Source organism: Gallinula chloropus, assembly GCF_964237585.1.
Source record: "Gallinula chloropus genome assembly, chromosome: 3".
In the NCBI taxonomy this organism is placed as follows: Eukaryota; Metazoa; Chordata; class Aves; order Gruiformes; family Rallidae; genus Gallinula; species Gallinula chloropus.
Genome location: NC_140087.1, coordinates 117,765,631 through 117,828,490, shown reverse-complemented (window position 1 = coordinate 117,828,490; position 62,860 = coordinate 117,765,631). Strand labels below are relative to the sequence as shown.

Genomic DNA, 62,860 nt, shown 5'->3' with positions numbered 1-62,860 from the left:
TATTCATTTCAGCCAACTGAACTGAGCCTGCAGCCAATGTTATCAATGGAGCCTCAAGACATTAGCTGATGAAATGTAGCAGGTAGGCTGCTTTGCCTAAACGAAAGTGTCAAGCTATTTGAGATGCCCTGATTTATCTTGCCTGGTCCACAGATACTCTCCCAGAAGGTCTCTTTTTCACATCATATCTGTCACATCTGCCAGCCCACACAGATGTTTCACATGCCCTACAGCACCTCAAATGGTTCTGGACACCCATGTTTAAGCCACCAACCCATGTCTGTAGTGGCGGATCAGCTTAATTACTCTATAGGGTCTACTGTTTATAAGGGGAGCTTGGACATCTGCTGCACATGTAGACACATGCAGTGCAGGTCTCTTAATCTGCAGCTCAGTTCCATTTTAAGGACCCAAGCCAGTTCATAGATGGACTTCTAGCACTGTTTAAAATGTTCAGTAATATATGAGATGTCACAGAATTATAGTTTTGGTTGAAAATGATTAAGATCATCAAATCCAACCTAGCACACATCCTCCCAGGGCTGGCTGATACAACACACTTAGGACTCCTACTCCTTCCAGACCACCAGCAGCAGAACCCAAATGGGGATCCAGAGCTTCTCAATCATCCCAAGACACCTACCTGTGTGCAGGTAATTGGGCTGAGCCTTGTGTCTTAATCATAACCTGAATTCCACCAACAAAGCTGGTTGCTTCTTGGCTGTAGAAGACATATTTTAGCCTTACATGCTCCACCAAAGTAAAATTCACACAGATGGCAAATCATTAAATTCCTTCCATTAAGCAAATATATTTTCCTTCAGCTGTGGGTTACCCAGCAACTGACGATTTGGCAGCATTACACTTATTTTTATGATTAACCTTGTCAATACATAGGCACTTGCTTTCCCAAACAGCTGACCTTTTCCTACAATATTATTTTTGACAAGTGATGGCTCATTACTCTCTGTTAAACTGTCAGTATTTTATGTTCTGCTTTCAAATCATTATTGAAGGCAGAGACACCGGTATTCTATATTAAGATTTCCTCACGCTTTCAACAATGAAGTCTTGCTGTGCTGGAACTTTCAAGCTGAAATTTCCTTTGCCACCTTTGTTTCATATTGCTATTTTTTCAGACAGGTTGCATGTGAAAAAAAAACCCAAACAACCCAGTCATTTCTAATACCAATGTTAGGAAATATTTTGTGAACATAATTTAATAACCCCCCCCCAAACAATATGTCATACAGGATTGCTGAAAAGCTCTAGCATCATCTGTGCTTTGAAGCAGGAACTCAAAATCGAGGCACACATGTAACCCTGGGGACAATGTTGTGTCTTTGGCTGTTTTCATTATGTTCTTCCAAACAAGACACAGCTCTGAGCCCTTGGAAAAATCAAGTTTATACATGCTCAGGAGGGATTTAGTTTGACAGTGATAGTGTCCAGTGTGCTGGCACTGAGCTCCTCCCAGTGCATCTCCCTTTCCCACCATCCCTCGGATCATTAGGGACATCCCCTCTGGGTCACTGGGGCTGAGCAAAGCCTTCCCTGTAAAGACTTCTTCCAAGAAGCTGCTGGCCAGCAATACAGAGAGCAGAAGGAATTGCTGAAGCCCATACCATGCAAAGAAAGGTGTGAACCAAGGCAAATGAAGATTTCTGAAAGATGAGGGTAAGATTGGGAGTTAAAAGGTTTAGAAGAGAAAGAACAGGGAAAGAGCAGGAAGAAAGATGAGGTGCTGGGAAGTAGGAAAAGAAAACTGGCACATAGGAAAAAGGGACAGAAAACTGTATAAGAGTAGAAATAAGAGCAGAGAAGGGCAGTTTCTAAGATGTTTCTTGTAGAACATGGGCAAGAGATGAAGGGAAGTGGATGGATTATACATTTAAGTATGTAGTTGAGACACAGGACCTCCAGGACTCCCTCCTGTATTAGGAAACAGCTGCAACCAGGACTGCATGACAGAAATATGTGGAACCAGCTCTTGTTACTCTCTCAACCTGTGACAAACCCCACAACCCAGAACTTTATTGTAATTGCTCAGATCAAATCGGGAAACAACATTTAGTTCTTGCTACGTTGTTAGTTCTTTCTGCATACCTTCAAGAACTGCAACTTTGATATCAGCCTGGTCTCTAAGCGTGGCTTTATAAAAAACATCAATCAGTTCAGGAGTTCAACTGGTGTCCTTGCTGGCAGAGATTCTCTGCCTTTCACATCATAAAAGCACAAGAGAACTGCAAGGGGAGAGAAAAAGCAAATTCAGTCAAAAGGACGGTGTTCGATTTACCAGCAAAAGAGGTTGTGTAGCTCCAGGTTTTCCTAAGTCTCACCTTGGATTATATTTGTCTCCTGATTTAGGGAAATGCTGTGTAAGGCAATAAATCCAAGCCTGTTTCCCTGTTTCCAATTACTGAGAGCTGCAAACACTTACATAAGAGCACTGAGCCGTTTGGTTTAAGCAATGTGAGAGACTTGAAAACACTTTGCAAACAATAGCAACCTGCCCCCAAAAATCAGGAATGGAAATCAAACTTCCTGGCTCCTGTGCCCTAACCATACAACCGAATTTTCTCCCTAATTTTGACAAGTTCAAGGTGAATTTAATGATAAGGAGCTCAATTTGGGGCAGGAAGTACTGAAAAGAAGGGTGTGATGGGGACTTTGTGTGACTCTGTCAATCCCCAGCTGCATCTCTGCGTGGGTGTTTGGTGTGAGAAGGCTCTGTCCCTGAGTGTTGCTCGGCTCTTTGTCAATGACTAGCTCCTCACTGACGTGTTTTCTTCTCTTCCCTCCAGAACAGACTTTAGTGAAAAAAGGAAAAGAAAAAAAAGTCAGTGCTAGTGTGAAAAAAACAACAACCCAGCAGGTTTTACAATAAAAGAAGCCACCTAGTTACAAAGTCTTGGATTGTTATTGCAACATCCTGGCTCTTAAAAAGCTCTCATTGTAGCTCACACAGTCCCAATACCACTGATATGCTGCTGACCACCCCTTCCAGAGGGACATTGTTTTTTTCTTTACATTAGCTGATGGATGAATGATTTCATTGCCAGCTCATCCAGTCTTCCTATGCTTTTCCAGCTGGATTTGTATTCAGCTACTGCTTTTCCCTCTCTAACTGCCAGACCATAACTGCTCTTAAATTATTTTCCTAGGAACAATTCTCTTGACTCTCCCTGGTCTTAAAAGTGACATTATCTTTTATCCCTGGGGTTTCAGGCTTTTTACTCAACTAAAATATTTCCAGCTTCATTTTTTTCTTACGTGTCAAAGCCCTAAAGGTTTGGCTGAAATTACTAGGAGCAGTGGATGTCTGTGGCCAGAGGACAATCTGCAAGCCCCTACAGATGCCCATATTTGCCTTAAGGTTTTAAGCAACACATTGTAATAATAGAATCATAGAATGGTTTGAATTGGAAGGGACCTTAGAGATGATCTTGTTCCAACTCCCCTACTATGGAGAAAGACACCTCCCACTAGACCAGGGTGCCCAAAGCCCTTCCTGACGAGGGGGAATGAAGGGGCAGGTATTGATCTCCTCTCTTTGGTGACCAGGGATAGAACCCAAGGAAACGGCATGAAGCTGTGACAGGGGAGGTTTAGGTTGGATGTTAGGAAGAGGTTCTGTACTGAGAGGGTGGTTGGGCACTGGCACAGGGTCCCCAGGGAAGGGGTCACAGCACCGAGCTGGGCTGAGGGCAAGAAGCGTGTGGATGATGCCCTCAATGCCATGTTCTGATTTGGCTGGGCCTGTGTGGAGCCAGGAGTTGGGCTCAATGGTCCTTATGGGTCCCTCCCAGCTCAGAAGATTCTGTGATTCTATGAAAACCCCATCCAACCTGCCCTTGAACCCTGCCAGGGATCCAGGGGCAGCCACAGCTTCTCCGGGCTGCATGTGCCAAGGCCCCACCACCCTCACAGGGAAAAAAATCTTCCTTGTATGAAGTCTAAATCTACCCTCTTCCAGTTTATAGCCATCACCCCTCGTCCTATTGCAATGCCTAGGAATGGACCGCTATTGCCATCTGCCAGCATTTACGAATGACAGGGTCTGCTGGTATCTGTGTGAGCGATAACGACACGCAGCCACTAACAGAAACGGAGTCAGGAGCATGAAGTATGAGCCAGCATCTGTAACTGCTGCAATAGCAGTATTTATACAGCAGCAGCACGGCCTTTCCCGGTGCAGCCGCAGGGCCCTCTTGTGGAGAATCAGGGGGTTCCAGCAGGATAAATCCTATTCATTGTATTTTCTAAATATTTCTTCTGGTACTGACAGCAAGGGTGTTTTTAGTCCTCTGTGACAAGTTAAGTGATTGTCTCCATTGCTGTAAAGGTTTAATGCAAACAGCACATGCCCTGGCACAGCTTGAGCCCATTGCCCCTTGTCCCATCTCCTGATCCCTGGCTGAAGAGACCATCGCCCACCTCTCTGCACCCTCCTGGCAGGGCAGGGGAGGCAGTGATAAGGTCCCTCCTCAGCCTCCTCTTCTCCAGGCTGAACACCCTCAGCTCCCTCAGCAGCTCCTCAGAGGATTTGCCCTCCAGCCCCTTCCCCAGCCTGGTTGCCCTTCTCTGGACTCGCTCCAGGACCTCAATGTCCTTCTTATGGTGAGGAGCCCAGAACTGGACCCAGCACTCGAGCTGCGGCATCGCCAATGCCGGGTACAGATGCACAATCCCCTCCGTAGACGTGATTCACCACCCCGGTGGCGGGGCTACCGTTTCGGTGTGCTTAAAGCGGGGCAGGGTCCCACAGAGCTCCCGGGCCCCTCCCCGCCCACGGCTCGAACACCCAGACCCGGCTCCCGGCCGGCAGCAGCGGCACCGCAGGCTGGCGCTTGCCCCGCTCCGCCCCCGCCGCTCCCTCCAATCAGGAGGCGGCAGCCGTGCCCATACACTTCCGCGGGAAACGCTGCCTGCCTTTCCTCTGCGGGCGTGGCGGGTGCGCGCATGCGCGGCGCTGCTGCAGCTGGGAGTCTGCGGTGATCCTTGGCGCGTGTTATGCAGGCCGGGCCGGGAGATGTCGGCGGGGCCAGACGAGCTGGGCTTGGCGGGCGATAGCGGTAGGTGCCCGTTCCCTGCCTGGGCAAGGCCCTAGTGGGGCTGCGAGCGGAGGGGGGGTTGGGCGCGTGAGGGACCCGTTGCGGGGGGGGAAGAGGTGACGGTGGGGGAGAGCGACGCGGGGGCTCGGACAAGCGCATGCGCGCTGGGTGGCGCGGGCGGGTCGCGAAGCTGCGTGTGGGGTTACAGCCCCGTGGTTGGGCTGGGAGGGCCCGGTCCGTCCGTCCGCGGCAGCGCTTGGGCTCTGGTGCCGCATCCAGCTGGCGGCCTGTCCCCAGCAGCGCTCCCCAGGGGTACAGCCTCTGTAGTGTCTTCACTGGGGGTTTGGGTGAGGGGACTGAGCAGGGGGCATCTCGCTGGGGGAAGTGCCGTTCTGCGGGGGGGGGGGGGGGGGGGGGGGCGGGCAGGGAAGCCCTCCGGAGGGGCCTGGGCAGGCTGGAGCGATGGGCAGAGGCCAGCGATGGGATGAAGTTTAACATGGCCCAGTGCTGGGTCAGGGGGGCTGGAAAGCTATGCAGAAGAAAAGGGTCTGAGGGTGTTGGTTGACACTTGCCTGAGCGTGAGCCAGCAGTGTGCCCGTGTGGCCAAGAAGGTCAACAGCATCCTGGCTTGTGTCAGGAATAGTGTGGCCAGCAGGACCAGGGAGGTGATCATCCCCTATACTCAGCTCCGGTCAGGCCCCACCCTGAATACTGGGTTCAGGTTTGGGCCCCTCACTACAAGAAAGACATTGAGGCCCTGGGGTGTGTTCAGAGAAGGGCAATGAAGCTGAAGAAGGGGCTGGAACACAAGTCTGATGAAGAGCAGCTGAGGGAGCTGGGGCTGTTTAGTCTGCAGAAGAGGAGGCTCAGGGGAGACTACAGCTACCTGTTCTCTACAGCTACCTGAAAGGAGGTTGTGGTGAGCTGGGGGTCAGCCTATTCTCGCAGATAAATGGCAATAGGACAAGAGGGAATGGCTGCAAGTTGCGCCAGGGGAGGATCAAGTTAGAAATGAGGAGAAATATCTTCTTGGAAAGAGTAGTTGGGCATTGGGACAGGTTGCCCAGAGAGGTGGTGGTGTCACTGTCCCTCAGGGTGCTCAAGGAAAGGTTGGATGAGGTACTTAAGGATACTGTTTAGTGATACAGGTGATGGGGGATGGTTGGACTAGTTGATCTTGGAAGTCTTTTCCAACCTTAATGATTCTATGTTACTACACCACATTGCTCAGAGCTTCATCAAGCCTGACCCTGAATGTTTTCAGTGATGGGGAGATACGGTTTGGCAATAAGTTTAATACTCTCTTTTTCTGTCTTCAGAGTCGGATGTCTTTGAGATTGTTCTCCCGATCACATTCGTTGTGCTTAGTGATGATGATTTTCTCCAAGATGATGCTGAGGAGCAAGCAGTGTTGGCTCCCAAGTTGGAGGAGGTTGTTAACTTAAACAACAGTGTTTTTCCAGAAGGTAATGGAACACCTTCAAAGGATGGTAGTGGCTTAAGTATTTGCGAAGAAAACAAGACTGCTTCAAATAAAGATGATAATGGGGGCTACCCTGAAGAAAAACAGGTTGCTGAGAGTGTGTGTAACGGATCAAAACCAACTTTAAGTGACTGGTGTGATGCAGGGAAGGATAAATGCAGCCAAAATTATGTGTTGCCTACATCACCTTGCAAAAAAGAGCTAACAGAGATAAATGAAAGCAGTGATGTGAAAGAGACTGATGGCGATGATGGCTTACAGAAGATTCCTACGTGCATCTCCCCTGCTGGCGATGAGGATAGAGATGAGATCATCAAGACAAATGGCGAGTTGGCACTGGCAGCCGTAACCACACGTGAGGAGGAACATGTCAGTGTTGAAAGTCTTCTTGCTGATGGCACTCAAGAGAAACAACCAGAAAGTCACAAAGAGATGGAGACAGTTGTTAATATGGAAGGTAAATCATTAATAAGACTAGTGCAAGAGTTTTAAGAAATCTCGTAAATGTCAAGTTGTTAAAATAGGTAGGAAAGTGCATAGGGTTTTATTTTAACTTAAACATAGATTAATATCATGTGTGGCAGAAAGATCGTTAGCCACAAAGATGAGCCAAGGGTGGAGCACCTCCTCTGTGGAGACAGGTTTGAGAGAGTTGGGCTTGTTCAGCTTGGAGAAGAGAAGGCTCTGCGGAAACCTTACAGCACCTTCCAGTACCTGAAGGGGCTACAGGAAAGCTGGAGAGGGACTGGTTACAAGGGCAGGGAGTGAGAGGACAAGGGGAATGGGTTTTAAATTTAGATATAAGGTTATATGGGTTTTAAATTTAGATATAAGGAAAAAAGTCATCATTGTGACTGTGGTGAGACCCTGGCAAAGGTTTCTCAGAGAAGCTGTGGCTGCCCCTGGATCCCTGTCAGTGTTCGAGGCCAGGCTGGATGGGGCTTTGGGCACCCTGTGCCAGTGGGGTGCGTCCCTGCCCATTGCAAGGGGATGGATCTAGATGATCTTTAAGGTCCCTTCCAATCCAAACCGTTCTATGAAAGAGAATATTGGCTGGAGTATCCTTAGTTCTTTCACAGATTTCTATGGATAGTAGTGAAACTGCAGTAAGTTGGTACTGTTTCATTCTGGGACAGTTTGCCAAAGGGTGGCTTTTCATGAGTGAAAAGGATCTGAAAATAAAAGAAAAAGGCCAAATCGAGCATCATACTTGTGAGAATGGAGCCCTGGCAGAGTTCGGTGACAGTACGTTCACAGGAATTCTGGCATAAAGCTGTTTAATTAAAATCTGTAGGGGATGCAGGGTTGTCCTGTGAAATTCACAGTTAATTAGGATTTCTTCTCTTAAAACATTATTTAAATGTTGCAAGAGGAAAGCATAGAGAGAGACATTAGACAAGAAGTAGCGATAGGAAACTAATAAGTTAACAAAAGGAATGAAGAGCAAACAAGTCAGTAGACAAATTGGCATCATTACAATGGTGAACATTGGTGACAGTATGAAATGTCATGTCTGTTATGTTTTATCCCTCTGTAGATCCTGATTCTTCAAAGAATGGAGACAGTGAAGCTAATAACAAAAAGACTAGCAAATCTGAACATGAAGCTCCAAGTTCTGTTTCAGAACATGGCTTGACAGAAGAACCAGAATTCACCTGTAATTATTCTGCTTCATTGCTTAATGAATGTTCTCCTATTTCAGAAGGTTTGTTAAAAGACTCAGAGAAACTGGAGACGAATATTTCCACTTCTACTGAACCAACTGCTACTGGAGAACATATTTGTAAGACATTAACACCAATTTCTAAACAAAGACAACAGCAACAAAATGTTTTTTCTCCTCATACATGCCCAAAAGAATTACAAAGTCAGCAAGAAGGTTCAGTACAGCCAAGTAATAGAGCAACCATCAAACCTCTTTCTAATGCATCTTGCTCTATAAACAAACATGAAAGACGGAATTTGAAATGCAGGTTTTGTAGTTCTGTGTATAAATGCAGTGCACATCTAAAGAAACACGTTTATTCAGCTCATAAAGATAAGAAAATATATAAATGCTGCTTTTGTAAAAGAAGCTTTTTCTTTTCTGTCAACCTGAAGAATCACCTTAAATTTCATAAGAAAGGTAGGTTGCAAAAGGCAAGAAAAAGCAGAATGGCTGCGAGAAAAGTTGGGCAGGGAAGTTCTGAAGAAAGAAAGTCTGAGACCAAGGAAAAAGAAAGTAAATATGAGAAATATTTCATCAGAATTGAAAGGGATTTTACACCTCTGTCTAAGCCAGTTAGTTTTACCTGCAGAATTTGTTTTTTTGCTTCATCAAATCCTAGGGTTTTTATCCAACACATGAAGGGACATAAGGAGAGACCACCTTACCAGTGTCCTCAGTGTGACTACTCCTGCTTTAGCTTATCCTTTCTGTTAAATCACATGTACTGGCATGCTGGGTATAAGCTGTACCAGTGTAGGTTTTGCGCTTTTTTTTCATTGTATTTTGCAAGCATGGTGAGGCATAGCTACATACACACAGGGGCTAAGCCCTATTCCTGTGAGTTGTGTCCATCAGCATTCAGGAGCACCGCCGCCTTAGAGAGACACAGGAAATTACATGCAGCCAAAGAAACACGCCAAGGGCACCAACTCAACTCCAGAAGTGGAAGAAAGAAAACTCCAAGACCTTTAAAGAATTTTACTTGTGATGAGTGTAACATGGTGTTTCACAATAGAGGACATCTCACCATTCATAAGAAATTTCATGAACAATTTAAGGCTGCTGCTAATGGTAATACAAGTGAGAGCAGTGTATATCATAAAAGTGACATATGCAATGTTGATGGTGATTCTCAGAACCTTGTTTCTCTGTCTCCTTCTGGTAAAGAGAACAATTGTCTCAGTGGGACAGTGCTGGCTTTGGAAGTAGACTTGGAGAGGGCAGGTGATGTGCAGGACAATAAGAAAACGTGCTCTGGAAAGAAACGTCTTGCAAAGAGCCGTGGAAGGAGCAGCTTAGCTGTTACTGGGAATAGAGCAGAAGTTCCTCTGAATGACTATAAAATGGACACTGTCACTTGCAAAGAGGAATCTCTTTTTAACTCCAAGGCCTCTTGTTCACAAACTGAAGATGATGATTCATACAAAAAATTTGTAGAAAGCTTAAGGGATACATGGCCTGCTAATTTGTCCGCATGGAAATCATACAAGTGCAAACACTGCAGTTATGCTACTGCTGTTCATAGTGACTTTAAGCTGCACTTAAAAATACATGCAGATGAAAGACCATTTACGTGTAAAGAATGCAATAAAGCATTTAAAACGTCAAACCATTTGCAGAAACACAGCCTTATTCACGTAAAGAACGGCTATAAATTTGACCACTGCCTCTGTGCAGATGGCTGTTCAGAGGATCCTAAATTGTGTCAGGAAATGCACACAGGCATCTGTCCAGAAAGAGATTTTGGTTCCTCAGAAGGTTCAAAGGGCATCCATTCCTTGCTTGGTTTGGAAGTCTGTGGAGTACAGCCAGATGTCCAGAGGGGCAAAGAAAATGAATTGCTAGTACAAAGTAAGCAACGATTCTATCAGTGTGCAGAGTGTGAGTATGCTACTTGCATTTTAAACAACCTTACGCTACATGTAAGAACTCACACGGGTGAGAAACCTTACAGCTGCAGTGTTTGTCAGAAGAAGTTCCGTACTTCGAGTCACCTGAAAAGACACAGCATCACGCATTTTAATACGGAGTATCTCAAGTGCAGGAACTGTGACTATTCAACAAACAAATGGCTGTCCTTGAAACAGCATCTGGCCTCACACTCATGTGAGGAAAGCTCATCCACAGGCTGTCTCTACGAGCAGAAGCAGCTACCTGTCAAAACGTATACGTGCGAAGAGTGTGGTTACTCCACAGCCCACAATGGCAACTTGAAGCCACACTTGAGAATCCATACAGGGGAGAGGCCCTTCAAGTGCAATCAGTGCGCTGTTGCTTTCCGTACATCCAGCCATCTGAAGCGCCACTTAATGACTCATTTAAAATTGCACTGCAGAAGGTGTAAGTTTTCTACAGCAGATAAACAGGCTTTCCAAAAGCATGTAAGAGCACACGCAAGGAAGTACAAGTGTCGAATGTGTAACGTGACACTGCCTACCAAGAAACGTCTGGAAAAGCATAAGCGGCAACATCAGCTTGGAATGTAACCTTGGGAATTGCAAGCTGGCACTTGGTTCTGGAGAGGTTTGTATGTCCTGAATTTTCCCTGTTTTACATTCCCCTGCTGTCCTCAGAACGATGGCTGGTAGTGGATGTGTCCTGAGTTCCAGGCCAGAGTCAAACACAGGGTACCGTTTTGCTCCATGTTCTGAGAGTTTCAGTTCTAGCACAGGCTGTGCTGAAGATCTTGGAGCCGCCTTTTCATGCCTGAGTAGCTTTATAACACAGTGAGCTCAGTTTTGGTTTGGTCAATGTTCATTAGTTTAAACACTTGTTCTGTGCTACTTACTTCCTTTTAGTTAGTAAAAACCCCTCACATGACTAAATGAATGAATGTTTAAAATGAGGGAGGGAAGTGCACATTATATTGTATAATAATAACTTGACATTTAAAACGATCAGTGTTTGGATGCTTAACACTACCTCTCATCTGTTGAAAACCTGCATTCCCTGCTCCCAGGTTTGCTGGCACTACCTGCAAGAGATTAAAAAAAGCATCTCATAGAATTACAGGAACGAAAGATCGGTGTCATCACAGGATAACTGGGACATGAGTGTGTTTTCTGTGTGAGTATATCTAAAGGGTTTATTAGGCAGTTATCTTGTCTGTAGTTTTTGTAACTCTTTGAGTTGTATGACATGAATTGTTTTGTTCTTAATCAGATATGATACTGAGAATCCTTAAGTTAATTACTTAAGGTAATTACTCTTTGTGCTTTTAGTTTCTTGAAATCGACTGTATCATACTTTTCAAAGCACTTTTTAATTTAACCACTTGCTGATATGTTGCAAAAACTACTTAGCTATATTAACAAAATATATTTTACAGTCCAAGATACTGCTATGGTTTTCAAAGAGCTTTACTATGTATCAGAAATACCAGGTATAAGGACTGCTTGCACCAAACAGCAGAGGTGTGCCTGTGACAGATCTTTATTCCACTTTATATTCAAACCTAGACTAATCTTTCCTTGTTTTACAGTTATATGGACATTACTGACTGTAATATGTTTGCTGGTATCAGTAACAGCAGCATTACCCTCTTGCGTGAGGAAAGACAACAGCGAAGAGTTGGGGCTATGTGTGCTCTGATGTTCCAGTTCAGTCCATGGAACAGAGTAAATCTATAGCTTCATTTAGAGAAAGTGAACATGAAACCACCACTACGTTTTACTGCTCCCAGACATGCTTTTCTTTATACATATAGGAAATATCTTGCAGGGGCTTTCTGGTAATTTAGGAGACAGGTTGGAAACATGTGCGCAGAGAGGTGGTGACCAAGTCTTCCTCTTTGGAGATACTCAGAACCTGTCTGGAGGTGGTCCTGGGCAGCCAGCTTAAGTGGGGTGTCAGACCAGATGATCATCTCCAGAGATCCTGCAGCAGTTCTGTGTTTTGAAGCACAATTTCAAGAGTGAAACTTGCAAGTAATGCCATCAGCGAAGGTATTTAAGTGATCTGGTTGTCTGTAAAATCTGGCAAGTAGATATCTGTGACTGGTTACTGCTACATACATGCAGGGAAGTCGCTGTTTGGGAACCAGTGATTAAGCTCAACACCTGGTACAGTTCTGAGAAGGAAGAACTTTACCCTGATATGAATAAAGAAAAGCATTTCTGCGAAGTGTTAACAGTTAGAAAAGTGTGGAGGAATTTTTACTTCATTTTTCTGTAAAATTCTGATAATTTAAGAAAAATTCAAGCAGAGGTACGTTGGTGAAAACAATTGTAAACCTGTACAGTTGAATCTAGGAAATTTGTAACTTACAGAGAGTGATTGTTTGAAAGAGTCATGTACAGTGATGAAAAAAGGAGCCCATTTTAAGGGGGATAAAATATTGAAGGAAATTTTGGAAAGAGTTTATACACAGCATTTAATTTAGTTATAAGTAAGATCAACAGAAGACATTTTCTGATGGAGCTTGAAGAATTTGTAAAAATACTTGTTCCAGTCAGTTGCTTCTAATAAAAATAAAGTGTGTCATGACTCATGAGGTTTCCCCGTTCCTAGCACAATTCACTATGCTTTTTTGGGGGATTGGTAGTGACTCTTAGTCTGCCAATCCAGAGAAATTTAAATGTGAAGGCATGCTTGCTTTCAAAATAAGGACACGAACTGTTCTTGGTATTTTTTTTCCTAGCTAAAAGTGTAATTTTTATTTATTAAAGAAATCTAACAAAACCCCAAAGTCTTTCCTAAATCATACAGTGAACTTTACTCTTTAAAGCAAAAAAAAAAAAAAAGCTTAAATTTATGATCACAGCTTCAATTTGTACAATCAGCAAAACGTAATAAATCACACGTGGTGTCCCTGCACATGGCTGGGGGGGGTTGGAGCTAGGTGATCCTAGAGATCCCTTCCACCCCAAAGGATTCTGTTAATTTGGTGGCAAACAATTTGAGCAAATAAATGCTTTATCTGCTGTGCATCTAGTAAGTAAATAAACACAGAGGTCAATGAAAGCAGCTCAACCAGACTGTGCAACAATAAGGTTAACCATCAGCCAGGTTTGTCCACAGAACGTAGAATCATAAAACAGTCTGTGTTGGAAGGGAACCCAATGATCACAGAGTTCCAACCCCACTGCCGCAGGCAGGGACACCAACCTCCAGGCCTGGAGCTACACGAGGTTGCCCAGGGCCCCATCCAACCTGGCCTTGAACACCCCCAGGGACGGGGCACCCACCCACTCTCTGGGCAGCCTGTTCCAGCCCCTCACCACTCTCTCTGTAAAGAACTTCCCCCTAATATCTAATTTAACCCTTCCCTCCGTTAGCTTCAGTCCATTCCCTCCTGCCCTGCCGGTATCTGCCCTTCTAACATCTACGTGTTCTCACTGAGGTACCGATGCTCCCGCCTCAATTTCCGCTTGGGCCTCAGTAAGCGGGCGTTTATCCTCAGATAACAGCACAAGCTGTAAACGCGGCATCGATAAAACTCGGTTTCCCTCAGCCGCCACGCGTGAGGGGAAGGGAACAACTAAGCCCTCTGACCGCCTTTAAGGAGCTCGCCCAGTCCCAGCCCTGCGCGCCTCCAGCTCTAAGCCGTCTGCGCCATGCGCGGGGCTGCTCACTCTTCCCCCCGCCCATCTGCGCCTGCTGTTCCGCCCCATACCCCACCCCTTCCCCTATCCTGTGCGCTTGCGTAGAGTGCGCGGTTCTATCGCGCAAGGCGCCTGCGCGGGGGCTCGGCCGGCGCCGCTGAAGCGAGCGGCGTTTCTTTCCTTCGGGAGCTTTTTCTCTGCGGGACTTGGAGCTCTCTTAGCCGCCAAGATGCCGCGGATTATGATTAAAGGCGGTGTGTGGCGGAACACCGAGGTAAGGCTCTGAGCGCTGTTATCCGCTACACCGCAAGGATTGGGGCCTCAGCGCCTGGGGGGGGGCGGGGGATATATATGGTTGGGGGGGGGGGGTGCCCTGCGCTAGTGCGCAGGCCCTGTTGGAGGGGTTGTGTTGCGCATGCGCTCAGGAATCGGGGTGTCCGCAGCAGCGCGGCGGTGGGGGAAGATGGGGGATCCTCCTCGGCCCGTTCTAGCAGGGGGCGCAGCGGCTTGGGTGTCTGCAGGCCGCGGTGGCTCGGGTGGGCCCGGTTCTTCATCAGCCTGGCCTTGCCTTCTCGTTGCCCGCCCTAGTGGGCGGGGGTTAAATCAGTGTTGCTTCTCCTGAAGACCGTGTGTTAGCGTGGACAAGGAGCTCAGCCGTGCGTCTGGCCTGGCCTCTTGGGAGAAACCGTCCCCGAGGCCCCTGGGGGTGTCGTGTGACCCGTTTTGTCACCCTTGGAGGTGTCTCTTCTGTAGACTGGAGTGTGTTTGAGACTGCATAGGCAGGGTTTTTCTCTAGGGGTTTGAGGGAAGTGCAGTCTCTTGTCCTTGAAGACTGTTTCTAATGCAGAAGTAGTGAAGATGGGCATGAGCTCTTCGTCTGCAGCCCAGAAGGTTTTGCAGGCAGAAATTTGTGTGTGCCATTCAAAAAAGAAAACAAAACCCCACCATTCCCATTTTCGCCATTGTACACTTTCAGAACAGCAAGCAGTTGTAAAAGGAAATGTTAACATGAGAAATCAGTCCTATTAGTTAAGATTTTTAAAGCAAAAGGAAGTACCCAACACTTAAATCCATAACTCCACCTTACTGTGAACACTAGGCATGCGCATAGTTCTAAGTCGCAGTGAGAAAAATTAATGGAAGGTAAATGTACTATGTGCTGGGAAGTTTATTGCATGTGCTTTTAATCCCTGGTGATGTGTCAGCTGTTTGCCAGGAGGCAGCTAAATTGGAGGACACCAGAGGGTAAGAAGAACCACTGTGTCTTTACCCTGTTCTTACCGTCTTCCATAATTGACTGATTTTGGTGACTGTTCAGAGAAAGAGCAGTGGATTAGATAGATCATTGTTTCACCCATTTTGGTCCTCCAAAGATGAAATAGCTCTCCTTCTTGTTATTATTATTTTTTTTTAATTAACATATTGATTTTTAAATGCAACGTAAAAATTGAAGTGGGACCGGTTGTTACCAGGTCATTAGGAAAATGACCAATTACTTGCAAGAAAACCCTCCCAAAAAGCCTGCTAGTGTCATCAGTATGGCTACTGCATGCCATATAACACAGTAAATAATAAAAAACAACCCAAGAAACAGACCCTAGAGGATTTATTACTTATTTTTCTAAGTGGAGATGATATGAATTGTCATTACAAGCTCAAGATTGAGCTTGTGACTCCAGTTGAACTTCTAGTTAAAGCTGCTGCGTGCCCTGAGCAATGTCAGTGCCAGGCAGAGTCCATGATGACTCTCATCTGCACAGTACAGCCGAATGGATTCTGAATACAGCTACAGGTACTTACTGCATAGAGAAGAACGACATCTATGGTTGACAAGGCTGCCAGAATAGCTTTGATGCATTTAAAATGCCACTTCCTGACCTGTGAGGAAACGAGAAATAATGAACCCATTTATCTGTGAGGAGAGGAGAGAGGGTGGATTGACAGTTGACAGGACTTCCAGCTTTTGATCAAATCTCAGTGCACATTTTGATGTGTATGAACAGCCTGGCTTCCAAGCTGAATCCATTACATTTTATATTTGAGGTTGGCATTTTTTATTGTTACATTCTGAACATTAAAGTGATTTATTTTAAGATTTACTTCTAAAAGAGAAACTTGCTATAAAGTTTCTTTATTTTTGGGATACTTTTTTTTCCACAGCATATTCCATTGATAGGTAAAGATTGTATTTCCATTAAAGTATTAAAAAAAAAGAAGGATAATTTTATGGTGTTATTTAAAACAAGCTACCCAAAGGTACCTATCAGTCCTGGGTTTTTTTCCTGAATATTGGGTCATTAGCAGACAAACACTTTCCTATCTCTTTATTGCTATCCTTCAGGGAAAACATACAGAATTTCTAAAAATTCTGCATTAGAGGGCATTGAAAGTAATTGTCTTGGAAGTCCACTTGGTCTATGAAGTTGGCCACAACAATCATTATGTGTCTTTTTTGTTTCATCTGTATTGATTTCATTGGCCTTGGAAGTACAAATCCTCATCCACCACGATAATAAATTGGGCAAAAGAAGCAGCAGTGCTGGGTCAGCTCATTCAGTGAAATCAACCATCTTCTCTGCTTGAGCCCAAACTTTGTTTTGCAAATTCTTGTGTTCCTTAACAGTGTTTTTATTATTATTTTTTTTTAAAGGATGAAATTCTCAAAGCAGCTGTGATGAAATATGGCAAAAACCAGTGGTCTCGTATTGCTTCTTTATTGCATAGAAAATCAGCAAAGCAGTGCAAAGCCAGATGGTAAGTGAGAAGTGCCATGTCTGGGAAGATGAGATTCATAATTAGCAAGAATTTAGAAATGGCCACAGCTTCGTTTCCCTGTGGACATAAATTACAGTTTTAAGATTGTTTGATTTCTGCTGTTGCAGATATTGCAAACTGTGTTGCTTGAATATAATAAAACAGAAGTAGCCAAATGTTCTCTTTGCTGTTGACTGCAGTGTTAGAAAGTGCAGAATCACTTAAAACTGTGGCCGTGATTTTCCCCATGCCCTGTATTTGCCCATTTTTAATCAGTGAGTATTACCAGGGCAGTACGTTTGTAAAATACTGATCTCATACAGATAATTTTCTAATTTTTCATAACGAGAGTTTGGCTTGAGGATAAATGTTTAGAAATTGTGGTGAAGAATTTCTTTTTATATAGATAAAAAACACAAGCTTAAAACTAATACAAATACATGTGGTACAAATCTATTTGAGAATCAGACTTTATTTCTTGGGTACTGAACTGCACATATTTATTAGAATGCGTCTGTGTAAAGGTAACAGTACTGTCACAGCTGAAGATTAGTAAGGTAACTTTTGAATCCAGACCAAAGAAATCTAGTGTTTCTGGTACCTTTGGTAGTTGTGATCTTTACTTTTATTTTTCTGGATTAATTTTGTGACTCCTGCCAGAATAGAGGTGGGGAAGGGAGGGAGAGGGAGATTCTGTATAAAAAGTGGAGGGATAAATAATAAATTTTAAAGCTGAAATACAAGCATCGTGAAAGTAACAAACTCTTATACGGGAAATACTTGTGTGAAGTTGAGTTTTTGAAGTCTCATTGTGCTGATTCGGGTAAACGCTGTTCTGAATTAATTTAGGACAAATCAGTGGATAGCTTGGATCTGTCCTCCTTACTTTTTTAACTTTTTAACAGGTATGAATGGCTAGACCCCAGCATCAAAAAGACAGAATGGTCACGGGAAGAAGAGGAGAAACTGCTGCACCTGGCCAAGCTAATGCCAACCCAGTGGAGAACCATCGCCCCAATTATTGGGAGAACTGCTGCACAATGTTTGGAACACTACGAGTTTCTGCTGTGAGTTGCTGTTTTGCTAGAGGTGCATACCAGGAAAACCTGTGGAGTTTGTTGTAGCAATGTATCATTCCCTTCTGCATGGTGCTGAAATACAGTGGTTTTCAGTTGAGTGTGTCCTCAAGTGCTTGAGGATTGTTTCTTTTCATTCGATATTTCCAGCTTGAAAGAAGCTTCTGGAATGTGGAGAGAAGGCTTGAATAGATTGATGTATTATTTTCTTGCTTCTGGTCACTCTGGCAAGAGGCTTGTCAAGATTGATGCTTTTCATAGGCTTCCACTTCAGGCTATTTTGGCTGATTGGTTGAATATGAAAGCATAATGGGAAGCTCAGTCGTTCATTTTACCACACTGCTTGAATTCTTGTCCTTACAGTTTAGTGGAGAACTCACCTCGTGTTATTAGCTTTGCCAATATCGTATTTTCTATCCTGTTTTATTGTCTTAATGCTACATTGGCTTCTTTCTCTTGTGTGATTTAAGATTATGTAACTGTACTCTTTTTGCAGTAATTGGGTAACATTTATTGCGTGGTACATAGTAAAATGTTTCTTTTCTGGATCAGATTTGGGGATGCTTAAGGGATGGTGGTTATGAGCCTGAGGGAAAACAAAGGGATAGTTGTGACATACATACAATGTGTTTTCAGGGACAAAGCTGCTCAGAGAGACAATGAGGAAGAAACTGCTGATGATCCTCGAAAACTTAAACCTGGAGAAATTGATCCCAATCCAGAAACCAAACCGGCCAGGCCAGATCCGATTGACATGGATGAAGGTAAGATAGGTGTTCGTTTACTGGGTTTTTTTGACAGAAATGCAATCTCTTTGGTTTTAATTTTCACAAAGTACCCCTGTGTTTCTCCTTTTTTCTTTATTTTTAACCTACTCCCAATATATTTTTCTTAACCTGTTTTGTCTTACTTATGTGTCTTTTTAGCCAATTCCAGTTTTCCAGCTATCTTTTCCTTTTCTTTCTGTGTTTTCTGCCTTCTACGCTGTCTTTGTCATCTCTTACCATGTCTGACTGTTCTTTACTTTGACAACTGCTCTGCTTCTTTGTATTCTTATTTCTGTATTTCCATCTTTTCCCAGCAGCTCATACTTCCTAGTTGAATCCCGGCTGAAGCACAGGAGGACTACATGACTTTTGTTTTTCTTTGCACTTAGCAATGTTATGAAGTAAAACTTAAATGTTGCTGAAATTCTGTGAATGGACCTATAGGGTTTTCAAAAGTCTTGAATCTGGATGTAAATGAACAAGTTCTCTACTATATTAATCTCAAATGAATATGTAAATTAAATTAGTTTCATTGGTGTGGTCAGTTTGTCTTTTTATGTAGATATTTTGATTTGCTGTAGGTATTAGTTGAATTATTTGCAACATTAGGCTTTTTTTTTCTTGAAATCTTTGTTTTGTGTGACCAGTGATTTAAAAAAATGTGTTGGACAAAAACTGGTTTAGCAATCTTGCAGAATGCCTGTGAAAACATTGATTCATTCAGCTTTTAAAGATTGCTTTCTGCTCTTAATGTTGCTTTTTTTCCCCTCTTACTCCTATCTTTAAGTGCAAATTCACAGCTGTATTTATCTGTACTATTTTAGATGAACTTGAAATGCTGTCTGAAGCTAGAGCTCGTCTTGCTAATACACAGGGAAAGAAGGCCAAAAGAAAAGCAAGAGAGAAGCAGCTGGAAGAAGCTCGGTAAGCTTATACTTAGTTTCATATACCGAGGCTGCTTTTGCTGACTGTGGAGCTTTTACGATGAATAATGTCAGCATGGAATCAGACCTTTTTGACAGCCATTTGTTACAAGAGCTTAATTCTCATTGCTTAAATAAGAGCAGAGCCCTATCATCAGCAACTGACTAAAATAGTATCAGATCTTAGGAAACAATATGTGTGCACCTTACATCACATAGTGTTACTGTTTCTTTAGACGTCTCGCTGCTCTCCAGAAAAGGCGAGAACTTCGGGCTGCTGGAATTGAGATCCAGAAGAAAAGAAAGAAGAAGAGAGGTGTGGATTATAATGCAGAAATTCCATTTGAAAAGAAGCCTGCCCCTGGTTTTTATGATACATCAGAGGAAAACTACCAGTCCCTGGATGCTGATTTCAGGAAGCTGCGTCAGCAAGACCTGGATGGAGAATTAAGATCGTAAGTGTGTTATACCAAGGAGGGAACAGTATATTTGAAAAAAAAAAAACAAAACCCAGGTGTTAACTCCTGGAAATGTCTGAAATGTAATGCATCAAAAGGAGAGTGGCCAGCAGGTCAAAGGAGGTGATCCTCCCACTCTACTCTGCCCTGGTCAGGCCCCACCTGGAGTATTGCGTCCAGTTCTGGGCTCCCTGGTATAAAAAAGCCAGGGATCTCCTGGAGAGAGTCCAGAGGAGGCTATGGAGATGATTAAAGGCCTGGAGCATCTCCCCTATGTGGAAAGGCTGAAAGAACTGGGGCTGTTCAGCCTTGAGAAAAGAAGGCTAAGAGAGGATCTTATTAATGTCTATAAATATCTGAAGTGTGGGACGCAGGGGGGAAATGGCCAGCCTCTTTTCACTGGTCAGTGGCTGCAAGTTGGAGCACAGGAAGTTCACACCAACATGTGGAAGAACTTTTTCAGTGAGGATGACAGAGCCCTGGGCCAGGCTGCCCGGGGGGTGTGGAGTCTTCTTCTCTGGGGATATTACAGAACCATCTGTACGCCAACCTTGTGACCTGTCCTAGGGATCCTGCTTTGGCAGGGAGGTTGGACCCAATGATCTCTGGAGGTCCCATCCAACCCCTGCAATTCTGTGATTCTGTAATGTGGGCAGAAATTGTATATTCTGTGGGACAGATACCTAGTGCAGGTTGTTTCTGACTTTTCAGTCTCCTCGTTTTTTCTAATCTTTCTAAAAGATCTAGTTGACCTTTTTTCCATGAGAATTAATTTCCTCATGCACATTCTTGCTCTTTACAGGGAAATCCTGCAGGTGTTGAGGTTGATTTTTCTTCTGGCAATAGATTTGCTTGTGCATTTGGAGTCTTTTCTTTAAGTAATAACATTAAGATTGCTTGAAGGAGTAGACTTTACTTACAGTATTGCTTTTGAAGAAACTGTTCTTAAATTGAGTCTCTTAAATGCTTGATTTCTCCCCCTCCCCCCCAAAAAATCCCAAAACATGCATTTGAGAAATTAAATGCCCATCTTCATTATGAGCAGTATGGTACATACTTAATTGTATCATTTCTTACTGCTTCTGTCAGTGAGAGTGTAGGTCCAGTACTAAATACAAGTTGATTTATTAACTTGTGATTAATTGATTCTTTTTGTATGGCTCGGTTCATAGGGTCTGGCAGGGGCTTCAAAATGAAGTTTGTGATTTAACAAGCTGACTTTGTTGCTGTTGACTAAAATAACCATTTTTATCAGATACTGAAGATTTTTTTTTCCCCATATCCCACAGAAAATGTTCATCTCTTAGCAGCTGCTGGAAAAAAAAGGGCTGTTAGCATTGCTTAATTCTTTCTGTGTTTTTGAACTGACATTTTTTCCTTGCTCCAGTGATGCTGATGATTGTAGCTGAAGCAACCACCTGTTGCCTGATTGCATAATGCAGAAGCATTACACTGCCTTGTAGGTTCTGCTGCAAGATCTGCAGACCGTATCTAATCACTTAACTTTGCACCACATGGTGCTTTACCCTTCTGTTTCATTTCAGCATATCCATCTTTTGATTAGGCCACAAGCTTTTTGCCTGCTTGTTGTGCTTTGTAGCTGTTCTGGATGTGTTCTAAAATAATTCTCTTATCCATAATGACAGTGAAAGGGAGGGGAGAGAGCGCAAAAAAGACAAGCAGCATATGAAACGGAAGAAAGAGTCAGACTTGCCTTCAGCTATTCTACAGACCAGTGGAGTATCAGAATTTACCAAAAAAAGAAGTAAACTAGTGCTTCCAGCTCCTCAGGTAAGCTGTTTGGTGATTAATAAATGAATTGTAGGCCAATGTCAGTCAGTGATTTTTTTGGTCTTTCAAGTGGATCTTGTGGATTTCATCTTACTGTGACTTGGAATTTTCTCTTTTAAAGATATCTGATACAGAACTTGAAGAAGTTGTAAAAGTAGGCCAGGCAAGTGAGATTGCACGCCAGACTGCTGAGGAATCGGGAATTACAAACTCTGCTTCCAGCACTCTTCTGTCTGAATATAATGTGACCAACAACAGCATAGCACTGAGGACTCCCAAAACTCCAGCAGCACAAGACAGGATCTTGCAGGTAAGAGTACAAATGTGCAGAATGGGCTTTTAGTTGTAGTGCAGTAGAGTGGAAGGTGTAGGTACCATAGAAACACATAGATTGTTTTTGGTATTGGGACATGTGATCACCAGGACACACTGGAAGGCATAGAAACAGATTTGCTTCTCTCTGATCATTTGGCACCATACTTCAAAGCACTATGGTACTTTTTTTTGGGGGGGGATATTATATATTCTGTGCAACTTTTAGCATTAACCATTCTCTTAGTGCCTTACGTAATTTCCCCTTGTCTTGGGTACCTCTCAGCATCGAAGGGATATATGGTGTTCGTGCCCTCAAAACAAAGGGGTTTTTTATGTTGTTTCCTACTTAGTTTTGCTGTTCAGATTTTATTTCAGTGAACAAGAAGTAATTAAATGTAAGAATGCAGGCATATTTGCCTAGTACTTTATTGGCTTAAAACCATTTAAGACAAATATTGTCAAACACTGACCTTCACAACCTCTTAGTTATATTTGTATTGCACTAATAGTGTGTCTGGGTTCCTTCAAAAACCTGTTGGGTAATACTTTGAGTGTGAGGAAATATTTAATGAAATTGGTGCAGCTAAACAAAACTCCACCCCCCAAAAAAAACCCCTGTATCGATAACGAGCTGTATTTCAACAGTTTCATGATAGGAGAAAAGAGAAAGTTCCTGACTGTGGATCATGATCTAAATTATGTACAGTGTTTGTAGGACTGGTCACCTTCCCTTTCAAATGGAGTCATCTGGTATCACATATGTCCCTGTGTTATGCATATACACAGTTCTATAGATGGATTAGTAGTCTTCGAAGATAATTGCTCTGTGCAGTAGTTCATTATCTCATTTTCAGAGTGTCTTAATTCTTCTTCGTAAAAAGGAAACAGAAGTAATAGGGATTTATTTGTAAAAGGCCCAGTTGAGTCATGGAACAGAAATCTGAATAGTGGCACACCTCTCTTGGAATGTTCTCTTTGAAGTGCAATGGATAAACTTCATTGATGCTGGATTTCAGAGTTACCTCTGAAAAACAGGATCCTTAGGATCACTTAAGTATTTGGTCACTAATAAATTTTGTAGATTTACCGAGTCAGCAAACCGAGGGAATTTGAAACATTAAGTAACCTACTAATTTTTGCAACTCCAATTTAGAATGTATTTAACTGGAAAAGAAGATGAGAGTCATTCAAAATCAAGCTTGAAGATCTGAGCAATGTGATGGAGTTAAACATGTCCCAGCTTACTGCACGGGGGTTGGACTAGATGGTGTTTAAAGGTCACTTTCAACCTAAAACATTCTATGATTCTAAGATTAAAATCCCTTTCAGTGGAACAGTAGGGTTTGTAAATACCTGTGTGTGGGTATTTTAAGAAGTGTTAAACATTTTCCAGAGACTTACTGGTATTCAAATAACTTTTTGGCTGTTATACCACTTCTGAATCTGTTAAGCCTGTATAGTAAAGTGTGACTCTGAAAGACTTAGTGATGTACTGCCTGTTGTCTGTTACACAGGAAGCACAGAATTTGATGGCGCTCACAAATGTGGATACCCCCCTGAAAGGAGGTCTTAACACTCCTTTGCATGAAAGTGACTTTTCGGGGGTAACACCCCAGAAGCAAGTTGTTCAGACTCCAAACACTGTGCTTTCCACACCCTTCAGGTAAAGCAGGCTCTTTTTTGCTAATGAGTCCTTGGCTGGGCATGTATCTAATGGAGGTGGGTGGAGGGAGCAGATACCATGTGTTGTGGGATAGTAGCTACAATCAGCGCTTCAAAACAGATTTTAACTTGCTTTGTTGTACAGCTTTCTCCTTCTCTGTGTCTTTCACAAGCTCAGCCACATCATCTGTGTTTGTGCAGTGTATAGCTAACTGGAGTTTTGGTCCAAAATGAGGTTTTCTGTGGTCTGGAGCAATATAAATTATACTGAAGTAATACAGGAGTATAAATAGTAAGATGGAGTGTCATTCTGTATGTGGATCCAAGCCTTTCCAAAGTATTACCTCTGAGTCAAAGGTGTGGGAGGTCCCTTAGCCAAACCCACACTGAATTTTTGAGAAGCTGAAGTAAATATTATATAAGCCATATATATCCAAAATAAAATATTTCTTATATTGCCAATCTAAATAGGATGGAATTACTGGTTTAACTCTTACAGTGGGTCCTACGTAAATACATATCCCACAAATGCCAAATAGCATGCAGCTAAAATATACTACACTTAGTACATTTTGTCTGTCAGCTTTTTTAACTCATGTTCTAATTTTACTTGTATCATACAAGTAGAAAAAGCAGAGAATGAAATAAAAAGGACCTTTATGGCAGCTTTTCAAAAGCAGCTTTATTTTGTTGTTTAAAAGCTGTGTGCAAAAGCCCTACTCTCTTAATTGGATCTACATAAATGAATCCTTTTCTGGAGATCTGTTGGCGTCAGTGTGGTGCAGCATGAATGTAGAGTTTGGCTTGGAGTGATCTGACTGTTTGTTTGGGTTATTTTATATTAAAAAAAAAAGTAGAGACACTCTAAATTTGTTGGGGTGTTTTTGTTTGTTTGTGGCAGGTTTTTAGCTTCTGAGGTTCAGATTTGCGTATGCAAATACGGTACAGATTTGTCAGCTGGGCTTGGTTGTAGAAATGCTCTATCAGTGTGAAAATCCAAGACCTTGAGCAGAGAGCAAGAAAACCCACCAATAAATGGTTAAAAAAAAACAACAAAGGGAAGCAGTAACTTTTTTAAGGAGGTAAAGCAGTGAAGCAGAGCCATCACCTTTATTACTTAGGCCAAAAGAACAAATACTTAAGTGCACCTTTTTTTTTTCTATGATGATGTGAAATTTGTAGTATCTTAATGCACTTTTTAAAATGAGAGTTGTTGTCTTAATTAGGATTTTTTTTTATTCACATCCTCGTTACAAGCATTTTTTTAAAAGGTACTAAGTGGAAAATTGTGATGAGGTTTTAAACACTGAGACAGCTAGAAAAAACAAAGCCTCTGACTTGGAAATTGCTTCATCTGGACAGTCAGCATAGAACTTTTTCTACTAGTATAATTCACAAAATAATTCTATCCTATGAAATGTTAATTTGAAAACATAAAAATGCATTTTGCTGCTTTTTGGGAGTGTCATCCTGCAGGCATTATTGTGTATATTTGTTATCCTAAATGAGAGTTTGTAAGAGTCTGTGAACAGCCTCAAGTCAGAGGAGGGTATCACTTGCCTCTCACAGACATACCCAGTATATAAGACACTGTTGTATCTCTAAAAAAGAGGATGAGTAGTGTGTGTCAGGCCACGTATATAGTGGTCTTTGTCCACCATTATGACATCTTATTGGTACTACAGAATTCCAGTAACTAGAAGTGGAAATCATGTATTAAATCATCATGTCTAGCCTCTCTGCCAGAGTTGTACTCTGCAGGACACAGATTTGTCACTGGAAAATACTTTATATATAAAGCTATATATATGTATATATAAACATATATACATAGTGTAGATGGGTACCATAATGTAGGTTGTCTTCTAAAAGTTGTTTTCCTTCACAAATTTGTTTACTCTGAGACATTTAACAGTGTTTTACCAGTTTATTATTCGTATTGTGACTATGTGAAACCTTGGCAACAGAAAACTTGTGACTATATTCAATACAGTGTCTGCACACCTTTTATAGTAGGGCGTTGGGATAGAGAACAGTATTTGATCTCATTCTAGAGGAGAAGCAACTGAGGGACAAAAAATCCAAGACTTAATCCATTCTGCCTAACCTTAGGTGCTTAAAAGTGAAAGCAGAGAGGAATCCTCAGAGTGATTCATTCAGTTGTAGGATGGGACAACTTTTAAGCTGGATGAATTCAGAGGGAATGACTTGCCACAGGTGGTACTGAAATCAGAGCATGCAATTAAATCCTAATTACTGTATCCCAAAATAATGCCTGGTGACTAGATAATGTCTTCTTTCAAAAGTACCAGTGGGAGCTTGTGTTGATGTATTTCCTAAAACTTCTGTTAACCTAATGATGTACCTGGAATTCTGCTTGACACCTTGGACTTCCAATTGCATATCATGGTTTCACTGCCTCTCAATGAAAAAAATATAGATTGAATTTATTAATGGTATTTACATAACTTTTTCATTATTCAGACTGTTGTAAGTAGAGCTCTTCAGGAGAAAAAATAATGGATGTATTTGCATTTCCTTTAGAACACCCTCTCATGGACCGGAAGGCTTAACACCTCGTGGAGGACTGACTCCTAAACCTGTGGTTGGTACAACTCCTGGTAGAACTCCACTGCGTGATAAACTGAACATCAACCCAGAAGAGGGAATGGCAGATTACAGTGACCCATCTTATGCAAAACAAATGGTAAGAAGTACTTAAGAAGTGGTTATTAGTGTTGCATTAATTTTTAGGATTTTTACTTCTCATCATCTGAACAGGTTTTCTTTTACAGCGTTATTTCTACCACTTGTCTACAGGTCTGTATTCATCACCTGATAAAATAAAACCTTTATTTGAAAGAACAGAAGTCGTACCACTTAAAATGTCTTTCAGTGTGCTCAATAAAAACACTCTAAAGCTATTTGTCAAAGAAGACATAGTTAAGTTTCAGTCCTACTTCTATCTTTGAAGCTGAGCAGGAAATATATCCCAAGGAAAGATTCATTTTTCTTGCAGCTCTCAAATCCCTCATCATCTTAGCTCCCTGATTTAGCTACAGGACCTTTTCATCAGTCTGTCCTGTTGACAACATTGAGCTAAAGGAGTTTAATTTTTGCCATCAGGAGCACTTGGTTTTTAGATATCCAGTAATCTGAGTCCCATCCAGATTCTTTCATCGCCTTTGGCAACAGATGTTTCCATTCTTGGAGATTCAGCCAGATGTACCCTGCCAATTAGACATGGTATAAAAGGGCATATACCTAATAGGTAGCACCTTGGGAACTCCTTTTATGTGGCCAATTCTGCAGCCTAAACTGTGGCTTTGGATATCTCCCACCAGAGCTATTGACATTTTTCTTTTTGGACTAGCTAAGGATATCCACTTCAACTTTTTGGCATGATGCTCTTGCAGAAAGTCAGTCTTCAAGTTCAGAATTTCAGATTTCCTCTTAGCCTGAAGGACAAGGTTTATTGGATGTCCTTACACTTACTTTGGTTCTGTCTTAGCCTTTTTATAGTTAAAAGGCTTTTTGCTCCTAGAAGGAAAACTGGGACTTCAGTTTCCTGATGGACTCCACTGGTGTCCGGATCTGGTGCTGTTTGTTTTCTTGTTTGTTTCATGGGCAACTGCAAGGAAAACAAGTTCCAGTTAGGAACCTCATCAGCACAAACACATTTTCTCATATTACCGGTTTCTTGAAGGGCATTTATGTGAATTGCTGGTTTACTGAAGCTCCTGGAAAGTGGAGGTGCCATCCTGTTGTTTTACTTGAGCGTCTTTCAGCCTGTGTGCAGATTTCATTACCTGGCTTTAAGAAAGCTGTATGTTGCTTTCTCAGCATCAGGCAGTTTCTGTGCTTACTAGTGCATAAACTTTGGGGTGCTGGTCTGTAGGCCAGCCTGGGTTAGTAACGTGCCCCTTTTGTCAGACTTCAAAGATTTTGTTTCTGTTAACTTTGTACCAGATATAAGGTTCCCAGATGATCTATTAGTTGTGTATTGTTCATGTCTCTTAACAAAGATGAATGGAATTTAATTGTGCTGCACCGTAGGGCATGAATTCAGAAGCATATATTGTTGTTATTTCAACAGGAGAGAGAGTCTCGTGAACACCTGCGCCTTGGACTCATGGCCCTTCCTGCTCCAAAGAATGACTTTGAGATTGTGTTACCTGAAAATGCAGAAAAAGAACTTGAGGAGCATGAAGTAGATGAAACCTTTATAGAAGATACTGCTGATATAGATGCCCGCAAGCAGGTAGGGGTGTGTGTGATGTGGACAGTATTTTTGTTTAAAATATATTCCTTGGATGATGCCTGGAGCTTCGTGCATGTTTAGTGGAAGTGATGCAGCTTCTACAGAATAACAAAGTAAACTGTTCCTGCTCTCCATGCTGCTGTCAGAGTGTACACACTACACACAGGCTACATCAGTTTTCTCTTGGAATCCTTTTCTTACTTTTTTAATGCCATATATCACACATCATTTTCTATAATGAACTCGCTGGAAGAGTGTATGTCCTACCTCCTGCATTTCTCCACCAAAAGATAAAAATACTTTTAAAAGCATTTTTTCCAGCAACACAAATAAAAAGTCTTTAGAGATACAGATAACTGAGAATTTGAGTTGTAATATGATACATGTGAGGAGCATCCTGCCTTTCAAATGAATGCATGACATGCCTGGGATTAGAACACGGTAGATCTTGCTGATCATTCCTGAAGTTTTAGATAATGCAACCTCTTCATGTTATTTATTGGCAGAAAATGGAATATAAGGAGAAATCTCATGTTTTTACACTTTCACAAGTGTTGTAGTTACTTTATGTCATGGAAGAGGACAAATAAAGTCCTAGCTTCAAATTTAAGAGTCTTTATCTTTTCCTGGTGGATTTCCTGTCTGGACAGTTAGAGCAGATGTCAGACTTGATGTGGAAAAACTTGTAAAGAATGAAGTCTGCTGGATTTGAGGCTGAAGGAGAATTTGATGGCTGGAGATTACTTTCTGGATCTCCCTGTCTGCTGTGCCCATTGAAATCGGTAAATTATGATGTCACAGAAATGACCTGTTATTTGGCTCTTGCTTAATAAGATGAAATCTTAAAGGAATCTTTGCTGCAGTAATCAGGTTTTATATCACATGCATTGTAGAAAGCATCTGATTGTGTTACAGTAGCTGGAGTAATGCTTTCTTTGTCCAGGCTCTCAGAGATGCAGAGCGGGCAAAGGAACTGAAGAGGATGCACAAAGCTGTTCAGAAGAATCTACCACGGCCCTCAGAAGTAAGTGGAAACAAAATTTACTTTTAAGGGTAGAAATAGGAATAAAGATGTTAATCATTACAGGATGAAATACAGTCTAGGTAGATGGTGAGAGAATGAAATCTCTATTTGAGTATGCTGATTTAAGTGTCAGGGGAAACTTCATCTATGAAGTATTTCATATGCACAAATGAAAGCACAGTTGGGTGGTCGGAGTGCTGTGTGTGTAACACCACAAAGGATTTTAGCAAGGTTTAGCTGGTAGAAAAATCATAAATTCATGCTCAGGTGCAGTTATATGAATTTATTGTGGTCTTTTGGTGTGTGTGGTGTTGAACATTTTTAATTCTTGGGCAGGTTAATGAAACAATACTGAGACCCTTAAATGTGGAACCACCTCTAACAGACTTGCAGAAGAGTGAAGAGTTAATCAAGAAAGAGATGATTACTATGCTTCATTTTGATCTTTTACACCACCCATTTGGAGAACAGCTTAGTGGTAAGAAGGGGAAAGGCCCCGGATTTGGAAGCAACAATGCAGAACACATGGCTTACCTGGAACAAAATCCTTATGAGAAGTTTTCCAAAGAGGATCTCAAGAAGGTGAGAATTGAATTGCCTAATTACCAGTGACCTACTGCCTCATGTCATGGTCCTGTAATTGTGGGGAAAAAAAAAAAAAGGTGGGTTCAAGCCTGCTCAGAATTTATGTTGGGAGATCTCCAGAGGGTTGTATGAAGAGCCATAAAAATAATTTAAGTGCACATTCTCTTTTCTGTGAGCTAACGTTAGTCTAGGCACTCAGCAGTATGATGAAGATGATGTATCTGTCCAGAGACGACGTTTTTTAGGGAGAATTTTGAGTGTGCAACAGTTGCAAATCATTTTAAGTCAGGGTATAAAATACTCCAACAGTTTCCAAATTCTACTTTGTTCCTTTCTGGAAATTCATGTCAGACTTTAACTGTGACACCTGTGTTCTGCTGCCTCTGTAGCTTGCTAACCCATAATTACTAAGCAGGTTTTTTTCTGAAGCAGTGCAGACTAAATATGACCGTTTATAACTTCAAGCAACAAATCAAGCTGTTTAATTATGCTTATCAAACTCAATCCAACAGAGCTGTGCTAGTGCAGACCCTGCTGGGCTGTGGCAACTGATCTTCAAGTGTACTTGGTTAAAAAGCACCAAGTAGGCAGAATAGGTTGTTGTTGGATGAAATGAGTAGGTTGGCTGGGCAATCCCTACTGTTTTGCATTGTAATCCCAAAGTAAATAGCAGTCCTGTACCAAGGGTTCCTGTTCAGGTTGTTTAAGCAGCTACAGATGTTGCATTTTGCTGCCATGTGACAGACAGTGCAGACACAGGCTGCTGTGGTTAACTCTTTCAAAGAGTTTCACCTGTGAAGTTGTGCCAGTATCTTTTGACCAGAGGCTTACAGGAATAAAAATGAGTGAAAAGGACAAAATCACATGCCCCAGGTCATCTGTTTTATGCAGACTCCTGCTACCCGAGACTTGCCTTCAGACAATAGCTGTGCTATCTCTGCATCTGAATCCTGTGTTACTTTAAAGTGACTCTGAAGATAGATAAGCAGATCTTAAATCAATCCATCTCCTTGACAGTGAATCAGAAGCCTACAGTGAGAAACACTGAACAGTGTGTACTTCCAGTTTTGCTGTTAAATGAAAAATTATACTTGAAGATTTTTGAGGAGAAGTTAAAGATGGAAAATACAGTTAGATCATGAATTTCCCTACCCTGTCAGTGTCAGATTGTTCCCTTAGGAACACTCTGAGTGCTTTCTCTTGGTTGTTTTGAAGTGCAACAAGAATTAGGTTTTTCTATCACTTCCCTTAGAGACTATTACACAGTCCAGTAGTTTTTGTCTGGAAAATTTCTTCAGAGTCCCTGGAAATTTAGTCTTCTAAATGATGGGCAGAAGTTTTTTGCATCCTTGCTCTGTAACATTCAGTATAATATTCCCTCTCTGCCTAAAATTAAACTCAATCCAGGAAGTTTTTCTATCTCGGTGCTCTCATCTGGGCCTTATTTTCCTAATTTTTCTAATTTTTATTTAGAACATCTGAATGTTCTACTAAAATCTCTTCATCCAGGGGAAAAAAAAATCTCTTTGTGTCTAGTGCTCTTTTCAGAAGGATTAACAGTGGTGCTGAGCACAATATGCTCAGCTTTTAGTGCAATGGAACTGTTATGTTGCCACGGCTAAATAGCCTTGGGTAGTTACTCACAGTGTACAAGCAGAGGCTAATTGAAAGTGAACCTATATAAGATTTAGCTTTGTCAGGTGTGGTTAAAGTACTCCTATTTATCTGTCTTGACCAGTGAGGACAGGTAATTAATTTTTCTTTCCCCAATATCCCTGAAATAATCTAATCTGGTGATAACCTGAATTACTTCCTGGGCAATATGCCTTTATAAAACATACTTCTGCTTGCAATGAGATTTCTACTGCTGTTAGGAAATTGCTGGTGCACCTGTAAATCCTGTTGAAAGAGAGGACAGGCACTTATAACCAGTGAAGTCCAGATCTTGGGGTTTTTATTTACAAATAAAAAGGAGGGACTGGGGTGCTTATACATTTTGTGGGCTAGGCTCTTCATTAGAAATATTAAAGAGCTGTGAGAACAGCATGAATCTTTTCAGTTCCCTGTAAGTTACTTTGTAAACTAAACTGGAAAGATCAGACTGCTTCTATCTCACTAGTAGTTCTCCAGCAACAGAATGTGTGATAGTTAAAGTCAGAGCAGTATTTCCTGTAGTGGAGCTTATACAGCTCACCTGTTAATGTTTAGAGTTGACTTTCCAGGTTGTGTTGAGAAGGGTGAGCAAAAGGAAATGAGAAGTGATTTTTGTTTCACAGAACAGCTGCTTCTGTCTGTACAGTTCTCCCTCCCCTCAAGGTCCTTGCTTTTATCTCCTGCAGCAAGATGAAGTATCTAGCTGTGCCACAGCTTTCATTAGCTACAGCAGAGTGATGTCAGGTTTGGCCAAATTATATAAATGAGGGGTAGTTGTGCTGTGAGTAGCCTTCTACCCTGGGTTTAATTTATAATCCACAGCATCTGTGTTAGATTTCATAGTTAGCTTAACCTGATGGTGAGCTTTTACTATGAAAATAGAAACTGCCCCTGTGAATTGAACACTGAGGGATTGAAAAGGAGGAATTTTCTTCGATCCCATGTATTGTAACTGCAATTTCTTTCTCATCATTTCCAACAGGCACAGGATCTACTGGCACAAGAGATGGAAGTGGTAAAGCAAGGAATGGGGCATGGAGAGCTCTCAAGTGAAGCTTATAACCAGGTGTGGGAAGAATGTTACAGTCAAGTGTTATACCTGCCTGGACAGAGCCGCTACACAAGAGCTAACTTGGCCAGCAAAAAAGACAGGATAGAGTCACTTGAAAAGAGGCTTGAGGTCAGTGTCACTTTTTCCTGCTTTTTGCACCTATTTTTTTTTAAAAAAAAGTTTTTCCTGTGTGTTTTGTTTCTTTTTTTTGTCTATGTAGGAGTTACAAGTTACATTATAAATAATGTAAGGTCCTTTGGTAGGATTCCTTTGAAAAGGTTATCGAAGAATTCTCCTAGGGTGTTTGTAGAAGTTCTTGAGGTGTTTAAATTGCCCTCTCTCATCCTCTTTTCTTAAAATAAATATTTAGAGTATTCCCCCACTGTTTCTCCATGCACTACTAGCTGTAACACTGCTCATCTCACCCATTTTATTCTCAACTGGAGAGAAGGTCAGGTTCTGCTTTCTTTTAATTCCACGCTGGGTTTTTCTGCTTTTTTCTTAATCGTGGCTATTAGCAGATCAGATACCTAAGCTTTCCTGTTTGGCACTTTGTGCCTGGTAGTGGCTAACAGGACATACTTCAGAGAAAGTTGCTTAAAAAGAATGTCTTTGTCCTAAAACATCTCTCAAGTTCTTTTTCCTACTTACAAGTTGGTTTCTGACTGACTGTTACATACATAAAGGTCCAGATAGGCCAGAATTCTTACCGGACTGACATCCTCTGCCAATTGCAGTGGAACAGACAACGATGGGTGCTTGTGATCCTGTTCCACTTTATCAGAACACACTAGTCTCCCATATAAGTGCATTTTAAACTCAAACCATGAGTTTGCAGTTGTGTGTTTGCATAACTAATATTTTCTGCAAGTGCAAACTGCCAAAGTTCAGGTAACAACATCTCACCAATGTGTCTGCACGTAGTTTGGGTACTGTAGTAAGGGACCAACAGTTGCAACTGCATCTCTTTCTGTGGAGTTAAGAGTACAGCATTCTCCAGTGTCAACACGCTTGCATCGGTTCATTCAAAATGCAAGTCTCAGGCCTTAACGAGGCATTAAGGTTTGGTAGGGTGCCCTGGGATAAAGGGAGAGGTGTGCTTAGAGAAAAACATAGCAGGTGTGGTGCACTAAGTAGAAGGTGGCAATTAAAACCTTTTGACACTGATTTCCCTTGCTCTATCTTCTCTCTATAGAAGTTCACCCAAATGCTCCACACAAAACAAAAATACTGGCTTGCATGATAGTAAGTAAGCTGGCTTTACATTTTTCTTCACACACAACATGTGTGTTACCAGAATTGTAGTAAATTATTAACTGTTTTCTATACCATTTTAGCCTGCAAGTTGCTCTAAACTTATGCAAGCATGAAACTTTTTTTTCCATGATAAAAAGAAACTTTTAAAAAAGTTCTTGTGTATTTAATATCAACATAGCTACTGGTTTACTAGAAGTAAACCTCCTCAAACAGCTGCTATCCTAGAAGTAACATGAGAGATAGAGGCCAGAGGCTGAATTTTCATTTGATTCATGCATATGATACACTCTATGAATGTGCATTTTGTAAAACCTGTCAATCAAGAGCTGCCCAGGTGTAGACCCAGCAGTTGTTTGTCAACTGCTTGAGCCAGAAGCCGTCACCTGCAGGTAGCCCAGTAGCCGAGGGATTTAGCATTAATGCCAAAGCACACTCGCTGTGCTGCTGCTTACCCAGCAGAGAGCACCATTGCCCTGCCCAACGCTGCCCGACGCGCTCTTGCAGGCTCTGCTTCTGTTTGCACAAAACCCGTCCTCTGAGCACAGCAGCAGCCAGCTTGCATGGCAACAAGGGCTTGTGCTGGCACTGAGCCACCAGTCTGAGGGCTGTACCTAATTTGTGTACAAATGCTTTTGAAATTTAAATATCTTATGCCCAAAACTACATTAGAAGTACATTATTAAAGTCGCAAAGTCAGACAGTCAGGGTTGGGGAATGCACAAACAGCCTTACTCTGGCTGCCTTAATTTGCATATGCGTTATGAGACAGTCTTTAATTTCATGATTACAGAGTAGTTTTTCCACAAACTCATTTACTGCACAGGGTGGATGGTACTTAATGAGTAGCTATTGAATATTTTGTTTTCTCTGTATTGTACAGTGTGTGGCCCCGTGCCTTTATGCTGCGCGCTATTTCTGAAGTCTAAATTGGTTACTTGTGTGTGGGCTTTCTGTGCTGTTGATTTCTGTTCCTCTCCTACTAGTTGAACGAGTAGTTGGTGGTAGTATGGTTATTAAGAATACTGAAGCAAAGAATTTAAGGTCAAATCATCTGTTTGTCAAACTCCTGTTGCATTTTCTCATTCTCTGTGGTGAGAAGACAGTCACCCAGGAAGCAAAATACAAAGCATAAGTCTTGGCTAGAAAAAAATTGGGTTTGATTTGTTACCAGTACTGCATGGGACTCCATGGAAGACACAAAACCCAGCTATCTGTGTCTGCAGTGGGTTGCTGTGATCATGGGGCTCCTTGTCTCACTTTATGTACTACATCTCTTCAGGTTAGCAGGGAGCTCGTAGCACTGCTAGAAGAGTCTAGTTGCTTGGGGCACTTACGCAAGCTTGCTCTCTGACTTTACTCAGTGTATGCAAATACTACACACCACAATTCAGTGGGAGTTTGTGGTGCCCTGCAGGTGCAGTGAAAGTACCACACTGCCTTTCACAGCAAACTGTTGAGTGCAGGTGGACTCTTCACAAAGTTAAATTTGAGCTGAAAAATCTCTCCCAAGTGTGTGTAAAATGCAGTTCAGTGTGGCTCTGTTGCCTCACCTGTGTAAAAGATCCTTCCTGAAAGTGAGACACAAATGCACAGGTCATTAGCTGAATTGGTTTTTAAATAATAAAAAGCATAGCAGTTTAATGAACAGATATACAATGAGAAAAAGCACACCAGTTTTTTTCTTCCTAACTCATTCTCAGCAATGGTAAAACTCATCTTCATTTTAATGTTTTTCCAAGGAAAAATTGTCTGAAAGCAATATCAGTTGAAATAGATATTTTAATGGGAAGTATCAGGCAACCTTAATGAAAAGCAGGGATATTAGCTCAGCTTTCAATACCCCGAGATACTTGCTTGTACTCTTAACTTCCTTTTGAGAGAAGAGCAGAAACTGTAAAATAGAGTTTGCCAGGAACTGATGGTCAGTTTTCGGGGCTGCTTCTTTCCCTTCATATTGCACCAAGATCGTTAGGATAAAAAAAAAACCAAAACCCCATGAGAACTTAGTGCTATTTGCTGGAGACAGCTGCACATCGGGTAGTGGCTGTCTTAATGCTTCCATCTGGGACTGCTAACACCCTGCAGATCCAGTGTGGAATAAAAGCCTGGCTATTTCTAGCGCTGTCTTCGTTGCTCTGAGATTACTGGGTGGATTGATGGTGCGGACAAACAGTCGTCTTTCTCTAATTGGCCTGTTTCCCCTGCCCCAGTGATTTAGTGGTGCAGCCTTGTGTATGTTGACATGACATTTATCTTTCTGAAATTGATGGTGATATCACAAACAGATTTGTGCTGGTATTGATCAACTTGAAGAGGCAAAGTGGAGCAGTTGTGGAAAGCTTCTGTTTGGCTAGATATCCTGTCCGGGCATCGTTGATGGTAATGCACAACTCAGCAGTAGTTTTAGTGTTGGAATGTATTGCTATGTCTTAGTAATACTTTTCACTTCTCCTTTATTTTGAGGGTTGTGGACTCTTTGAATGTGGTGCTTAACGTGGCTTAAGAGTATTAAAAGATAAATCTGTGAACTTTTTTGCATTATGGATGGGTAGTTTCAGGTCACAGGTGAATCCCTGTGGCCTCACTATGTGTGAGTGGTACAGCTTAGTTTTGCCTGGAGGAATTTTGTGATCTTTCCAGTAGCTTCCAGAAGTCAGTCATATTTGTTTGAGGCTAGGTTCCACTGTAAAACTAGTCATTTCAGAAATGGAGGTTTTCTGACTATAATAGTTACATTTAATAACTGCTTCAGTTCTCTGTAATACATTGTACTCACTTCTCTTGCAAGCAGTATATTTCTAAAGAAAAACGTTTCTACCTAAGGCATATGTTAAACTAGGAGCCTTACCAGATGATGTGAGATAGTGGAGGCATCTATTTAACAGGCTAGTTGCTTCCCTTTGTAGTTTATAACATTGAAACTTCCTGGCAGTGTTACTTTTCCTTTGAAGACTGTTCATGATGTTGGCTTGCAGCATACAAATATTTTTATTAAAACTGTGGTAGTTTACGTCATCATTTCAGTTGATTGCTAAATTATAAACACTGTTGAAAGTCTACAGGGGAGGAAACTCTAGTTACACTGTATACACAAAGCACAGTAAATTACCTGTTCTTAGCAGTATCTGAGATACATCAAGATGGTTAATTTAGCAGACCAAAGTGTCCATTTCTGCTGTAGATTGCAGCCAAAGTCCTCAGAATTGATTTGCATTGAAAGCCAGTTGTTTAGCTGGAGTTTTATGGGTTACATGGTACATCTTGCAGCAGAGTGTATCAGTTTCTGGTTTATTGGAGATTGTAACTTTTCTCTAGTTTATGTGCTTCTGATGCTTGTGTTTCTTTTGGATTTTCAGGTGTGTTGTTAGTGAGAAAATAGGAGAAATTTTTAACACTAGGAAGAGAGAAATTTCTCATAAAACTAATATATGGTTGAATCCCTGAGTAGTTTGCTTTTATGGTCTCATATACTCGTGTACTACTGTGTTGTCTTTGTGGAATAAGCTTTTATAGTAAGGTCAGTTGGGAATGTAGTTGGTGCTGGCGGATCACATCTGAGGGTTAGCACTGCTCTTCACTTTCAGGCTCTCTGGAATCCAGTAGAGCTGTTTATGCAAGACAAAGCTTAAAGTCTCTGATCTCTGCTTAATGAACAGCTCGTCATCAGAGTACATGAGTTTGGCAGTTTTGAAAGGCATGTACTTATCCTGGGTAACACAGATACGTGGCAGATCCCATAGGAATTGTCTTTACCTGTGTGTGAAAACACTTTTACAGTTTGCCAGAAAAGTTACAGTGTAGTTTGTGCTAGAGCTTGTGCCAAAAAAGGTCATTGCTACTTAAATTTCTCCATCTATCCTCTGTCATTTCCTCTGACCTTGTACCAGTGCTTTTGTAACTCTGTGGTAATCTGGATTGATTCATTCATTTGGCAGAAAATGAATTCTTTTTAGATAAAGCAGCTTTCCATGGTAGCTTGGTCGTAGATCATCTGGCTATAGTACACCACCTCTTTGCTTGCAGAATTTTGGAGATCCACAGTGAAGGTAACCCATAACCTATAATAAAGAAAGCAGTAAATAAGTGTTTTGTATTGCTGAGGGTAACTTACATCTACAGTAAGAAAAAATGTGATGGAGAAGATAAATGGATTTAGCCAGAAATCTTGTGTTTTCTTTCTAGTGCACTGCCTGGTTTTGAGCAAGTCCTGTGAGTTCAGATTTGATACACCTTAATTTAGCCTTCTAACTAAAAACTGCACTTGCCTTAGGCTCCCTTTGTTTTTGACAGAGATGAATGAAGCACCTCCTCAGAGCAGCCTGACCCATTCAGGGGTTGAATTTTCTCTTTTCAGTTTCCTGGGTTTTTTCTTTTTATTACAGAGGCACCTAGAGCACCTTGGAGCAGTGAAGCCAGACCAGGTCTTAATCTCTGCTTGGTTCCTCTGTCATTAGAAAAGGAGTAATGTTTACCTTATGGGGCTCTGTAGTTAAGTTTGTGAAGCATTTGTTGACCTGTGACTGAAAAATCACTATCTAAAACTGTTAAATCTTTAAGTGTACTTGTACTACCTGGGAAGTAGTTGGGGTTTTTTTCCATTTACAGTTTGCTGAGTCAGCTGGAGCATTTTATCTTTGCATTTTAGAAGTCTGAGGGGGAGAAAAAAACAGCACCAACATTGTTTGCTGTCCTTGAGGTGAATTAATTATTACATCCTTGGTTTTCCCCACAAATTACATTTGCAGTTAGCACCTACCCACCCCTGAAACCTTCATTGCCTTGAGTGGAAAGGAGGAAAGCCAATCTAGTTTTATTCAAATATAACTAGTCAACTCTTAAAGCAGTGTCATTCCCCAGACTGCCAGTTGGAGAGGTTTGGGAAGTAGAGCTATACTTTTGCTGTTTAACAGTTACTGTCAGAGGAAGATGCTACTAGTTGATTTTACACTACTGAATTACTTTGAGACATTTGGAAGGAAGTAGATGACCACCAGTAAGGGTTTTTTTCATATTTCTGCAATCTTGCCTATGAGTCTGAAATCTCTCTTCCAGTTGAACCATTGTGTTGGCCTTTCTGATAAGGTTGTGAACTCTGGGAGGCTAGATTACTTGTTGTATAGAAAAAAAGGCTTTTTCTACATGTTCTCAGTCCTGGACATGCCAAAACATTGGAAATAAGCAGTCAAAAATGTTCCTTGAAAATAAGTTTAGACTGCATAGCAGTTACTTTCAGTTTGACCAGTAGTAGGGTGGGAGGATTTTCCCCTCCATTGATTCCCTCCGTGGTGTTTGGTACAATTTAGTTTCACATTTGGAAATGAAGTTCATAGGAGGAACTTCAGTGCTTAGAAATAAAGTGCAGCATTGACAGAGCTCTTCATTGAAAAGACCTGAAAAGAACTAAAAGAGTTGTCAGGGCCCGGAACAGGCTGCCCAGGGATGTGGTTGAGTCAGCTTCCCTGGATGTGTTAAAAAAAAGGGTTGATGAGGTACTTAGGGAGGGATATGGTTTAGCATAGGATTGGAATGGTTGGACTTGATGATCTTAAAGGTCTCTTCCAACCTTGTGATTCTGTGACCTTTGCACACAATTGCTGTTGAAAATTGTGTTTAAACAGGGGCAAGTATAAATTGATACTGTCTTTTGCTGGAAGCCACCTGTTCTGCAGACTTTTCAATCTAAAGTCTGTCCTAATATGAAGCAGTGGGAGAACCTGTGAATGTTGAGCCAGTGGGAGTTGCTGCTTACTAAGTAACTTGCTTTGTTTGTACTTGTCTAATAGTAGCTGCTGGAATAGAGTACCTAGTGACTGCTGCAAGGTCATCCTGGAGCTTCTGCTGTGTATTGAGAAGGAACCAGGCTGTTTGCTAACTTGTTTATTGCATGAGATTCCACAAGATTATTAGCTTCTTGTCTGGAAGGGCCAGTCCCAGAACTCTGGGGTTGCAGTGTAGATTTTGAGGGCAATTATACTCTGCTTGCTGCCATATTATCTCATCAGACACAGCACTAACTCATGTTTGCTTATGTTTAACCAAAGCTGTTAGCCTGAGGTAGTTGTTGCTGTCTCTGATCTTACTCTTTCTTTTTTTTTTTTCCCCAGGGAGAGGTAGAAGGTTTCCAGAAAATCTTAGTACAAGTAAATTACTTGGTTTTCATCTTAAACTGTGGTCTTCTAGGCGTGTTTCTACCGTGATTGTGATATATGGGTATCATTGATAATACTGCTGGTCTTAGAAGCAATTCCCAAGTAAAAGTATTCCAAGTGCATTTCAAAGTCATCATCGTAGATGAACAGTGACTGCTAACTTACCCCATAACGTTCTGGATTATTCTAGATCTAGGTAGTTGGGTGCTTTGTACTTCTGGGGGAACACTTGCTCTTGATGTATGCTGTACTGTCTTTACTCAGCAGTTCTATCAACTCATGCTATGACGTCTGAAGGCAAGTTGATTCTGAAACAATTCACATGGAGATTGCTCTTGGGTTGTTAAGTTTCCATTGTGAATAGAGAGAATAGCCTCCTGCAAATATAAATAACTTGTAATGATGTACTGCATATGTAGTAAAGTTCAGCATAGGAGTTTTATGTTGAGGATTCCCTGTTAAACTGGGAAGAGTTGGTACTTCCATGCAAGCTTTGAACAATTGGTCTGGCTTCAGTTGTGAAGTTGCAGTTGCATACCAGCAATGCCTTAGTTTGGGGATCACCTGTGACTGAATCTTTTAATCAAAACCAATTAAATCCTACTTTGTAATTTCTTAAAAATTACACTCTTGCCTCTTTTTGACTGCTCTGGTACTCAGCCTTTTCTTAATGATCTTTGTACTCCTCGTACATGAAATAAGCATCACCTTCACTTTCAATTGGGTCAAGCCATAGAGCAGTTCCAGTTAGCTGTGCCAAGGCTAATCTTGACAGCAGTTTGATGGATGGAGCCCTGGAAATGCAATTTTTTGTTTGATACTAACCCCAAGCCTCAGTTTCCAGCAGACTTGACTTACCTTTTACTAACTCTGAGGTAAGAGGCAGGCTCTACAGAGTTTTGCCTGGTCAATCCATAGGCAGATGCAACTGTGTTTCTAAAAAAAAAAAAATACTAAAAAAAAGAAGAATTCTGTCTAAGACATGGAACTGTAAATAGAGCAACTAATGCATTTTTGGGTTAAAAATGTGCTATTGTAGAGTGTGCCAGTGAGCTTGTAAAGGCAGATCACCTAAACATGCTTGGAAGATGCCCTGGTGTTACTGTTACCATCCCTGAATGGTTTGAAACACGGGTGAAACCTGTTTGACATCACCTGGCCTGAGCAGAAGGCTGTCATCTTAGTGGGTAGTATTGTCTCCTTCCAGCTGCTCTGGCTGACTGAGCCAATGTAAGGCAAGTTTACAAGCCCTGCTATTAAGTTAATCCAGCTCCTGCCGGCAGAATTGAGTATGGGAGGGCCACTTGTGGGTCTGAGGTGAGGAAGGAAGTTATAGTAACGTTTGGAGTAGGCCTGGGGAGGTTCCAAGAGTAACCTATTCAGCAGGCGTAGCTGAAGCTGGCAGAGGATTTCTCTGCACAGCTAAGGAGCTTTATAATGATATGTTGATTCTCTAAGGTCACACAACAAGTTGATTTACTTTTCACTGTGGCTCTGGTAAGAAAATGCAGGAGTTTTTCTACCATGGTTTTTTTACCCATCAGGCATGATTAAGACGATCAGTTAGAAGATAAGAGTGCTTAATGTTGTTTAGGGATTACCAGAAGCTCCACATTTAATAGAAGGAAAACAAAACAGTCAGTAGAGGGAAAAACAGCCCTTTGAACTGAGGAGGGGTATCCTCAGTAGATTTAGTGAGATGAGGAATGGTGAAAATGCAGTTTCAAAGGCACGTGACCCCTTCCTTCCTCAGGGTCAGTTTTTCCAAAATCTTTCCCAGTGGTTGTTTGTTCTCATAAGAAGTCTTCCCCTGTTCTTTGTTGCCCTTAGTTAAACTGTACAACTAACCTCCTATCTAAAACTGCTTAGCTGAATTTAAATCCCTCTTCCTTTCTGAGTGGACATAAAAACAGATTAATTTTTCACAATGATCTTTGGGATATTTAAAACACATTCTTGTCTCTTATTTTCTCTATTTTTAGCTAGGTGAAGAAGAAAAAAAAAACCAACCCTCAAAATGAAAGAAAACTGTTTTTTTCAGTCGGTCTCTTCTTTCTAGTCCATGTTTTATAACCCTCTGATCATGTCTGTTGCTCTGTTTTGATTTCTTTTCTTTGGATATCCAGTGTAGTATTGAAAACTGAACACAACTCTCCTAGGCATGAGGGAAGGCCTCTTACATAAGAGATCTGAGATGGGATGAGGCTCTCTCACCCTGAGATTATGTATCATTTTACCCCATGTCTGTACATGCTGTTCCCATTTTGCTAGAGCTGGTACTAAAGTCAGCAGAACCAAAGCCAGCCAAGGAGTACAAAATAAATAACTAAGTGGAGAAATCTTTCAAATGTCTATACATTTTCTGCCTGGTTCAGTGGGGAAATGGTTGTCAGATTTTACTGAAATCTATTTCTTAGCTTTAAGCAAATAATGTAGACTACTGTTTAAACACACCTCTTCATAACTGCTTGGAATTTTTAGCTTGGTATCTGAGCCTTAAAATTTTACGAAGCTTGAACTAAAATTATATGCAGTTGTTGGCATTATTGCAGCAGTCAGCAATTTTTAATAAATAGTATTTGTTACAAAAGCTGAGACCTCCTTTTGACCTTTTTGTAGTAGGTCCTAAAATCTTGTAGTTGGAAGGGTGGGGGAAAGGTGGTGAGTGTTCACGTTTCTCTCTGTAAGCAGAGAAGGAAGAAAGGGCTGTTATTTCTGGGTTTAGATACTTGGGAGACTTTTTTTTTTTTTCTTTTCCCCTCCTTTTTCTTCTTTTTACAGCATTGAGGCCTATGATAATCCAAGACAGACAGGGAGGGGAGTAGAAAAGCAAGGGCTGAATAGCAATATACAACCTAAGGAGTTCTAATAGTTAAAAGTAAGAATCTGTAGCCAAAGCAACTTTACAATATTAAGTCCAGTTCTTGTTTTCTGAAAATCTCAAGAGTTCTTAAATAATCAGGATGTTGATGTCTGAAACCAAGGAAAAGTGAGTAAAAGTGACTGAAGTGTGTAAAAGTGCAGGACCAACCCAGTACTACTACTGGAGTGTGCAAATAAGTCAGGACTTGTGAGTGTAATGCCCTGATCCATCATGTTTTCTGCATGGTGGAGATAGTGCTGATAACTGCATTTTATGTTCTCAGGTACACAGTGTTCACAAGTTCACTGATTCATAGGAGTTGGAAGGGACCTTTGGAGATCATCTAGTCCAACCCCCCCCCGCTAGAGCAGGATTTCCTTGAGCACATTGCACAAGACAACATCCAGATGGGTCTTGAGTATCTCCAGAGTATCTCTGGAGATACTCTGGAGATACTCCACAAGCTCTCTCATAAAAATTTTATTAGAAAATTAGGTTCTAGAAAATCTGTTCTGGAAAAGTGACATTCATATTGCAGCTTCTTGTCATAGAACATTTCTGCATGAAGCATACTTTACATTGTAATGCTGTGAAACAACATGGGACAACTGACCTTTGTTGCAGCAGACCTCTGTTACAAACAGAATTCTGTTTGCCTGTGCATCCATCTCTTCCATGATCTCTAAATGTCAGTGGCTTTCAACACACGTTTTTCATCCAAGGAACAGTAATTGGAAAACAGTTCATTTACCACACAGCTGTATTTGTTGTTGCAGTAATAGCATATTATTTACCAGTGAAGACATTTAAAGCTTTCATACTTTTCCATCAGAGAGTATCCTCGCAAATCCCTAATCTATTTATTTAATTTTCTCTAGATTTATATAAATATTGAAAAAGAGGCGCCTTTCTGTATGCTTAAAGCACCTTGGGCATAGCTTAAGTCTACATTGCAAACAGAATCTGAAAAGCGTAGCAGTCTGCATCTGTCTCCCCAGGAGCAAACTAGACAGCTCAGAAAGTCAAATTTCTCTCTCACTCTCCCATTAACAGTTTTCTCCCTTGACCATTCACTTTGTTTATCTCTGCTCCACCTACTAAAACTGTTTTAAATGACTGAATAAAGTAGTAGGGCATTTGACAGAAACGTGCAGCTGTGTAGTAGAGTGTACTTCATTAAAGTTGGACAGTTGAAGGGTTAATGAAATGCTCTTTGCTGTAGCTTGGTGCCCACTGATAGCTGCTTTAACCGCAGCCACCAGGACTATCTGGCTGATTCTCACTGTAAAGGACAGGTCAGAAAGTACTTCCTTCCCCACAGAGTTTAGTTTCACTGGTAAATGATGGTATCTTGGGTAACTGTTCAAAGTGAGGAAAAGCCTCTACTACTTGGTTGATCAGTGGTAATTCCTTTGTATGTAATATGTTCACCAACAAAGTTTTGATTTTTAAAGGAACGAGGCAGAGTAGGTGATTTAACCACTATGGTGCCACGTTAGGCTTTTATATTTTAACACAAACTTGCATTTTTCTTCATCTCCTTTTCTTCATATATCCTCTATTTTCTTCCTATATCCTTACTATAGCAGAAATCAGGATCCAAGAAGTCTGATTCCTTCTTTTGTTGAGTTTGGCATCATTCACACAATAATTTCTGAAAAAAGCGTGTTCTTTTAATGCTACTTCCTTTAAAAAAAAAAAAAAAAAAACCAAACCCAACCAACCAGGACCCTCCTGTCCCTATGTGGGGATGTGAAATGCTACACCTCTCCACAGCTTTGCTTGGTGGTATATTCTGGTGTTATTTGTTATTTGTGATTCGGTGTTAAAGATTTCTTCTGTCAGACTTGAAAAATCTTGATGGCTGTTCATTCTTAAAATTTTGCTCCACTGAATACATGTCTAAAAAAATATGCAAAGGGCTTCTGTTACCTTTTGCTATTTATAGATGTTATATAAAACATTAACATGATTATGCCTGTTTATTTGTATTGTGTCCTGATTGGCAGAATTTTGTCATCTGTCCATTTATGGATTATGTCTGGATTAGGGTTTTAGAGGGCTGGCCTGGACAACTCTGGGGAAACTACAGCTTCTAAATCCAGGGCGTGCTGGGTTGTGCTTACTGGAATGATACAGGAAGGAGAGCTGCACTTCTAACGTGCCATTTGGTTTGTGGTTTTGGTACCACATTTTAATCTCATCACTGTGTCGTATCTGTTGCATATGCTGTTGGGTTGTGAATTGTGAAGCTTTGCTTCTGGCTTTTGCCACTGACTGATTCATTGTGCTGTCTCGGTATTTGTCTGCTAAAGATAATTTTACCTCCTTGGGGGTTGGAACTAGAGGATCTATGAAGTCACTTCCACCCCAGAGCATTCTAGGATTCTATGATCCTAGCTGTGAGATCTGTAAGGGAAAAACCCTACACAAAAGCAGAGTTTCTTAATTACAGAATCATACGGGTTGGAAGGGACCTTGAGAGATCATTGGGTCCAACCCCCCTGCCAAAGTAGGACCCCCTTGCCAAAGCAGGAAATGCTTGTCAAGAAAGGCTATTGGAGAGCTCCAGGTTTTTGATATGGCCTAAGAGGGAACAGTGTTATAACATTATAGTAATGTACTAAAGGTGATTGGAGGTCTTACAGATAGGTGAGGTTATTTTAAGACAAAACCAACTTCACTTAATTGCAGTCTCAAACGCTTACAAACACTGAGGCACATAATCGTAGAAAGGTTTGGGTCAGATGGAACCTTGTAAAGATCATCTAGTTGTAGATAACCCTGTCTAGGGTCATCTTACACTAGATCAGGTTGCCTACAGCCCCATCCAACCTGGCCTTTGAACACTTAATCAAGTAATCTATCCGGCATTTTACTACAGAGACATCTGAGTCCAGGCGGTCTTTTTGGGATGCTTTATGATGGCACCAGGAATGAAGGGTCACCACCTATTGAATTCTCAGCATGGTGTCTGGGTTCTTCTTGGGATGGTGACCATGTTTTGGTTTTGGGTTTGGTTTTATGGATTTGCCTTTCATATCTTTTAGAAACAGAAAGTAGTTGGTGTCTCCATCCTGTCCCACCTCTGTGAGTTATGAGGATGTAATTTTAGCCTGTTGTCTCCTGGTCTGGCTGTCCTGAGAAGGTGCATACGGATGGATGGTTGGATTTAGTTGGCATTCTAATAGTCCTTCTGCTGTTCCTTGCAGTCCTTCCATGCCCTCATGTTGCCACTCATTTGACAGTCAGACTGGTCTAAATATTTTCCTGGTGGTTGTCTGCAACAGAGAGACAGATTTAGAGCTGCCTTATTGTTCCAAATTGCTTTTTTTTTTCACCAGATGGGATTTAGATGAATCCCATTGGTCTAGGCAGAAGGATTGCAAGATGTGGCTGATTTTGCAATATAAGAATGTAATTTTAAAAGAGGGGAACATAGTCTCTCTCTTTAGTTTTCTTTTACAAAGAACATATCCTGTGGAAGTGGGAAGCGGCGTAGAAACTGATTGTGTGACTTGGCTTCTTGTTTAACTCAGCAACTGCAATAATTCCTATCTACAAAGCCATACTCATAGAGGGTGTCATCATCCCCTGTTTTGTCTATTGGACTTCACCCCTAGAATAACATCTTTACATTGTAAAGGTTGTAATCCAGAAATGCAGGTGGCTGTAAAATGTGTAGTATCATCTGTTAATAGAAATCAAAGAACTCTTTGAACAGCTTTATACACTTCTACAGATAAATCTTTACTATTTTTTTTTCCTTCTTGATTTTTGAGTTCTGGATAAATAAATCAATTACTGGGTTCCTTCTGACAGATAAACAGAGGTCACATGACAACTGAAGCAAAGAGGGCTGCCAAGATGGAGAAGAAGCTGAAGATCTTGCTCGGTGGTTATCAGTCTCGAGCAATGGGCCTCATCAAACAATTGAATGATTTGTGGGATCAAATAGAACAGGCACATCTGGAGCTACGTACTTTTGAGGAACTGAAGAAACATGAAGATGCTGCCATCCCACGGAGACTGGAGGTGAGATTCCTAAATCTAATACCTTAGGTCGAGTACAGGCACTTTATAGGAAGGGTGTTTTTACAGGTCGTGGGCTCTGAGGTTCACAGCCTGAGGTTGTATCAAGATTTTAATGGTCTCTTTAAATTACACTCTTGGCAATTACCAGGCTCTTCTGTTCACTTCACTGTCAAAGATTCTGTGACATATTACAAGCTGGGACTAATCTATGAGTGCTTTAACTTTGTTTTTATTCCTCATGTGGTTTATTTTAATCTTGTGCAATGCGTATCAACATAAGTTCTGTATCTATCTTAATTTGGCTTCATTACTGTTAGAACATAGGGTAGAAATGAAACTTTTGTAAAGCCTCCCACTTCCTTCAAAGTCAGCAGATCAAGTGCCAATTGGTACTGCAGGAGATTCTGCTTTCACTGAACATGTTGATTGTACTCCTCCCTGAAGCGAAGTTGTTGTGTCGGACTTGGAGGTGGCTGGACTTGCACAGTACAGTAACCCCATTTCAGTACTGGTTTTCAGCATGGCACTCTGTTTCAGAAGTTGAGTGGTTCAGTAATTACAGTTTTGAGCCATCCTCAGAGTTCAGGCCCTTTGCCTGCAGCCCTCTTGCTGGTGAACAGTGTGTGCACATGTGCTTTTAGGCCATTGCTCCTGAATAACACCACCTGCCTTACCAGCCTCTAACTGGTTGGCATGGCTTTGAGGAGAAAGATAGCTCTTTTTTTCCCTGAGCAGCCTTAGCTTAAGTCAGGAACTAGTGGAAATAGGGACACTGAGGTGCCTGATAACAGTGCTGCAGAGCTGCTGTTCTTTGTTTCAATATATCCTGGATATCCTTCCATGTTTTATTCAGCTAGCAAGGCAACCCTCAAGCAAGACTCAGTCCTAGGCTAAGACAGTGGCAGGGTTGCTTTCTAAAAAACCATGTGCTTAGCTGAGCACAAGTTTGTTCCTTTTTTTTTATTTTCTTCACAGGAGGATTCCATTGAGGCTCAAACCTTCTTAAGCACTTGTTATTAAAGATAAAGTGGAACACTTCTTAATACTAACTTTTGTAAAGAAATGCTGGTAGATATTTTCACAAAATCAGAAGTGATTAATTGATTTAGTGAAAGTTAACAGTAAAAATGTATTTAATAGCCTGCTAGTTGCTAATAGAATCATAGAATCACAAGGGTTGGAAGGGACCTCGAGAGATCATCGGGTCCAACCCCCCTGCCAAAGCAGCTCCCCAGCTCATATTGCACAGATAGGCATCCAGATGGGTCTTGAATATCTCCAGAGATGGAGACTCCACCACACCCCTGGGCAGCCTGTCCCAGGGCTCTGTCACCCTCACTGAAAAAGTTCTTCCACATGTTGGTGCGGAACTTCCTGTGCTCCAACTTGCAGCCATTGCCCCTTGTCCTGTCCCCACAGACCACTGAAAAGGGACTGGCTGATTCCCCCTGCATCCCCTGCTTCAGATAATTATAGACTTTAATTAGGTCCCCCCTTAGTCTTCTTTCTCCAGGCTGAACAGTCCCAACTTACTCAGCCTTTCCTCACAGGGGAGATGCTCCAGGCCCTTAATCATCTTTGTATCCCTCCTCTGGACTCTCTCCAGGAGATCCCTGTCTTATTTATACCAGGGAGCCCAGAACTGGACACAATACTCCAGGTGGGGCCTGACCAGGGCAGAGTAGAGGGGGAGGATCACCTCCTTTGACCTGCTGGCCACACTCCTCCTGATGCACCCCAGGATCCCATTGGCTCTCTTAGCCAGCAGGGCACACTGCTGGCTCATGGCCAACCTGTCATCTACCAGGATACCCAGGTCCTTCTCCATAGAGCTCTTCTCCAGCAGGTCATCCCCCAGTCTTTACTGATTCAAGCGGTTATATATAATATATATAATGGCATCTGGTTTTAGTATATGGCACTTTAGTCAAGGCTAATCCTCTAGGATACATTTATTGTCTCTTCCCATACAAGAGAGAAGGGAGGTCAAAGAAACTAGCAGTTAGCAGCTTTCAGAACGAGCAGTAGTTCTCTTTCGTGCAATGGGTAGTTAGTAGAAGAAGCCTGTGGAAAGGTTTGTCACAGGATGCTGAGTGAATTAGGAAGGTTACCCAAAAAAGGTTTGGAACAAACTCATGGAGTAAGAATCCATGGGTAGCTGTTAAATACAGCACGCTGCTTGTGGCAAGTCTCCAGTTTGAAATCTCTACTTTTGAAGCACTTGATAGTAACTGCTGTCAAAACCAGGGTAAAATAACTCATATTTGAAAGTAAGATAATGGTGGTTCTTGATATTCTGTATCAACTGCTCTGTTTTGTATTTATATTTAAAATAAGTAACTTTAGAAGTCCCCTGTCTCAGTTCTAGCCCCTTCCTTTGAAGGAAGTAAAGTACAACCTTTGCTAAAGATACTCATGGGTGTGACTGTGGAAGAACTGACTGGTTTTGTTGTTACGGTTTCCTTTCAGTGTCTGAAGGAAGATGTGCAGCGACAACAGGAGAGAGAAAAAGAGCTCCAGCAACGATTTGCTGACTTCATGTTGGATAAAGAGACCTTCCAAGCAAAGTATTAAAGCACAAAATTCCATTCATCACTGATGGAACATTTTTAAAGTGTACAGATACTTCTCAAACAGCTCTTGCTGTCCCTTGCAGAAATCAAGCGTAGTCTGCTGTTTGCATCTTGTCAAGTTTTGTTCTTTTAATGGACTGTTCCAAATCCTGTAGGTATGAATGGCTTATTAAAAGCTGGATTTAAATTTTATTAAAAGCTGGATTTAAATTTTATTAAAAGAAAAAGAAAAAAAAGTCATTCTGGAATGATTTTAGCCATGTCTTCATTTGCCAGGATTATTACATTGTTCCTAGTATTTTACCAGTCTTAAGACCTGTAAGATACATGCCTGCATGTTTGAGCAACAGGTTTGAATAAACCTGGAATACTAAAAAATCATTAAGAAATAAAATGCCTTTCTTTTAACTGAAATTTAATCCTTCCCTATCCCTGGCCATGTTGGTGAATTGCCTTTCCTCCCTTCCCCTGCTGCTGCTTTTATTTTCCAAGACAATAATTTGTAACAGGAAGGACCTGTGTGAGATGATTGTGATCCATGTAAAACATTGTTCCTGATCCCCACACTGCTGTTTTTATCAAGATAAATGTTTTACCAAGATCAAATGTTCCTACTGGTGGGACTTCACCATCCTGAAACACTGTAGGTTGAAGTTTTATGAAAGCACCCAGTGTAACCTAACTGTTCCCATAGATTTAGCAGAATATGTACCTGTGAATTCTGTCAGTACTAATGCTTTTACAATAATCTGTGCATAATGCATGTTCCCTCCATCTGGTTGAGGAACCTTTTCCTGCAGTTTGGCTTTTATACAGTGAGCTGAAGGACATGGGTGCCATCACAGTTCTACTTTGGCCTGAAGCTCATGGAAAGCTGTTGGCGGAGGCTGCGTCTTACACACCACAAGCACTGGAACTCAGCTGCTTGTTCTGCTCAGGTTTTAGAATTGTCCTTTGCTCTGTTCTGGCTGTGGTCAACTGCTGTCTTCAAAGCACCTCCAGGTCACAGTTTGTGAAGTATTTGTAGGCCAAGGACGCTGGGAGCTGAGTCTATGCTCTGCTAGTGTGCCTGAGCACTGTGGAGCGTACCCTGAACATTAAGCAGTTTACTACTGCAGGCAGTGGCCATGTCATCTTGCCAGGTGACCTTCCGTCACGTAGGAGCTTACGGAGTATATCCTGAGCGTGTTGCACTTTTGAGATCCTTGGTGATACTTCCTCTTGCTTCTGGAGAGCTGGTTAGTCAGCATGTGCTGTTGGCTAGAGCAGCCGTGGAGTGGAGAAAACCTTCCCTCGCCACTCCTCTTGCTGCATTCCAGCACGTTTTCACATTCTCACTACTTTGACTGTTCTTTTGAAGGGTAAGGATCAGATATTTAAGAAAGGGTGAAGGCAGTTTTTCCTATTCATTGAGATGCTTTTTGAAATCTCATCCAAAATCTGAGTACTGTTCAGTCAGACCACACATGAGTTAAATGTCACTGTTCAAAATTTTATCAGCTACTCCCAACGCTTTCAATATATGCATTTGCCAGAGTCTTGCTAGAGAATTACTTTCATGTTTTTAATTCTCTGTGCATTGCTGCTTCAGGGATCCATCTTACTTTCAACTCTTACACTTTGGAGTTTCTAGCAGTTTGTAGAAATGCATGGAGAAAAAGGCAAAAACCTGAGCACAGCACAGAATTCAGCACTAAATGCATCAAGTTGCGTGTCTCACGCAATTTTGCTTTAATATATTTGAATTTAAGTGAGGACTTTGCTGTTAGTGATTTTGCTGTGTTACAGCATGTTGAATGACTTTATGTCAGCCTTGGGGACACTGTCAGGTTTGTGGATCACAGAATCACAAGGTTGGAAAAGATGTTTAAGATCGAGTCCAACCATTCCTGTCCTATGCTAAACCCTATCTCTAAGTACCTCATCCAGGGAAGGTGACTCAACCCCCTCCCTGGGCAGCCTGTTCTAGGCACTGACAACTACTTCAGTGAAAACAACTCTTTCAGTGAAAGATGTTTAGCTGTTTAAATGCTGTCTGTGGTCATCAATGGTAGCCAGACAGGCTTTTCTAAGGCAACCTCCCTTATTCTGCTCATCGCTGGCACGAGCACATTACACAGCCAGCCTTGGAATATCTTTCCCTTTACTCACCAGGACATCATTCTTCTGAAGTATTAACACAATTACAGACTACATACTTCTAGAAATGTGTTAAATATTTAACTAAACCAGAGCACATCTGGAAAGAAGTATTAAGCATCAATCTTTTAGCATATGGGGTGTTTTAGCTTGGATGGTTATACCCAAAAGGAAAAATCATATAACTCTGTATCCTGACAATTCTTGTGGTTGTATGGTAGCTAGAGGTATTAACAGAAAACCCTCACAGGTTTACCAATACCACAACTACAATTATTCTCTTTCTTTTTAGGGCTGCAGCAGAATCTCTTTGATGTTTCCTTTATTTTTGACAGCTTTGGAGCTAGACAGGTATTCAAACACTCTGCCTTAGCAAACGTTTTTAATGGCAAATTCAGGTCTAATAAATAGCAAATACTCTTGAAATTCCTGCAATTAACCAGTTGTTAATTGTAGCAGATACATATTTATAGTATGTAGTGCAGCAGATAAGTAGTTATTATATTTGAAAGTTATCCACAAGAGGATAAGAGTTCAGTGTTTTTTCCAGTTCAGTTCATTGAGACAACATTTAAACACGTTTGCTGTTTTCCCTCTAGTCAGTTTTTGTCCTGATGCTTCTGCCTGTCTCAATAACGAAAGAAAACTAATGAATCCAGAGTTTCTTGCCTTAATTAAAGCTTCGTGCCCTGAGCTGTCAGGAAATCCTTCTATGATCCATGAAGAAACGCTTTGGGTTCAGAAGGTGCTCAAGGCCCTGTGGTGTTTGTTGAGCTAAAAAAGTGCTGGAGAAAGCTTGGTGTCAGGTACTGCTGAGTGTCCTAAAGAAGCCCTGCTGTAACTGGGACTCTAGCGACCAGAGGATGGAGAGCGTGATGGTGATGTTAAGCTATAGATACTCCATCTTCCCTGTCTGTTTTTATCCTAAGTTACTATTACTACTAGAGCGTTGGACCTTTATTTGCAGACACAAAATGTTGACAGAGGTGGGACTATAGTACTGCTCCTGCCTCCTTTTCCAGAAGTGTTTTAGTGCCATGGGACAGTAACTTATCCCTGGCAGATGCTTAAGATTTCTCTGAGGTGGTTGTTAGTCATAAAATGGTTATGGGTGGAAGGGACCTTAAACATCATCAAGTTCCAAACCCCTGCCATGGGCAGGGACACCTCTCACCAGACCAGGCTGCTCAAAGCCCCATCCAACCTGGCCTTGAACACCTTCAGGGAAGGGGCAGCCACCACCTTCCTGGCCACACTGTTCCAGTGCCTCACCACCCTTTTAGTGAATAATTCCAATATAAATCTACCCACTTCCAATTTAAAATCATTCCCCCTTGTCCTATCATTATGTTCCATTCTAAAAGGTCCCTCCCCAGCTTCCTTGTAGCCCCTTCAGGTACTGGAAGGCCACTGTAAGATCTTCTCAGAGCCTTCTCTTCCCCAAGCTGAAGAACTCCAACTCTCTCTGCCTGTCTTCATAGGAGAGGTGCTCCAGCCCTTTGACCATCTTCATGTCCTCCTCTGGACCTGCTCCAACAGTTCATTTACTTATTATGTTGGAGACTCCAGACCTGGACACAGTACTCTATGTGGGGTCTCACGAGAGTAGAGCAGAGGGACAGAATCCCCTCCATTGACCTGCTGGCCATGCTTCTTTTGATGCAGCCCAGGATACAGCTGGCCATTGTTGGCTAATGTTGAGCTTCTCATCCACCAGTCCTAGGTACAATTCACAGCCTCAGTGTCCACTCCAAGGCAGCTAGTCCTAGCCCTCGAATCATCCCTAAAACTTCACACCTCTATTCATGTCCACTGTATCCAAAGGGGTATGAACAGAGAAGCAGAGCATAGCTAGGACTTTGCAAGATCAAGGAATTCAGGTTTAACAAACTGGAGTGCTTAAGAAATTTGTTCAACCAACTTTGTATGTTGGTAGATGTCAATGCTTCCAACAGCAGATGATGATGGAGCTTGAGTTTTATATGACTCTAGGGCTTAGATCCAATTTATGTCCCAAACAATTGCTCCCCGAAGGTCTTACTGAAATGCTTTGTAATTAAATACAGATGTTTGATGGAGACAAGAGTGGCCAGCACACCTTGACACCAAATGTTAGTTTTATAAACTTGTGAGGTCGGCCAATAATTTGTTTTTTGTTTCCAACAACAGTAGGAAGTATAACCACAAGCAATGCAAACTAGTTAACAGTTTAATGCAGTGGGTAAACCATAACCTGAATGACAGAGGTGGGGTGGGGGTCGTGTTCTGTGTGCCAATAATTATTTTAAGAATTACTGAACATTATCCCTGAGCAATTCCTTCATTTCATTTAGCATGCCAAGACATATCTGCAAGCCTGTAAGAATTTCAGCTGATGATTGTCCTCCCTTCCTGGAATCAGACTTGGCATTTACACATTGGATCAATCCTGTAGCTGGAGCATGCTTCAAAGCCTGTGGAGTTGATAAGGTTGTCATTTACTTCAGGTCAGTTGGATACTGGTGTGTAGGAAAGCTAACAGGACAGCAGTGTTAAATTGTAGCAGCTGAGTGTCTCATCCATACCTGGCAGATAACAAAAATCAAGCAAGAGCTGGAGTTAAAAGGGGAGACACATCTAAAGCAAAGGAGGTTCCCTGTGAGGAATCTAACAGAGCTGGACCCAGCTCTTCAAAACATGACAAATATCCATGAGCAGTTTCAATGCTGTAATTAGTCACTCCAGCCAGCAATGGCCAAGACACACTGTAGTTCTCTGACTTCCATAAGAGGGGACTTAAAAATACCAACAGAAGGTGCATCTTGTCTTTGCCCATTGCTGCTGCTTCTGCTTTTGCACCCTTGTTTGCAAGCACTGGGACAGCTACATTTGCATAAAAATTCATTAATCCAGCTTGGTTGTCTGCTCCCCTGTACACACATGAGTTGGGCCAACTTTAGAGGTAGGAAGTGTAGCACAATTCCCTGTCAGAGGCTGTGCCCCTTCCTTTTCTCCTTAAAGTGACCGAAACACTGTTTGCAGTGCTCCAAGGCAAGAAGCTAATGTGAGACAACTACCCACAATTAGGCACTCTAGCTGACTCCACTGGATCCAAGCCCTTGATGATAAATGCTGGAGATTGATTGCTTTTTGCAAACATGACCTGAACGTGTCTTTCTAAATAAAATGCATCAAAAAACCATGCCTGAACTTTCTGTTTTGGCTGCAAACTAACTAGCAGCATCTTAAACTAGTGTGTGAACTTTGGCTTGCCTTCAGTATCCCAGGACAGCCATGCTGCTGGAGATGACATTAGTGTGGTCTGGACTTAATCTGCCTCGCATTCATCTCAAGCATCCAGCTTGCAGTTATCTTCTGTGCTATGGGTTCAAAGCAACACCTGTCTTCCAAGCAGGATTTAAAAGTGAGGTATCAAATAGCATTCCCCCCATTTTCTGAGCTGAGTGAAATGCATGTTGAAAACCAGCCAGGTACTCATCTGAAACTCAAGTGTCCTTGTAACTGATTCCAGATTTTCTGCCTTTCTAGGACTCCAGCTCTTACCTTTGCTTAGGAACAACAGAATACCTGTTTCTGCTGGTCTTGAGGGCTGGCACTCACATTAACTCACATGGGAGCGAGATCACATTCAGAAAAGGACTTTAAAAGGTGTGTGTGACGTGTAAGTCAAGCCATCCCTGTATCTCCACTAGATATGAACAATTGTCCCAGTGCTTTGAAAGTTCAGGCTGGAACAGGCTGCCCAGGGAGGGGGTTGAGTCACCTTCCCTGGATGTGTTTAAAAAAACGGTAGATGAGGTACTTAGGGATATGGTTTAGCATAGGATGGGAATGGTTGGACTTGATGATCTTAAAGGTCTTTTCCAACCTTGTGATTCTGTGATTCAACATGGCCCTTATGGAGAACAGCAGTGGATAAAAAGAGGATATTTGCATTTTTGGGTGCATGCAGGCACCGCTGTTAGGTAAATCTCTCCCTTCCAGCTAACCTCTGGCTCATTAATTTTTTGATGTATTTAAATGAGATGGCTTTAACCAATTCCTGCTGCCTCAGGCGTAACTGTGATCCACGCAGTAGGTGAAAAGGTAAAGAAGTGGGCGCAAGCAGTGCTTTACAACATCACCTCTCCTGCTGGTATGATTACTCATAGTGGTTTTGATTGTTTGCCAATTGTTGAGGGGTGTTTTATGGCTTTTTACAATTTATTAAGAGAAGCTGTAGTGTCAGGGTTAGAACAAAATCTCACTGTCAAGTCAAAGGTTTTTCACGGATCAGATTAGACAGGGTCTGCCTCATTAGATCACTTTCAGGTTTCCAAGTTACAACCATTGTTCTGATGTATTTGGATTCCTTTAAGATTCCTCAAAGGAAATGCAAGTACCTCTTTTAAGATCATTTATGTACATAGAAAGCATTTATGAATTGTGACACGGAGAAACAGAGACTATTCTATTATTTATTCAGTTCATATATCAGATCTTTTGCCAAATACATGCTACAGGTAAATGCCTCATAGGATCAGACAAACATGTGTTGGGTTCTCCCCTCCTCTCCTCCCACTCCATCCCCTCTCCCAGAAAAGAAATGTGGGGTCTATTTTGTATAATTACCATGCCAGTAGCATTTTGAAGCATGTTATGTATCTTAGGTGAGATTGTGGCCTTAGTGAAACCAATGGGAGATTTGGCTTCAACTTCAGTGAAGCTATTTCCTTTCCTCTCCTCTCCTGTCTGTGTTTGATGAGCCTTTCTGTCAGGAGAAGAAAGAGATCCTCTTTTGAAAAATAGTCATAGATGCTTAATAAAGCTGAATGAGCCAGACAGGATTACGTTTTTAGCTCCATGGCCAGCAAAATCTATTCCAGAACTAATTCTGATTAAAAGGACTGAAGCCACTGGTTGAACCTCAGACACAAAGGCACCCCTGAAGTGATTCAACTGTGTGACTATTAAAAAAACCCCTTAATTATTGCACTGATCTTTGTAATATCTGGCCCTTGTTTAAAGCATTGATTTCAAAGCTGTCTCTCTCTTATCTATTAATGTTCATGAATTATCTTGACTTGTGCAGGATGGTCACTGTAGCTGGATCTTAAAAAAAGAGTTCCATGCAGATTAATTAATGTAGCCAGCAAAGAGCATAAAATACTATAAATAGAAGTGAAATTATCCCATAGACTCTGTGCATGTGTTCCTTTTCTTTCATAATTCAAACTTAACAAATCGCTCTGTAGCACAGAACAGGTTTGTCCCCCTTGGTCTGTGCTCCTACCAGAACACTTCCAAGGGTTTGGTAAGAGTTTTGGTCTTTCATCAGACCATGTAGTTGGAGAACACATATTCATGAATTCCTGAACTGTGAAACTAGAATCTTCCCTCCCTTTTCCAGCTGGTTTATTCAGATATTCCCCCTTCTAACCATGCTGCTCCTATGTCCCTAACTCATCCTGGCTACAAAGAGACCTGGCCATGATCATCCTCCTTATTTTTCATTGCTGTTCAGGATCTGGACATGGCTTACACACCCTGTCTGCACCATCAACTGGTGATGTAGGAAATGAGAAAGGTGGCTTTGGCAGGTTTCAGCTCTGGGAGCTAAATCCCAGAGTTACTGTGTTGTGGTGCATCTTCATGTCTGTCTAAACCCAGCCTTGTCCTTTCTGCTTCATTACCATGTAATAGCTCCTTGTTTGCTTTCTTTTGGCCATATGCACCTCTAACTGAACAGGTCAACATCCTAACAGGACTCACATGCAGTCTTGGCCAAAACAAGTCCTGCAAGGTCACCCACCTGCATAGCAGGTAAGAGAGAAAGGACATGGGTTACTGGGAGAGCAGAAGGAAAGCCTGGCTGTGTCAGGCCAGTCTTGAAGCAGTCTTGAAGATGTGACTTGGAGCATGAACCATGCTTTTGCCAGGCCAAGAAAGCTCCAACCCTGCACCTCTCACCCCCAAGGGGTGCTTTCACCTCAGATATTAAATGGATGGTCATTTAGAGGGCCCAGCCAATTTCTGTCCCTCTGCTAGCAGATACTTAGTACACAGATTTGTCATTACTGTATGGCAAAGTGCCTTCCTGGAGAAGATGACAACCCTTCAGCACTGTCGGAAATTTGAAAGTCCAAACCTTTGGTGACACACAGAGGTCAACCATCTGGCATCACTATGTTGCCTGGAAAGTGTCCAAATGACAGTGTCCAAAGGCAGAAATTGTTGTCTTTATCCTCCTTCCTGGTCTCTGGGTAGGAAGGTGGGAGTAGTTGGCCACCCTCTACCTCATGAAAGGATGGTGCAGAAAGGAAAATATGCTCAGGAATTGTTCTGTGTTTTTCATACTTGTTGTAGCACATCTGGTGGATTTTATTCTGTCATTCTTAGTAATGGCAATGCTACTGAAGCATAGGCAAAAAAAAATAAAGGTCTTTGAACCTTGCTATCACCATAAAATAAATATCCCACCTAATTCTAAATCACATTAAACCTGGGGTGAACTTAGTTGTGGGAGCGAGGACAGAGTAGTGAATCCAATTTCCTAGCAGGTCCTAAAATGTATTGTTAGCAGCAAAACAACTCCTCCAGCACTGTATTTAACTTCCTTTTTATTGCAAATGCCTTTTGGTTAACAGCAAGGCTCTGTTTTAATTTTACAGTTACCCGGTGACCACGGGACGCAGATTGTGCATCACCAGGGAATGCGCAAACGTCTGTCTGCCTCCCCTTGTTCCAGGGGTAATGAGTGATCACAGGAGCACAGCCAAGCCAATGCGGCCAGGCAAGGGGTGGCTGTGACCGTAATTGAAGGAACTGCTGAATCAGCCACAAGGAACTAGGGTTCTTCTAGCTTGAGCCAGGAAGACACGTCTTGGGAACACCAAGCAAAAGACAACCACAAATAACAACAGTGACTTGGCCACGAGATGTCAGGAGATGCCAGTTGGTTGGGAGGCACCTACCTACCTACTAGGAAGTCCTCTTCTGTAGGACAGTGGGTTGCCAACCCTTCGGTTTTTAAGGGAAGGATTTTTCTAGAAGACTTCCTTGCCTATGGATGCAGAGATACGGAGTGGTATCTGAGAAAGTCTTGAAGCGTAAGAACAGATGTAGACATGGTCACTTAGGTGAGGCTGAACTCCAGTCGGGGCCTGAGTTATACTGATCCTGGCCCTTTGAGGAACACTTTGGTTTGTGCAAATCATGGTGATGTTTAGACTAGAAAGAAGACTCCAGCCTAAGCCAGTTCTGGGCACTTTTGTGAAAAAGAAATGAAAGGGCTTAAGGACTGATGGGAGCTTTTTGGGCCAAAGTAGCTAAATTCTGGGCAAGTCACACTTGCAAGTGCTAGGGTCTTGCTGTTAATCTCACCAGTCTACTTAGCCTGTTTCTGGTGCATTCAGGAACACAAATACAGCACCTCTGTCTCATTGGTCTCAAGGAGAAACAGACACCTTTGACAAAGGAGAAGAAGATGCCTTTGACACCATTTCCTGTAGCATTCTCCTGGAGAAACTGTCTGCTCCATGGCTCGGACAGGTGTACCTGTTGGGAGGGCTGGGCCCAGAGAGCAGTGGTGAATGGAATTAAATCCAGTTGGTGTCTGGTCACAAGTTGGTGTTCCCCAAGGCTCAGTACTGGGACCAGTTCTCTTTAACATGTCTGTCAATGATCTGGACAAGGGGATTGAGTGCACCCTCAGCAAGTTTGCAGACAGTGACAAGTTGGGTGGGAGTGTTGATCTGCTAGAGGGTAGGAAGGCTTTACAGAGGGATCCAGGCAGGGAGGATTAATGGGCCAAGGTCAACTGTGTGAAGTTCAACAGCAGTGCTGGGTCCTGAACATGGGTCACAACAAGCCCAAACAACGGCTTGGGGAAGAGTGGCTGGAAAGCTGACCAGTGGAAAAGGACCTGAGGGTTTTGGTCAGCTGGCTGAACATGAGTCAACAGTGTGTCCACGTGGCCAAGAAGGCCAACAGCATCCTGGATTCTACCAGAAATAGTGTGGACAGTAGGACCATGTCAGTGATTGTGCCCCAGTACTTGTCACTGGTGAAGCCTCACCTTGAGTGCTGTTCAGTTTCACTACAAGAGGGATGAAGTGCTGGACTGTATCCAAGGAAGGGCAATGAAGATGGTGAAGCATCTGGATGTCTTGTTAGGAGACACTGAAGGAACTGGTGTGGTTTAGTCTGAAGAAAAAAAGAGGCTGAAGGGAGACATTCTCACTCTCTACAACTGCCTGAAAGGAGGTTGTAGCCAGGTGGGGGTTGGTCTCTGTTTCCAAGTAACAAGAGTTAGGTCAAGAAGAAATGGCCTCAAGTTGTGCCAGGGGAGGTTTGGATTGGATATTAAGAAAAATTTCTTCATTGAAAGGATTGTCAGTCGTTGAAACAGGCTGCCCAGGGAAGTGGTGGAGTCACCATCCCTGGAAGTGTTTAAAAGACATGTAGATGTGGTTCTTGGGGATGTGGTTTGTTGTTTGGACTTGACAGTGTTAGATTAGCAATTGGACTTGATGTTCTAAAAGGTCTTTTCCAACCTAAACGAATCTGTGATTCTCTTCTACCCCAAAGGAAAGTTGCCTTAGGAGAGGGGCTGAAGTGGTTTACAGGGATTTTAACCTTTCAGACAGAGAAATTTGACATCCAGTAGCCTGAATATCCAAGGCCACATGACCAAAGCCAGAGAGAGTGCCTTAAGGAGGTTTGAACAGCTTCCCTTAGAGCTTGATGGTATTTGACATTCAACCAGACCAAGCCAGTAGCAGGTTGGGAAGGTAACCAAATGGGGAGAAGGCACATGCCACAGGCAGAGCTGCCCACTGCATGGGCACAGCACATACAATATGCTTTTCTGCTACATTCACTGCAAGAACAGGAGATCCAGCCAGCAGTTGTGAGCAACCCTTCTTGCATTGATGATGTAGGTGACACCATATCACTACTACCCACCTTGCTGACATCACCCTTTTGCTCTTGTAGCCCTGCACATCTCTTGAGCTTGTCAGAAGGCTCCTCTGCCTCTGGATGGCAGATCCAAAGGCAACCTCTAAACATAGGCTTAGTTAACTGCTCCTGAAGATGGTCAGCAGTCAGGATCAGCCTTTCCCCACCCTTCCCATTGGTTTAGGGAGCAGAAGCTCAAGAACAGCTGCACAGCAGCTGAAAGCCTGTGGGAGCCCACAGCTGGAAGCAGTTTTCTTAAACAGGCTGAGAGGAGCTTCCAAGCCCCAGAGTGGAAGGAAGATACTGCAGGGAAGAGGGGCAAAGCAGAGGAAGAGAGGGAGACAGGGATCTGTAATGAAGTGCACACATGTGAATGTGTGAAGGAAGGACCTGACACACAAGATGTGTGCCAGTGAAATTAAAAAAAAAGATAAAGAAAAAAGTGTGTCCTGATGCTTTTCTTCCTGTGTCACTCATGCAGGGCTGACCTCAAATGCCTTCTCTCTGGAATTGCCACGCTCCCAGAGACAATGGGACTCAGGTGACTTATTTGGTCTTCGGCCACCTCTGGCTCAAGCTCCTTGGCAGAGCACTTGGCTCAGTAAAAACCAAGAGGAGAGGCAGCCTCAGCTGGAAGAGTCTCATCCCCATAGTGTTCTGCTGGGAAGTCATGCCTAGGGCAGAAGTTGCCCAATTTTGCACTGTGACAACAAGGCACTCAGCTCCATTTCCACTCTGCCCAGACCAGGCACTTAGCAAAGAGGTTAGGAGACTGTGGTTGGGTTTGTCTTTGTTTATTATATCCAGTCACTGTCAAATGAAAATATCTGAGCCATCCTTGGACCTGGGTATAGAGCCTAGAGCTGTTCAGTGTTTGCTGCCTGCCCCACTGGTGTTACAGGGTCTTCGTTTCAGTGCATGGCCACATCTGTGCCAAGAAACTAAACCATGCCTGTCCCTGTCCATAATGTGGGTATGGCCATGCCTTTAGTAAGTTAATTCTCCCAGAATGTTCAAAAATGGCCCTGGCCCCTGCTAACTTCTGAGGAAATTTTGGGAGTCGATGGTGATTTAAAGGAGGTTGTAGTGAGGTGTGGGTTGGTCGCTTCTCCCCAGTAACTAGCAATAGAATGAGAGGAAATGGTCTCAAGTTGTCTCAGGGGAAGTTTAGATGGGATATTAGGAAAAATTTATTCACTGAGAGAGTGGAATAGGCTGCCCAGGGAGGTGGTTGGGTCACCATCCCTGGAGTTGTTCAAATAACGTCTAGTCATGGCACTCCAGGACATGATTTAGTTGCCATGGTGGTATTGGGCAGATGGTTGAACTTGATGATCTTGGAGGTCTTTTCCAAAGATTCTAGGATGCTGTGGTGCAAAGGGAGCATCGTACCAGCTGCACAATACAGATCCCCAGGTCCAGCACACTGGTGACATGTGGCCCTGTGCTTTTGTGGCTGAGTGTCCCACCCTGTGGGTTGCAGAGCTGTGTGACGCGTTCCACTGCCATCACTTCCAGCACAAATAGTACCAAACCCACCCTCCTTGGGTTGGATCCTGCCTTCCTCATGAGGGAACAGCCATAAACACTCCTTGACCATCTCAGCAGGCGCTGGCTCAGCCACAGCCTAATGCCATCGTAAACTCATGATTAATTCATGACAGACTCGTCTCTTAAAAGATGGTCTTTTACCATGATGAAACAGCTACAACAGTTGAAGTAAAAGACTGCCGTGAATGATTTTTCTCACATGGTTTAAAGCTTTTAGATGTTTTCAAGCATGCCTAGATCACATTCAAAAATGTTCTTATTTTTCTGGTGATATTACCAGCTTACTTGCCTAGATCTCTTATTCTACCTGAGAGTGGACTGATTTCTTGACCCCTGCACCCAAATCTTCATTGATAAAGTATTTCAAGATTTGGAGCCAATTAAGCAGGTTCCCCCTTTCCTGCAGGAGAGAAGGTGGGACTCATTTGGTCTGGTTTCTGTTAAGCCCCCCATTTTCCCAGGACCCCCTTGAGGCTAAGCTACCACCATTGTGTCCTCCCTCCTTCTGGATCAGAATATGGAGCCTGTGGCAGAGGGATGCCAACCCATTGGCTGGTATTTCTGAAGTATTTTGGTGGACAGCATCACTGTTGGTTTTGAGGCTCTTAAGACTGCATGAAAGATGGTGGCAACACTCCCTGACAGACTACTATGGCCTCTTTGTCCACACAAGGATGTTTCTCTAAAGCCACGAAAATGCCTCAGCGGTGAAGTCTCCAAATCACATCTCCTTGTCCATGCTAATAATACAAGGGTGAGAAACCTCAGAAACACTGAGAGTATACCAGCAAATCAAAGTCACAGAATGTTAGGAGTTGGAAGGGACCTCAAAAGATCATCTAGTCCAACCCCCCCTGCCAGAGCAGGATCACCCAGACTAAATCACACAGGAACACATGCAGGTGGGGTTTGAGTGTCTCCAGAGAAAGAGACTCCACAACCTCTCTGGGCAGCCTGTCCCAGGGTTCTGTCACCCTCACAGTGAAAAGTTCCTTCTTATATTCACATGGAACTTCCTCTGCTCCAGCTGCACCTGTTGCCCCTTGTCCTGTCTCTGGCCATCCCTGAGAAGAGCCTGGCTCCATCCTCCTGACTCTCACCCTTTACATATTTATAAAAATTAATAAGGTCACCCATCAGTCTCCTCCAAGCTAAAGAGGCCCAGTCAATATGGGCAAAATGGGCAGAAATACTCATATTCATATCCCCTACTTGGGGAAACTTGTCCCACATGGTGTGGTGAAA

At 42.2% G+C, this 62,860-nt stretch overlaps 2 protein-coding genes across 2 annotated transcripts; both read left to right on the top strand.

Annotated features, from left to right (window-relative positions):
- Positions 1 to 4,016: 4,016 nt before the first annotated feature.
- LOC311189519 (uncharacterized protein) lies at positions 4,017 to 10,731 on the top strand (the record flags this gene model as incomplete). Its single annotated transcript, XM_084261182.1, has 4 exons — positions 4,017 to 4,074; positions 4,701 to 5,075; positions 6,374 to 6,994; positions 8,075 to 10,731. The coding sequence occupies 4 exons, from the start codon at positions 4,017 to 4,019 to the stop codon at positions 10,729 to 10,731; spliced, it is 3,711 nt and encodes a 1,236-aa protein (XP_084117308.1).
- A 3,286-nt stretch (positions 10,732 to 14,017) lies between these two features.
- On the top strand, positions 14,018 to 49,520 carry CDC5L (cell division cycle 5 like; the record flags this gene model as incomplete). Its single annotated transcript, XM_084262092.1, has 16 exons — positions 14,018 to 14,062; positions 16,439 to 16,542; positions 17,448 to 17,609; positions 18,255 to 18,382; positions 19,210 to 19,309; positions 19,545 to 19,763; positions 21,413 to 21,557; positions 21,679 to 21,867; positions 23,387 to 23,535; positions 26,079 to 26,241; positions 27,631 to 27,795; positions 28,739 to 28,819; positions 29,156 to 29,401; positions 32,040 to 32,237; positions 46,200 to 46,412; positions 48,882 to 49,520. 16 exons carry the CDS (start codon positions 14,018 to 14,020, stop codon positions 48,984 to 48,986), a joined length of 2,412 nt encoding a protein of 803 aa, XP_084118218.1. The 3' UTR covers positions 48,987 to 49,520.
- Between the last annotated feature and the right edge of the window lie 13,340 nt (positions 49,521 to 62,860).